Below are 72089 nucleotides of genomic sequence, written 5' to 3'. Positions count from 1 at the left end.
CTCCAGACAAGCTTTTTGCCAGAGGACCACACCGCCGTGAATTTGGCTGATGCCCGGCAGGACGCTCTGCGGGAGTGGGAATTGAGCGCCGGGGTCGGGAGCTGTTTCCCTGTCGACCCCGAGGAAAGGCTAGACCCGGAGGTCCCGCATCCTTATTCCCGATTACGGAAGAACCTTAGTTAATGTATGATTTCCCTTTTTGTGAGCTGCCGGTAATAAAACCCGTTGCACCGCAACCCTGCTTCCTTGTTTAATGCTACTCCAGCTACTCCCTCACGTCCTGTTCGCCATCAGGGAGGTACCCCAGGCCTCCACCGGCTTCACCCCGTTCGAGCTACTCTACGGGAGACGACCGAGAGGGCTCCTCGACATCGCCCGGGACGCCTTGGAGAGCCAACCCTCCACCCACCGCACAATCATCGAGCATGTGGAGCAGGTGCGGGCTGGATGGCGCAGGTGTCGCCCGTGGTCCGGGAGCACCTCGGACGAGCCCAGCAAGCCCAAGCTCGGGTGTAAAACCGGGGGCCCAGCTGAGCACCTTCGACCCGGTAGACCAGGTCCTTGTCCTCATCCCGACCTCCGAGTGCAAGTTCCAGGCCAAATGGCAGGGACCTTATGAAATCATCGCCCGGGTTGGCGAGGTCAATTACCGGGTACGGCAACCGGGAAGACGCAAGACCACCGTACCACATCAACCTGCTGAAGCGGTGGCAAACACTGACCACTCCGTGGGAGCCAACTCTCCTGATGCTGGCCGCTCGACTACCACCTCCCGAGGTCCCAGTGGGGGTGCTGCTTAGCCCGAGCCAGACCCAGGACATGCGGGAGATGGTGCTCCAACATCTGGATGTCTTTTCATAGCGACCCGGCAGGACAACAACCGTCAGCCACGACATCCGGACAGAACCTTTGTAGAACTGGATCGGACCGAGTTGCATTCGCTTTCACATGTAGCGCCCCTTTGCTGTTTTAGGCAAATAATAGGGGGGGGGTAACCTGAATTCTTTAAATAAAATGTTATCACTAACTATTATTGTTTGTGTTTACTTTGTCTTTCTCTGTATGCAATAATAACTAAGTATCAATATTATGATGACACTCAATAACAATCCAAAAAATTGGCTGCAGGATATATCGTCTATGTACGATATATCGATATAATTTCCAAGGATACAAAATTTGACAATATCGTTTCTATCGATATATGCGTTAAAATGGTCAGTTTCCGCCTCAAGCGTCTGTGTTTGCCATGGAGACTGTGAGCGCGACCCCTCCCCCTCCCACTGTCTTTCCGAACGTGCCGTGCGCAAAGACGCCTCATTCCCGCCCCCGCCGCCCCCTCACAACACAACAAGCATGGAGGATACCCGTAAAGAAAAACAGATGAGCAGCCGCTGCAGGTCATCTGTAGAGAGTGTAGCAAAAACGTTGCGGCTAAAAGTGGAAGCACTACAAATCGCGCAGTATGAGGAATGCATAAAACTCTGTGGCTGTGCGGCTGCATCACCGGCTGCGTCAGTTTCTTCTGCCCCGAAACCAGGGCTGGCGCTAGGCAAACTAGGGCAGCAAATGTGTTGGGGGCTCCCTTAATTAATTAATTAAAATATATGAAACAAGCTAAATGAAACCAAACATGTTCCCGAATGGAACTGAGAAGGGGGGGGAGGCGGGGGATTCAAGTTACGGCGCACCGTAGTACGCAGGACAATGCGACGAAGCAAATGCTCTTAATGGTAGCTAATGTGTGTAACCTACAGCTTTATATTGTTTTGCACAGGCGATTTTTTGGATAAGAAGATGAAAAACCGTTCCCTGTTTTTGTAATATGTTAATTCAATTCTGTTGAAAATAAAGATACAAAATCACATGTTGCAGTCATACTGACCCGTGTTTTAATAAAAGTGCTTGCAACATCTCACATGTGGCTTTTGACTTACAAAAAAAACATCTAACCCACTCTACAGAAAATATTGAGATATACATCGTATATCGCCATTTAGCCAAAAAATATCGGGATATCATATTATGCCCATATCTGGCAGCCCTACTTTCAACTTAAATTACTATATTTCAACCACCAATGTACTAAACTTATCTTTTACCTATTAGCTATGGCTATGCATTAAGCCTAATAAGCCATGCCAACACAATGCAGATCCATTTAACTATTTACTTGGAAAACTATAGTTACATCGGTACAACAATATCAATTAGCAAAACAGACCACCTCAACCTATAGTACACATTAAATGAAACAATATTCCACAACCCTTTACCTATAGACAGAGGTGGGTAGGAACGCGCTACATTTACTCCGTTACAAATACTTGAGTAACTTTTTGGATAAATTGTAATTTTAGGAGTAGTTTTATTGCAACATACTTTTACTTTTACTTGAGTAAATATTTGAAGAAAGAACGGTACTTTTACGCCGTTCCATTTGGCTACGTGACGGTCGTTACTTTGTTTTTTTTAGATCTTTTCTTTTATTACATGCGAGATCTATTTCTATCACGTGAATATTCCTTTGCCCAAGTGAAGGAGTTCAAGTACCTCGGGGTCTTGTTCGCGAGTGAGGGTACTATGGAGCGTGAGATTGGCCGGAGAATCGGAGCAGCGGGGGCGGTATTGCGTTCGCTTTACCGCACCGTTGTTACGAAAAGAGAGCTGAGTCGCAAGGCAAAGCTCTCGATCTACCGGTCGATCTTCGTTCCTATCCTCACCTATGGTCATGAGGGTTGGGAGATGGCCGAAAGGACGAGATCGCGGGTACAAGCGGCCGAGAGGCAATTGAATAACGCCTGCACACACACACAGGCACGCACGCACGCACAACGCAGAGTGGTAATCGGGAGAGTTGGGAAAATTCCCTGTGGCCCGTTAACGGGGGGCGCCGGGTCAACATCGACTCGCAACCAATTCGGTTTTGTCTAGAGGAGTAACTGAGCGCCCCCTCCCGAAGTGGCACAGCCCAGGTCGGCCTTGAACTGCGATTGGTCAGAAAGACGTTACAGTTAATGACAACATTGAACTCTCATGCAGGCTCGAACAGAGTGACACACACACACACACACACACACACACACACACACACACACACACACACACACACACACACACACACACACACACACACACGTTGATGTATTTAATTTTGCAAAGATTTAATTTGTTATTGTTTTAGTTCAAGGGTTATACTTTTTTTTTTTAAAGACCTTATTTATTTAATTTAAAAGGATGTTATTTACATTATCTTTATTTGAACATTGCTGTTTTATATTTTGTTGGTGTCTATTTTGTACCATTTGTGTTGCTCTGTTTATTTAAAAAATAAATCGGAGAAACTCAGTACTTGTACTCTTGAGTACTTGAGTAGTCTTTTCACTGCATACTTTTTTACTCTTACTTGAGTAATTATTTTTACGAGTACTTTTACTTCTACTTGAGTAATTCTAATCTTAAAGTAACAGTACTTTTACTTGAGTACATTTTTTAGCTACTCTGCCCACCACTGCCTATAGATCATATAGCCGGCAAATATAACTAAATAATACCTTGGGTAGCCTACTCAATGAGTTACCGAGTCATATGGTGCAGGCCTGATACGAAGCTTGGGATCGTAGAAGCCACAAACACAAAGGCTACTTCGCGCCAATGCGCCGAGAACAAATGAAACTGTCCGCCAGCAACACTGGCCGCCGTCGTTGCCAGGAGCGTGCCGCGCCGGCGGAAAGGTGAGACGTCCTCCAAACCATCAACCGAGATGTCCGGCAGTGACCCGAGTAGTCCCTTGTCCGCCGGACTCCTCCATCCCCCGGTCCTCGTGCTTCAAGCCGAGTAGTCAAAACGATGCGCATTACAGACGTCCGAGCTGGACACCTATGGAGGTAGATTTGTGTCTTTATTATGCAATCAAAAATAATAGGTTTGAGAGCAAAACTTTCCACACTGCAATCAAAAAATAGATTTGAGAGCAAAACTATCGACACTGCAATCAAAAAATGTTTTATTGCAAGATAAATTAATGTGATAAAAAAAATATTAATGGGAATCCAAAAGTTTTGTTTGCAAACCCAAAAGTTTTGTTTGCAAATCCAAAAGTTTTGTTGGCGAATCCAAAAGTTTTGTTTGTGAATCAAAAAGCTTTGTTTGCGAATCCTAAAGTTTAGCTTGCGAATCCAAAAGCTTTGCTTGCTGTTGAGCTGAATCTCGTGGGCGGGACCTACACCGAAAGATGTAAGACACGTCTCTATTGGCCAGTCTCGATCGGAGTGACAGCTTGGCAACATCCGAAAAGCCGCTGCCCCCCGACCGCCTCCAGAAGCAGATTGTCGGCCTGACGGACAGGGTGTTCGTTTGTGCCTCTCAATCCGCGGCGGCGGTCAACAACATCGCCCTGCTCTCCTCTGCCATGGTCTCCTTGTCGGCTGACAGGGAGGCCTACGGGATATTAAGGGCGCGCAAGCGCGCGCACGGGACAAGCTCATAAGGCGAAGCCTAGACGGCGTAGCCTACATGAAATAGAACTCCCTCTCTCGTTACTAACTGTGGATGTTGCCAAGCTGTCACTCCGATCGAGACTAGCCAATAGAGACGTGTCTTACATCTTTCGGCGTAGGTCCCGCCCCCCCAGATTCAGCTCAACAGCAAGCAAAGCTTTTGGATTTGCAAGCAAAACTTTAGGATGCGCAAGCAAAGCTTTTGGATTCGCAAACAAAACTTTTGGATTTGCAAACAAAACTTTTTGGTTTGCAAACAAAACTTTTGGATTCCCATTAATATTTTTTTTATCACATTAATTTATCTTGCAATAAAACATTTTTTGATTGCAGTGTGGAAAGTTTTGCTCCCAAACCTATTTTTTGATTGCAGTGTGGAAAGTTTTGCTCTCAAACCTATTATTTTTGATTGCATAATAAAGACACAAATCTACCTCCATAGACACCTTGAGCAAAGTCCACGACTAATAAACTAGCTCTAGCCGAGTTAGCTTCCTGATCTTCAGCGGTTCAGTCAGAGTTCACGAATTAAGGAGCGGGTAAAAGTCAGCCGCAGGTTCGATATTCGTTGGACATTCGGTTTTCATTTACCCCGCAATCAGCTTTATCAACCCAATTGCATTTCATTACGGCTGTAGTTTGGTGAGGACAGCATAGGACACCGTATCAACAAAAATCACAGTGACATGTTGCTCCTATCGATATCTGTGCGAGAAAAGCTCTTAAATCAACGTCCTGGATGCTGTCTGTTTTAGGGACCGTCTACAAATTACACCCCACAGACTGGTGGCAGAAACGTTTCCATGGAATTGTTTCAGGAAAGAAATCACCACAAATCACTTGAAACATATTTTCTCATTCTGATTGCTGTAGTACTTGCCAATGGTGGGCTTTTACTTACTATGGGTCATTATGTGTTGATATTTTGCATAATAGTGGAACAGGATGAAATTAATAGCTAAAATATTCACCAAAAATCAATAAAAGTACATTTTTTCATTCTGATTGCTGTATTACTTGCCAATGGTTGGCTGTTACTTACTACGGGTTATTATTTGTTGACATTTTGCATTATAGAGAATGAGGATGCAATTTATAGTTTCAAATATTCACCAAAAATCAATGGAAATACATTTTCGCATTCTGATTGCTGTAGTACTTGCCGATGGTGGGCTTTTACTTACTACGGGTCATTATTTGTTGAGATTTTGCATTATAGCGAATGAGGATGCAATTTATAGTTTCAAATATTCACCAAAAATCAATAAAACTACATTTTTCATTCCGATTGCTGTAGTACTTGCCAACGGTTGGCTTTTACTTACTACAGGTCATTATTTGTTGAAATTTTGCATTATAGCAAATTAGGATGTAATTAATAGTTTAAATATTCATCAAAAATCAATGGAAATAAATTTTCGCATTCTGATTGCTGTAGTACTTGCCAATGGTGGGCTTTTACTTACTACGGGTCATTATTTGTTGAGATTTTGCATTATAGCGAATGAGGATGTAATTAATAGTTTCAAATATTCACCAAAAATCAATAAAACTACATTTTTTCAATCTGATTGCTGTAGTACTTGCCAATGGTTGGCTTTTACTTACTACGGGTCATTATTTGTTGAAATTTTGCATTATAGCGAATGAGGATGCAATTAATAGTTTCAAATATTCACAAAAAATCAATGGAAATACATTTTCGCATTCTGATTGCTCTAGTACTTGCCGATGGTGGGCTTTTACTTACTACTGGTCATTATTTGTTGAGATTTTGCATTATAGCGAATGAGGATGCGATTAATAGTTTCAAATATTCACCAAAAATCAATAAAACTAATTTTTTTCATTCTGATTGCTGTAGTACTTGCCAATGGTTGGCTTTTGCTTACTACGGGTCATTATTTGTTGAAATTTTGCATTATAGCGAATGAGGAGGTAATTAATAGTTTCAAATAAAGTCAAAGTAAAAGCCAATTATTGGCAAGTACTACAGCAATCAGAATGAAAAAAATTAGTTTTATTGATTTTTGGTGAATATTTGAAACTATTAATTGCATCCTCATTCGCTATAACGCAAAATTTCAACAAATAATGACCCGTAGCAAGTAAAAGCCCACCATTGGAAAGTACTACAGCAATCAGAATGAAAAAAATTAATTTAATTGATTTTTGGTGAATATTTGAAACTATTAATTACATCCTCATTCGCTATAATGCAAAATTTCAACAAATAATGACCCGTAGTAAGTAAAAGACAACCATTGGCAAGTACTACAGCAATCAGAATGAAAAAATGTAGTTTTATTGAGTTTTGGTGAATATGTGAAACTATTAATTGCATCCTGTTTCACTATTATGTAAAATATGAACAAATACTGACCCGTAGTAAGTAAAAGCCCACCATTGGCAAGTACTACAGCAATCAGAATGAAAAAATGTAGTTTTATTGATTTTTGGTGAATATTTGAAACTATTAATTGCATCCTCATTCGCTATAATGCAAAATTTCAACAAATAATGACCCGTAGTAAGTAAAAGCCCACCATTGGCAAGTACTACAGCAATCAGAATGCGAAAATGTATTTCCATTGATTTTTGGTGAATATTTGAAACTATTAATGGCATCCTCATTCGCTATAATGCAAAATTTCAACAAATAATGACCCGTAGTAAGTAAAAGCCCACCATTGGCAAGTACTGCAGCAATCAGAATGCGAAAACGTATTTCCATTGATTTTTGGTGAATATTTGAAACATCTAATTGCATCCTGTTTCACTATTATGTAAAATATGAACAAATACTGACCCGTAGTAAGTAAAAGCCCACCATTGGCAAGTACTACAGCAATCAGAATGCGAAAATGTATTTACATTGATTTTTGGTGAATATTTGAAACCATTAATGGCATCCTCATTCGCTATAATGCAAAATTTCAACAAATAATGACCCGTAGTAAGTAAAAGCCCACCATTGGCAAGTACTACAGCAATCAGAATGCGAAAACGTATTTCCATAGATTTTTGGTGAATATTTGAAACTTTTAATTGCATCCTGTTTCACTATTATGTAAAATATGAACAAATACTGACCCGTAGTAGGTAAAAGCCCACCATTGGCAAGTACTACAGCAATCAGAATACGAAAATGTATTTACATTGATTTTTGGTGAATATTTGAAACCATTGATTGCATCCTCATTCGCTATAATGCAAAACTTCAACAAATAATGACCCGTAGTAAGTAAAAGCCCACCATTGGCAAGTACTACAGCAATCAGAATACGAAAATGTATTTACATTGATTTTTTGTTGAATATTTGAAACTATTAATTGCATCCTCATTCGCTATAATGCAAAATGTCAACAAATAATGACCCGTAGTAGGTAAAAGCCAACCATTGGCAAGTACCACAGCAATCAGAATGAAAAAATTTAGTTTTATTGATTTTTGGTGAATATTTGAAACTATTAATTGCATCCTCAATCGCTATAATGCAAAATTTCAACAAATAATGACCCGTAGTAAGCAAAAGCCAACCATTGGCAAGTACTACAGCAATCAGAATGAAAAAATGTAGTTTTATTGAGTTTTGGTGAATATTTAAAACTATTAATTGCATCCTGTTTCACTATTATGTAAAATATGAACAAATACTGACCCGTAGTAAGTAAAAGCCCACCATTGGCAAGTACTACAGCAATCAGAATGAGAAAATGTATTTCTATTGAGTTTTGGTGAATATTGGAAACTATTAATTGCATCCTCATTCGCTATAATGCAAAATGTCAACAAATAATGACCTGTAGTAAATAAAAGACCCCCTACTGGCAAGTACTACAGCAATCAGAATGAGAATATGTGTTTTTATTGATTATTGGTGATTTCTTTCCTGAAACAATTCCATGGTAACGTCTATGTCACCAGTCCGTGGGGTGTAATTTGTGGACGGTCCCTAAAACAGATTGCAGCCGGACCGTAATTACAGCGCTGTTCTTGCACAGATATCGATAGCAACAACTAATTTCGGTGTGATTTTTTGTCAGTACGCTGTCCTATATTGTCCTCAACATACTACACCCGTAATATAGTGCAATTTTGTTGATTAAGCCGATTGCTGGATTAATCCGATTGCAAAACTGAATATCCGGCGAATATCCAACCTGCTGCTAACTTTTACCCGCTGAATTAAGGCACCATAACACAACTACACTACTGTACAATGCTTCCGTAAGAGTCACTAGTCGTTCGTCTAACAACATTAACAATGCTTTACTGAGTGTTTTACCCAAGTAAACTATAGCTGTGTCATGGAGCTCATCTCAACATGTCTCCTCCCGTTTTTCCCCCGTCGTTCCTTTTTTCGGTCCCCACACTTCGTCATGACCCTTCACCTTACACTCGTTTCTCATTGGCTTGGAAAATGAACAAAATGCAAACTTTACATTTGAATTTCTTCGTACAAGCTTTTTAAAATATTCTTAAAACATTCCAAAACATCATGAACAAAGTGATAAAGAAAACAAAATACAATTTACATCATGTAAATAACAATGCATGAACTGTATGAACCTCTGACATATCATATGCATAGTTTTTAACCTTTTAATTCCTATTTATTCTATTAATGAACTTATTCTACTTATACTTCTATTATTACTTATTAATCAATGAACTTATAATAGTTAGACCTTAATTTCCAAAGGGCTACACACACCTCAAGCGGACCGTATCAGGGTTTGTTTTGAAGCGAACCGAGACAAGCCGTTCAGGGAGGACTCGGTCGGCTGATTTGGTTCACATCGAAGTGAGGTGGTTGCATTCATACCAACGAAAAACGTACCGAACCAAGGGAACCAAACTTGTTTAGTGCGCACTAAATGCTGTTGGTGTGAAAGCACGAATAAACTGCTGAAACAGAAGTATCGTCATGTAATCCATTGATTTCAACAATGTAACTGTATTCTAAATACCAGCTATTTAAATTGTGACTGTAACGGAATACAGTTAGCTATAATTTGTATTCTGAATGCGTGACGCCGGTACATGTATTCCGTTACTCCCCAACATTGTGGATGGAGAGTTAAAAAGTTCGAATTTGACCAATGACTGTGGGGTAAATCCAAGGGCGTCAGTTTTTTAGAAGTGGTTGGGACAATAACCATAAGGTTGAGTGTGGTTTGAAAAGTGCTGGGTACCCTTATGAAAGCTATTCATCCATTCAACGCTGCATTACAATATGCTCTACAGTGTATTGTCAGGTGCTGAAAATCCTATATAAAAGTTGAAAACCACAGTTTGTGTTTTGGCTTATTTTGCAAAATGGCGTTGGAAACACCAAGGTATTGGCTCGGGATATGTAATACTAATACACACAGGACAAAGAACAGTGTTGGCAATTTAACACTTATCTTGACATCAACAAAGTTTACCAGACAAACAATGCCAGACTGTATGGAGACTACACCGGACTCGACTGTTACCCCTCCCCCGGAAAGGAAGCCTCGGAAGCGGTGTGCGAGGAAGCAGAAGAGGGGCAAGCGCGGAGGTATCCGGGCTAGGCTAGCGGCTAGCCCAATTCGCCCAGCCATACCATCCATCATCCTAGCAAACATACGCTCCTTGGACAATAAAATGGATCATATCAGACTGCTTTGCTCAACTAATCGGACAGTGAGTAACTGCTGTATGCTTGTTTTCACTGAAACATGGCTCAATGACAACATCCCCGACTCCGCTGTACAACTGGAACAGCTGACATGCTATAGAGCTGACAGAGCCCTCGTACACGGAGGCAAGACCCGAGGGGGCGGGGTCTGTGTTTACATCCGTGATGCGTGGTGCCGTGATGCTGTAGTGGTATGTAAACACTGTTCACCACTGGCGGAGGTTATGATAATTAAGTGCCGTCCTTATTACCTACCGAGGGAATTTACTGCGATTCTGCTGGTTGCGGTATACATCCCCCCAACCTCCAACACCAGTGACAGGTACGCGGCACTTTGTGAATTATATCAAGCCATCAGTGAACAACAGACAGCACACCCAGATGGATTCACCATTCTCGCTGGAGATTTTAACCATGCAAATCCAAAAACTGTCCTTCCAAAACTCTACCAGCATGTCAATTTCCCTACAAGAGGAGGAAACACTTTGGACCAAGTTTTCACTTCACACAAGGGAGCATACAAGGCCTCCCCTCTCCCCCACATCGGACTCTCTGATCACATCACTGTGATGCTAATCCCAGCATACAGACCGAGAGTAAAAATCACTAAGCCGGTCCGGAAACAGGTACGTGTGTGGCCAGAGGGGGCCACCTCTGCTCTTCAGGACTGTTTTGCAACAACAGACTGGGAAATGTTTAAACAAGCAGCCACATACAACAGCCACACTGACATTAATGAATACACAGACACTGTTACCGCTTACATCAGTAAGTGCATTGATGATGTGACCCACACAAAGACCATCGTCACTCGGGCTAACCAGAAGCCATGGCTGACAGGGGATGTCCATCGGCTGCTGAGGGCCAGAGACAACGCCTTCAAAGCTGGGGAGGAAACTGGCCTGAGAACAGCAAGAGCCAACCTGTCCCGTGGCATCAGGAAAGCAAAACAGGACTATACAAAAAAGTTAACCTGCCACTTTAAAGACAGCAGAGACACGCGGAACCTGTGGAAGGGCATTCGGACCATCACAGACTACAAGCCCGCGCCACAGATCTGCGATGACAACATCTCTCTGCTCAACAACCTCAACAGCTTCTTTGCACGGTTCGAAGCAACTAACAACACAAGCCCAAAGAAAACTCCACCCCTTCCCCACGATCAGGTTCTGTGCCTGTCCGCTGCCAGTGTGAAGAGGATATTCGCCACTATCAATTCACGAAAAGCAACAGGCCCAGACAACATTCCAGGCCGGGTGTTGAAGGACTGCGCTGAGGAGTTAAAGAATGTCTTCACTGACGTCTTTAACATTTCTTTGAGGCAAGCTGTAGTTCCGTCACATTTCAAGGCCACTATCATCATACCTGTGCCAAAGAAACCTGCTCCATCCTGCTTCAATGACTACCGACCCGTTGCACTGACCCCCATCTTGATGAAGTGTTTTGAACGGCTAGTTATGTCACACATCAAGTCCTCCCTCCCAGCCACCCTAGACCCCTACCAGTTTGCTTATCGAGCCAAACGGTCCACCGAGGATGCGATCTGCTCTGCTCTCCACCCTGCCCTCACCCACCTGGACACAACAGACTCATACGTCAGAATGCTGTTCTTAGATTTTAGTTCCGCATTCAACACCATCATCCCACAACAACTTATCTGTAAACTGGTCCAGCTGGGGCTCAGCACCTCGCTTTGCAACTGGGTGCTGGACTTCCTCAGCGAGAGGCCACAGACAGTACGGGTCGGCAATAACACCTCGAGCAGCATCACACTCAGCACTGGGGCCCCCCAAGGCTGTGTGCTCTCGCCCCTGCTCTTCACCCTGCTGACTCATGACTGCACACCAACCTACAGCACCAATCACATGGTGAAGTTTGCGGATGATACCACTCTGGTGGGTCTCATCACTAAGAACGATGAGACCAGCTATAGGAAGGAGGTCAACCTTCTGACCATGTGGTGCAGCAACAACAACCTCCTGCTGAATGTCAGCAAAACTAAGGAGATTGTTGTTGACTTCAGGAGACGCCACACTGAGCACCCACCACTGACCATCGATGGTGCGGCAGTGGAGCGAGTGAGTGGCACAAAATTCCTGGGGGTGTACATCAGCGACGACCTCTCCTGGACCACCAACACTGCATCACTGGCGAAGAAAGCCCATCAGCGCCTCTACTTCCTCCGAAAATTGAAGCAAGCACGAGCCCCCCCATCAATCATGTGCACATTCTACCGAGGCACCATTGAGAGCATCCTGTTCAGCTGCATCACCGTGTGGGGCGGGAGCTGCACTGAATACAGCAGGAAAGCCCTGCAGCGCGTGGTTAACACAGCTGAAAAGATCATCGGTGCCCCACTCCCCTCCATGCAACACACATACAGCACTTGCCTCACCCGCAAAGCGACCAGGATTGTGAGCGAGGCCAGCCATCCCGCTCACAGTCTGTTCACCCTCCTGCCCTCTGGAAGAAGGTATCGGAGCCTGCATGCCCGCACCACCAGACTCAAAAACAGCTTCATCCACCAGGCTGTCAAGAAACTAAATTCTCTCCCCTCTCTCCCCTCAGCCACATCAACAGGGCTGTCAGTAAGCTGAGATACCCCCCCCCCCTGCTTTCTGCCTTGCTACACTGTGGACTAACTGTATTTGCAATATTACTATTACTATTACTAGTTTAAATACACACCATACAGACTGAAATTGCTGCTATTATTTATTTATTTATCTATTTAAAAAATGCACTACTACATGACTTTTTGCTGCCAGTATTGACTGCCTCTTTGCACAAATATTTTTACTTATTTTATTCATACAGAACTCCTATATTTTATGTCATTGTCTATCTTGTCTATTTTTAGTGTTGTCTCGTATATTTGTGTTTGTGCCTTTGCACTTGTTATATGTTCACCGCGGGATAGGGGGAAACGTTTTCTCGATTCCCTCACATGTCTTGTACATGTGAAGTGTTGACAATAAAGCTGACTTTGACTTTGACTTTTTTTAAAGAGGGTACGAAATGAAACGAGGTACTGAGCATCAGCCTTTTGAAGACGAGCAAGGGCTGCTGGTAGCATATGTTATGCTGTATTAAAAAAAGAAGAAAAATACAAGCACCCAGAGGAGAATTGCATCGGCCAAATCCTGACCACCAGTAAACACTCGCGAAGGACCAATGTAGACTTCACTCGTGACAACATCATAAGCAAATTGCCCGCAAATAAAATCCCTATACAGTTTCGGATAATCACACAGGTTATGCAAGAACATTTATGTCAGGATAGGCCTGCCAGGCTCCAAGTCTAACGTCACATATCTCAATCAGACAAAACAACTATAACCACATTGGCATAGCAATCGCACCGTTTGTAGCTGCTACTAGCTGCAATCATTATGCATACTAGCTGGAGCACCAACCAGAATCAGATCACAATCGCTTAGGACCGTGGGTAACCTTTGGCCTGGTCATCATGAGCAAACAAAACTAGAACTGCAAGCAGTTATGCAGGGGTCCAAGAAGTGTGCATTTCGCCGGCACAACGCGACAAGAAATGTGCGTTTCGCCGGCACAACGCGAAGCAAGTATTCAAAACGCTACCGTGAACAACATGTGGATATAAAGGTTTTGACTGTGGGAGCTTCGGTGTGGGAGTTATAGCCTGAAACGCGTTTTCAGAACATTCCATTGGCCAAATAGGAGATAGACAATGTCATCGTTTTTTTGCACCCCCTTGTGGCGAATTTTTCCAAAGACAATTTTCCTTTTCCAAATAACTCCCGCCCACATTAATAATTCTTGGCCATATTGTCTATATAGACTAGGGATTGCCCGTTGATGGTTTCCCTTGAGTTTGAAGAACATTCCTCTGGCAAATGAGAAGATATACAATTTCCTCGTTTATTGCGCCCCCTTATGGCGAAAATTTCCGATTTTTTTATCGAACGCCATTAAGTGGAGCATCGACATGTCTCAAAAAATTGGACTTGATCCGATGTCTAATTTTGGATTTCTTTGGATTTTTGATATTCCACGTCTAATTTAGCTTATAAACAAATATTCAAAACGCTACCGTTTCGTAATCGAAGGTCGGATCAAAAAGTGTTTGAGTTTTTCTTTTCGTGTGCGTCTGAAGATGTCGTGTGCAAAGTTTGGTGTTGATTGGTCGAGAAATGTGGGAGGAGTATGGAAAAAACACTTTTGCGGTTTTCGCGATTTTGCGAAAAAAAATTCTAGACGCAAATGGGCGTGGCCTATGCCAAAAGATGCAGCAGACTCCAGTGAATAAGTGGGTACAAGTTTTTGACTGTGGGAGGTTCGGTGTGGGAGTTATAGCCCCAAACGCGTCTTTCCTTGGTATAGCGCCACCTAGTGGCCGGCGTGTCTGGATTTGGTCGTCTGCGTAGTATTCACGGACCTGGATCTAGTGATGCAATTGGCGCGTGTGCACCATTTACTGTTTGGGCTGTGGTACCACTTCTAGATGGGAAGTATAATAATAATAATCCTTACAAAAACAATAGGGATCCAACCTGTTGGCTTGGACCCCTAACCAGCAGCAAAGTTTAAGTAAACCAATTTCTTACCTTATGTGGCCCTCCACATGCAGGCTAGATGATGTATCCATATCGTTATCCAGTGTCACAAACATGCTTTTTACAGGAAGCAAAAGGACCGGCTATTTTCTGAATAAAAATGTTAATTTTTGGCTGTCCGTCTTCAAACTTCTCCGTTATAACGCTGTGTACAGACAGCACACGTTCACCCTCCTCCCCCCCCTCCCCCTTGCGATGACATTAAATATTATTTAACAAATTAAAAACAAGAGGCTTAAGTCGCAAGGCTATTTAACTGGATCCATAATGTCTCAGAGAAAAGCAGGAACTAATATAAAATCAAAAATGCGCTGTAAGTGCAGAGAAACCTACAAATCACCTTGTTTTACGATGTTTGATATTAACTCAGTTAACTGCTAGTTCTCATCTATTGCTAACGTTAAGCTAGCAGTAACGGTGCAGTAAGCTACATATCGGCTTTAGCTACAGTCTATGCTTTGGCTACTACAAATTTCTGTCTTCCACTTTTATTGGTTGAGTGGAATACCTTTTAAAAAAAGGTCCTATGTTCCCCGTTTTCCACAAAAAGGGTCCTATGTTCCCCTGTAGCCATACATACCGGGGAGCATACGACCCTTTTTCGGAAAAGCGGGGCACATAAGCGGGGCACATGTTCCCCGCAATCTATCAATCTTTAAAATATTCAAACTTTGACGCGACATTCGCGTGATGACAGCCAATCGGCGTTCAACAGCGTGGCCACTGAGTGACATGTGTAACGTAACAGCCAATCAGCGTTCAACCGGCCAACTCAGAGCAGTGCAGTCCGGGGTGAACTGCAGCATGGAGGAGAAAGTGATTGTTGCCGTTTGCGACTCCCGGAGCTCTTTATATGATAGTATATAATATAATATAATTGTATAATAATATCACGGCCAAAAGCTCTGTGCGCCTCCGGATGGCCGTAGCGCGCGGAGCTCTCGTAGGGATTGGGCTTCTCAGGGTTTGTTTACCGGCGTATGAATAGACTGCGTCAGGTTCTCCGACGTCTCTCCCTCTTCCACAAAAGGTAATGACATGCAATGGTAGTTATCTCGGCCGGAATTTGGCAGTAATGGTGGATAAAGTGACAGACCGGGGAACATAGAACCCTTTTTTTTAAAAAAGGATCCTATGTTCCCCGGTCACATACATATCGGGGAACATAGGACCCTTATTGGGAAAAGCGGTCTCATACAAAGAGGGGAACATAGGCAGTCTCATACAAAGAGGGGAACATAGGACCCGGGGAACATAGACACGCTCCCGTACTAGAAGTCATAAAAGCTAGGCTAGGAAAGCTAGCCTTCCAAGTTCACGTTCCATCAGGTCACAATGTTCGATCTGAATGCGCCACCATGGGAATGCACCGACTCCACTGTCATTTTGCAACACCATGTTTCTACAGTGGCTGCCAGTCGACAACTCAAACGACTAGATACCAAATTGCGTTTTTCACATGTTTGCAATCTGCGGATTTACCACTAGATGGCAGGTATGCATGCTGTGTGGATGTCTTTGTGCGCGCAGACTCGACGATTTCGGATGTTGGGATTTTTTCGGTCGCAATTGGTTGGAACATTTTTAAAAGTGGTGGGGACAAAATTCGTATTTGAAATAGTCGTGGGGACATGTCCCCCCCGCCCCCCCCGTAAGCGACGCCTATGGGTAAATCTCTGTAGAGGTCGCAAAGCATAAAAATCCACTCTGCGCAGGCTGGAATCCACTCCACGAAGTCTATCCAGCCAAGAGTGCAGAGATCTCGCGGTATTTCCCGTGTTGATGTTAGCTGGAGAGACGGCGCTTCGATGACGTGTCAGACGCGCGACGGATGACCAGAGAGACGGGATGTTTATAGCAAAGGAGCTATGATGAAGTTTATGGACTGAATTTTCGGCCGGAGCCTCTAGGAATGTAACGAGGGCGGTGGAGACGTCAAGGTTCATTGATGATGGGGTTGTTCAATCCAAGAGTGGTTAAATCCAAGAGTGGCAAATCCAAGATACAGAGGGCTCTTTTCCCGGTGGGGCAAAGATTGACAGCTGGAAGACGTCTGAAGCAGGTAGGGGCCTAGCTGGCAGCGGTTGAAAAAAGTCTTACGACCACTTATTACCTTCACTCGTTATTTAGAATGGTTTAATCGTTTCCTAGTATTATTTCAATAATTTAGAAGACAGTTTTGTTACTTTTTGATTTGTAAAATAAATACAATATTTTTTTGGACATGGGAGTTTTTGAAATTATTGGAAGCGAGTCGAGCTGACCTCCCCTTAATCTACCCACGGCCAGCCAAGACGGCATCCTTAATTCAAACATGCTGTTTAATTTGGCCTTAATTGGCTACTGATGCAAAAAATCTGATCCTCCACAATTAATATAAATATACATATCGATATCGATATCTATTGATATAGATAGATATATATACTTCTGAGAAACACACAGCGATTAAGAACATTATACAGCATACATATTTAATATTATACAGTATTATTTAGTTGAGCAGGTGAACTGCCACTTTATGCCATCCACCCAGGGGCGGGTCGATGGCGGATGTTTTTTAATAATTATATTGCCATCTTGTGGACATGAGCAGTAAATACACCACATAGGTCAAACCAATGGATTCCCAAGTAGTCCACTCGTAGAACAAGATCCATTTAGGGTTTTTCATCTTTTTATTTCCTCATTTATATTTTAATTGTAAATATGCTTTATTACAAAATAGTCACATGATCAAATTGCAAAGAAACCTACCTGGGAGAAAGCATAACAATCAACAGTCAGATTGACCAAGTAATTAAACTATTGGGCTGTAATGTTGGGAAAAAATCAAACAAATGCTTCCTTCTGGATTTTTTTTTTTTCATTGAAATGATGGCACCCCCTCTTAATAGGCTTCTGCAGTATATCCAAATTCAGTACGTTCATTCATACCTAAAACAAATCTCACAGCTTTCATTTAATCACAATCAATGTATTTGCTACAAAACACTGTATACTGAATGAAGCAACAATGGTCGGTACATGATGACGTTCAACAAACGCCTGCAGCAATCCGTCCCCAAATTCTTGTAACATTTGAAAGATCATTTCATTGACACCAATATAACTAAACTAACATTTTTTCTTTGTACACAGCGACATTTATGAAAGAGAATGCTTGATATAAGCGTATGTCAACGCGTTGCTTGTTAAAGAACAGAAAAGAATCAGCTGAACACGAGCTGTAACAAGCTACTCTGACATGGAGCTACCGCGGGTTAGTGCTACATCTTCTTACACGACCGTCAAGGACAACAGCACAGTTTATAAAGGCTAATTCATTACAGTTATAAAATATGTGAGCAATCACTCATGCGTGTCGTTTGGTCAGCTGAATCTATCTTTGTACGTTGTGTTTATTTATCTCCAAGGGCCGTATTCACAAAGTATTTTACCCCCTTATGGCATTGCAACATCCTGATTTCTCTTCAAATCCATTCACAGATCGGTATCAAGTGTATTTTTCAAGGACATTTTTTTAGACTTGTAGCTAAGAAAGAGCCGTTTCCATTGACAATACATTGCCGTGACAATACAATACATTGCCATTGACAATACATCGCCATGCAAAGGTCCATAAACCCAAAACAGCACACAAGGAAAGCTATTGCGTCTCGTCTTACTTGATATTGAAAGGAAAAAGCACACTTTTAGAGTTAGGGTCATTTTGCATCACAGGCTAAAGAAGGGGCCTGGCAACATATGTTTTCACGCATCGAGATTCCTCCCACGTCTGTCGGGAATCATCGAGGACCTTATGGGAGGGACTGCAAAAGGGTTGTTATAATACTAAAATACTTTGTGAATGTCTCTTTGACCTGAAAACGTCTGTAAAAACTTGTAAAAGTGAATCTAAAATGCGTGTTTCGGCAGCTCAGCCTTGGCATCGAGTCAACTCTAACGGATGTGTCTTGTCTGGTCAGCAATCTTTTAAGCAACACATTTTGAAAACTCACATGTCTACTGCGTATGTATACCCTCCCTCACCTCCCTTCAAGCCTTGAGCACAGGAGGGGCTTGTTAGCAGGGTTCTACGTTACAGCCGCGGATCTCCTTCCGATCCTTACAGCTGGCAACCTTGGCTTTCTTCTTCACCAGCATGAAGCGCTCCTGGATACCCCCGCCGCAGGACTTGGTACAGCCCGTCCAGCCGGTCCACGGCTGCATCCGGCACCCTGTTGGAATAAACCATTGGTGTTTGAGGGGGGTAGGAGAAAAACCTTAGCGGTCCAAATATCCCCAGACAGCTGGGTAGTCGAATCGACGAACCAGGGAGGAAAAATAAGCAGACGTTGAGATTTTGTGCCACAATCTTTGTGTTTTAAATGAAATATAAATGTTAAAAGAATTAAACAAATAGGCCTATACAGTGCAAAGATAAGTTATATTTAAGTAACAAGTTCAAAGTTTTCTCTGCCTTACATTATTTCAACTGTACCAAACTGCGCACGTTTTCTTTGGACAGGAACTGTGTGTGTGCGTGCGTGCGTGCGTGCGTGCGTGTACGTGTGTGTGTGTGTGTGCCACCATTAACCTGGTTGTTCCTCCACTGCTGCGTCTCTCCCCTGTTTGCCCCTTCGCCTCCTCTTCCCACCTCCACCTCCTCCACCTCCACCTCTCTCCTCTTTCGTCTTGGCCCGGCACTTGCGGACCTTGCACTTCTTCCTCTGCACGGTCTCGGGGCAGGCGCTGCCGCCGGGGCCCGGCTCCAGCTTCACCATGCGGCTGCGGAGGGTGTGGCCCTTACCGCACGACTTGTTGCACTCGGACCACTCGGACCACTCGGACACCATGCAGTCCACAGCTGCCCACCGCAGGGAGACGGCGCAAAGAGCATCAGACGTTACAATAATGACCACAATGCACTTCATTTACAAAGCGGCAGGGCTTGGTTACTGGTGGTTAAAGAGGTATGGGTTATAGGTGGCTAAGTGTAGGTATTAGGTTATATGTTGTTAAGTGTAGGTATTAGGTTAGTAGTGGTTTAGTGTAGCTATTGGGGTAAGTGATGGTTTAGTCTAGGCATTAGGGTAGAGATGGTTGAGTGTGGTATTAGGTTATTGTTAAGTAAAGGTATACGGTGAGGTCAGCTGTGTCCGTTTAGACCTTTGGAGACAGATGTTTGTAACGTTTACAGAGGAGGGCTGTGTGTCTTACGGCACTCGGGCAGCATGCACTTGTCGCTCTGCTCCAGCTCCTCTGAGCAGGACGCCGGCCCCGACTTCAGCATCCGCTGGCGGGTCCGCATCCCCACGCCACACGACACGCTGCAGCCCCCCCAGTCCGACCACGGGGACAGCATGCAGGGCGCTGCGCCTGCACACACACACACACACACACACACACACACACACACACACACACACACACACACACACACACACACACACACACACACACACACACACACACACACACACAGACACACTCACACAGACACATACACACACATACGCGCACACAGACATACAAACGCACACACACACAGACATACAAACGCACACACACACAGACATACAAACGCACACACACACAGACACCCACACACACAAACAGACAAACAGACAAACACACATACACACACAAGCAAACTAATATGTTACAGCACTCTAGGAATCCAGGTATCTCTCACAGTAAGACCTTGGGTCCATTTCAAATGTCTCCATTGGGGCTAACATAAGCAATAGAAATAGCTTCTGCTAGGATTCCTTCTCACCGCAGTCTGGCATCATGCACTTGTCCACCTCGAGCACCTCCGCTTTGCACATGGATCCGTCCAGAGGCGGCATCTTCACCATGCGCTCTCGCCTTCTCATTCCCAGCCCACAGGTGGCGCTGCAGGGGTCCCACTCGCCCCACTCGGTCACAATGCAGCTGCTGGGAGCTGAACCACAAACATACGCAAACACACATCATAATCAGAACCAACCCCATCCGGCCCAATGGCCTATTATCTGTGCCGCTACTGAGAAATATACACATAATATAATACAACATAAACGTGTCCACTACAGTATTGCATGACTGTAGATACTTTGCATTCACCTTGCGGCATTGCAAGTGTCGGGAAAAACTCCCAAAGTGCACCTCAGTGCCATAACATCCCAGCTATTGGGTCTTGATGAATGTGAGCTGCCTACATCTGACCAGCAGATGGCAGCATTTCCTTATTTTCCCTTCCTCTTCGTTCAGGCTCCTCTGATCAGTATAGCGCAGGGTAATGAAGGAAACATGGGCCGTTTTTATACAGTTCCTAGATAATTAAATTTGAATGGGTTCATTTCAGATATCGTATGCATGGCAGAGAAGAAAATCTATAAAACCATTGCATTTAATCACAAATTAGTTATTTAAAGCCAATACAACAAGATTTTGCATAATTACAACAGAGATAGCAGTTGCATCTGTCCTAGGCCTGCATTCAATAGTAAACCTTAACTAACCTTAACCCTTAACTTGGCAACTACTACATCTGGGAGGCTGTCTGTCCCAACTGCAGGCGGACGCGCGCACACACACACACACACACACACAGTAACACCACCAGGGGGACACACACACACACTGTTCCACAACCAGGGGGACTCTCACACACACACACACACACACACACACACACACACACACACACACACACACACACACACACACACACACACACACACACACACACACACACACACACACACACACACACACACCACCAGGGGACTCACAGCACTCGGCGTTGACCTGGCACTTCTCCGTCTCCTCGGTGTGCAGCTGGCAGAGGGCGCCGTCCTCCGGGTACTGCTGGACGTAGCGCTCCCGCGACCGCATGCCCATCCCACAGGAGGCGCTGCAGGCCGACCAGCCGATCCACTCCGACATCATACAGGCGGACGGCTCTGAGCGGCGCGGGGGGGGGCACAGTGAGGGTGTGAGGACGGGTTCCCTGTTTCCCATGCTGATTATATATTATTATTATTATTATTAGGGGTCCGAGCAGCGAAGTTTCTGTTGTTTCTGTAACGTTTTTTCCCCCCCTCAAATTCTGTAAAAGCCATACTGCAGCCTATACCGTAAGTCGAAGACTCTTGACATTTTCAGGTATGGTTACCAATGACCCCCACTACCCATTGTGGTACTGCACCAAAAGTATTGCGCTATCGAAAAAAAAAATCATGAATTAGGCTTATTTCTCCTCACCAGATTGACCTGGACTCAGAATTCTTTCATAATATTAATCTCTAGAATCAGATCCATATTATATATATATATGATGCGTGATAACAATGGGCTGTTCTGGAGCGAGGAGGGCGATCATCATTAATAATTATTCCTTTATTGATGAAGTTTCAATGATATATTGTCTCTTCATAAATATAATCAATAAACAAATCTATTATTTACTTCAATGGACCCCAGCCTCCTACCCAGAATGCATCAGCCCTTTAATACCTGCTGCTCCGGGGCGGGGGGGCAGATGTAAGCTCATCAAAGGGGATGCAGCGAAGGAGAAAGTGAGATATTATGGTATGGATTCTTTCATTTCCATAACCCCCCCCCCCCCCATCGACTTCGGCAGGACAAATTGAAAGCCCTAGCGGCCCAGCTGACCGGAGGCCAACAGGGCAGCACTAGGTGATTACTTCATTAGTTATGAGGACCAAATGAGGGCTTTAGAGTGACAAAGTGTGGTATCAATCGCTGTAAGGTACAGGACTCAGCCCCCCAGAGCTCCAGCATTACCCTAAGTGAACGTAAAGTAAACACGCTCAGGAACATAAAAACCACCAACGCAAACGTCTGCGCCTCCATCCAATGAGCCGCGGCGTCCTGTTGGTGCATTTGTGTGTGTGAAGTTGATTGTTTGGTAATTTGTGTGGGCGTCTGTTTGTTTGTGCACGTGCGTGCGCATGTGTATGTATGTGTGTGTTTGGTTGAGGGTTTGTTTGATTGTCAAACTGTGGTGTGTTTGTTTGTGTGTTTGTGTGGTTGATTGTTTGTTTGTTGAGCAATTTGTGTGTGTGCCTGTTTGTGTGTATGTGTGCTCATGTGTATGTGTGAAGGTGAAGGTTTGTTTGTCAATCTGTGGTGTGTGTGTGTGCGCGCGCGTGCGTGTTTGTCTACTCTGCAGTGGAGACTCAGAGTGGCAGTCCTGAACATTGTCAAATCCACTCAATGGAAATAGAGAATGGGGAAGTCTCTGGGCGTTTGGTTAGGGTTAGGGTTAGTCTCTGGCTTAGGGTTAGGGTTAGTCTCCGGGTTTTGGCAGAGATTGGACGTAAACACAACGTAGACCTTTGTGGTCATTTTTGGTGGACCGAGCCTCGATCCAAAGTGAAGTCTGTTGACGCAGGATTTGTAATCCGACTTTCAGCTGATACAAATTGGAACAACCAAGGAAAAGTGAGAGGTGGGAGAGGGAGGGAGAGCGGAGACAGAGAGAGATACACAGGCAGAGAGAGAGAGGGGGGGAGTGAGAGGGAGAGAGAGACAGAGACAGAGAGAGAGAGAGAGAGAGAGGGGGAGTTAGAGGGAGAGAGAGAGAGAGAGAGACAGAGACAGAGACAGAGACAGAGACAGAGAGAGAGAGAGAGAGAGAGAGAGAGAGAGAGAGAGAGAGAGAGAGAGAGGGGAGTTAGAGAGGGAGAGAGAGAGAGAGAGAGAGAGAGAGACAGAGACCTAGAGGGTGGAGACAGTAAGAGAGAATTAGAGCGAGAGGGTTAGAGCAAGAGACAAAGAGAGCGAGAGACAGAGACAGAGAGACAGACAGAGAAAGCGAGAGTTAGAGCGACAGAGAGAGAGAGAGCAGTCAATTAAAGTCGAAGAAGAGAGGAGCGGGAAGGGAGACACAGACCAGTCCGACAAAGAGGCTGTCAGCAAAGTGAGAGGGAAAAGAAAACCGCTGGCTTGGATAACTGCCAGCCCGACATGTTCGGATGACGCACCGTCGACTTCATTATTTGTCTACTGATAAAGTGGACACAACACAACACAACACACACACACACACACACACACACACACACACACACACACACACACACACACACACACACACACACACACACACACACACACACACACACACACACACACACACACACACGGAAGGGGGAGCAGTGCTGGAAGCTAGTCTTTGTTCACAGGAGAGGGCATGTACTGCCTTGTCAGAGAGACGAGAACTTGGCTGTCATGGGAGGGTTGACCAACACTCCTGGTGATACAAGTCTCTCCATCTCCACCCCCCCCCCCCCCCCCCCCCCCCCCCCCATCTGTCTTCCTGATTCAACCATTCATTCATCAGTATGCTTACTTTACCTCATTATCATGTCGTAGCCATAATGTAGTGCCCACTGTTATTCTGATCACGACTCTATGCCTTGTTTTAATCCTTCACGTACCTGACCTCGTCAGTGTTCAAAGGATCAGCCGACTCATTAGCTTTATGCTACGTCTCCTGGGGGATGGATCTATGTGTCTGCAACCATCCCATCCCGGCGGCGGGCATCAGAATCAGCTCATTTATGTGAGGAATAATGGAAATCCATAATTAACTTCTAATTATGTTGCCAAGATTATGTTCCCATGTTTGATTCAGGCATCAGAAAATCATGTTCCCTTCAATCCATTGCAATCGCGCATCACTTCTAAAGTGTATTCTTGTATTAAAACTGTATTGTATGTTGTCTATTGTGACCTTCAAACCAAATTAGTGGGCGGAGTCTATTTAATGGTTAGCACTTAGATTATGGGGACGGCAAAGCTAGGAAACCACACAAAACAGTGTTGGGGCCGAGGGCTGGGGAGGAAGGCCACGTCCCTCCAGGCCTACTACCATCCGTTTAATAGGGGATTTTGAGATGTATATTCATGGACATCATGTACACTGTCCTGATCCATCCCTCTGCGATATGTCGTGGTTATTTAACCCTTTTTAAATCCAGTTTACCATCCCGTTAAACGAGGCTTCACGCAACACAACACAAATCGCTTGCATGGGTCTACCACTACTGCCATTTGCGTGCGCGGGCTGTGTACTACTACAAACCGCCACTAGATGGCGCCGTTCCTCACCCTCCAGGCTGCAGCCGGGAGCCATGCAGGGCTGGAAGTCCTGCGTGCGGGGACAGGCCACGGTGGGGTCCAGCTGGGCCTTCAGCATCCTCTGCCTCATCCTGCGGCCCTTGTCGCAGGTGGCGCTGCTGCAGGCCGACCAGGGAGACCAGGCCGAGTAGATGCAGGTCTCAGGGGCGTCGTCCTCTGGGGGCGAGAGGGAGGTTAGGGTCGGGGTTGGGTCAGGGTTGGGGTTAGTCAGAGGGGGTGGGCAGAGGGGAACGAGGGGAAGAGAGCAGGAGCAGGTGTGGGGGGAAGGGGGGAGGAGGGGAATAAGGAGAGAGAAGGAGGAGACAAGAGGAAGTGAGGAGGAGAAATCAGAAGGGGAAGAGAGAAGGAGGAGAGAAGAGAGAAGGAGCAGAGAGAAGATAGGAGAGAAGGAGGAGAGAGGAGAGAAGGAGGAGGATACGTGTTTCGAGCGAAGGAGGGAAGAGGGGACAGAAGGAAGCTGAGATGCGAGAAGGATGAAAGAGGAGAGGAGAGAGAAGAGAGCGCAGATGAAGGACAGCGAGGCCATGGTTTTCTGTGCTGGATGGCCACTGGCCTCAGGGTGCTACCCGGTCCACTGCCCAGAGTCTGTCTGGCCGGGCCGCCTTTCAAACACTCTCTCAGGGCCAGCTGGGTCCATCCCTCAAAACATGACTTTGTTGTATCAAATATAATATCCCTTTCAAAATCACCCAGTCGCGATATCAATAAGACTCCTGGAGATTTTGATATCCAACCCAGTCCATGGAAGACTCCTCACAAACATCTGCTCAGGCATAAGCATATGAGAGAGAGAGAGAGAGAGAGAGAGAGAGAGAGAGAGAGAGAGAGAGAGAGAGAGAGAAAGAGAGAAAGAGAGAAAGAGAGAAAGAGAGAAAGAGAGAAAGAGAGAGAGAGAGAGAGAGAGAGAGAGAGAGAGAGAGAGAGAGAGAGAGAGAGAGAGAGAGACAGAGACAGAGAGAGACAGAGAGAGACAGAGACAGAGAGAGAGACAGAGAGACAGAGAGACAGAGAGACAGAGAGACAGAGAGAGAGAGAGAGAGAGAGACAGAGAGAGACAGCAAGAGAGAGACACCAACAGCAAGAGAGAGAGAGACACCGAAGGCATGGGAGGGAGAAATCAAGAAAGCAAGAAATGAGCGAGAGAGACAGCAGGAGCATGAGAGAGCGAGAGTAAGAGACAGAGAGAGACAGAGAGAGAGACAGAGAGAGAGACAGCGTGAGAGACATTGAGAGGGACAGCGAGAGAGAGAGACAGCGTGAGAGACATTGAGAGAGACAGCGAGAGAGAGAGACAGCGAAAGAGACATTGAGAGAGACAGCGAGAGAGAGAAGCCAGATGAGAAAGTGGTGACACAGGAGATGAGGAAACAAAGAGCTATCTTTGCAATTCAGTTTTTTTTTCCCAGACCAAGATAATACTTCCCAGATCCCCAGACCAAGATAATACATCCCGGATCAGCGTTGTTAGGTCCTAGCAAGCAAGAATAAGGGTGCACTCACACTAGGCTATCTGGCCGTGGCCGTTGGCCGTCGCAACTGTAGCCTGGCCACGGTAGGCTCTTGTACATACGTCATCACGTCGTAAGTAACACGTCATCACCAATCGTCCGCTGCATGGACCATAATAAAGTCTGCCGCCAGTCAGAGTTTAAACAACAATGGACAACAACACAGAGAACACAGTTCACGCTTCGCTGAGTCTGTTGCTTATTTGGAGCCGTTCTCAGATAGCGACCACTCTCACTGCTGATTTTTTCGAGTACGCAAACAAGCGTAAACATCGCTCGAAGCCATGTTTACCGTTTAATGGGAAAGAAGGCTCGTCGCCTTTATTATGTCCGTGGTCGTCGCATGGACTATACGTCATCCAGCTCAGGTTGCGTAGCCGTGCGTGTGCGCGTGTCGGCTCATTAGCATCTGTACCGTAGCGGCCCGGACCGTAGCAGCACACCTCTCCCTAGTGGCCAAGTTGGCCTGGCCTGGCCAGACTGGCAGATTTGAGCACGGTCAGGTGTGAAAACGGCCACGGCCATGGCCAGATGGCCTAGTGTGAATGCACCCCAAGTAACTAAATGAGTCAGCATACGATTCAGAATGGACTCAAGCATTTGGGCTCCCCTCTCTCCCCGTGTGTATCCGTCCCGTTACCGACGACGACCGCAGGGTAACTGGCAGGACACGGTGGTGCACATAGTTGTGTTGGGTGTCAACAGTGATCTGCCCAGTGCCCCAGAGATTAAGACGAATTACCAGAGACGGTGGAAAGTTTTGCGAACACTGACAAAACGTTGATGAACGGCTACACCATGCCCACAATCATACGTACACACACACACACACACATCAGTCCAGCAGGAATGTTTCACAATTAGTAGGTGCGATCAAACTGTCATACATCTTGTTTTCGTGTGTGTGTGTGTGTGTGTGTGTGTGTGTGTGTGTGTGTGTGTGTGTGTGTGTGTGTGTGTGTGTGTGTGTGTGTGTGTGTGTGTGTGTGTGTGTGTGTGTGTGTGTGTGTGTGTGTGTGTGTGTGTGTGTGTGTGTGTGCGCGCGCGCGCGCACGTCCGTGTGTCACACCTTTTTCCTGCTCCTGCTGTCCAATGTCGGCTACGATGTCATCCACCAAGTCTGGCACGGTATTACACTGCTCTCCCTGGGAACACACACACACACAGACACACGTACACACACACACAAGCTCAAATTGTTTACATGGATGCACATCATATGATGATAATCCTTCAAGCAAAGTGGAGAAGCTGCCTTTATCCATTAACCACCAAAGCTATGGAATACATCTGTACATCAAGCAGGCGAGCTCACTGGATATCTTTAAAAAATATCTAAAAACATACCTCTATATGAGAGCGTTTAGCAACGGAGGACGGGTTGGGTAATTCATAATTTTTTCTTTATTTTTCCTTTTAATTTTTCCTTTAGTATTGTGTTAAATGTTTCTGATCTTTTAAAATGCTAATCACTTTGAGCTGCATTCTGTGTATGAAAGGTGCTACACAAATAAAGTTTTGTTATTATTATTATAATAAGGTGAATATCAACAAATTATTAATTTAAAGCAATAATTTATCGAAATATTCACTGGCACACACACACACACACACACACACACACACCACACACACACACACACACACACACACACACAGGCGCGTACCTTCCTAGCGATCCGTTCCACCACCACCCTGGCTAGCGATGGCATGGCTCCCCCCAGGGGGTCGTAGAAGGGGCTCTGGGGGTGGTCCAGTCGGCTCAGGGGTCGGATCCTGTCCTGGGGGACCGTGGGCTTGTTGGGAGACTGATACAAACAAACAAACAAACAAACAGACAGACGGACAGATTGGCACGGCTTAGCATGAGGATATAAGCCGAGGCCCTGTAACGATCGGTCATGATGCCTCTCTCGAACTCATCTTAACGCCTGAAGTACTTTAAGAACATTTCCACTCCCCATCTGATCAGGAATGCAAATAGCAACAAGTGGTAATCAACACTCCCGCTGAAGTTGAAAGGTTGAACGGAAAAAAGAAACCGGTAAAGAGAGTGCGCGTGAGCATGTACTAATTGGGCGGATGATTTTGGTCGTATTTATTTTCGGGAATCAGTGTTTGCAATCATGAGGACTCAATGGTGGAAGCCCTGGCTCATCGATGTTATTGCAATCAGTGTGTGTGTGTGTGTGTGTGGGTGTGTGTGGGATGTGTGTGGGATGTGTACTCATGTTTTGTGTTGAACTTGGACAACTGCAGTGTTTTCCTCCATCATTAAGTGGAAAGGGCTCTTTTCAGAGAGGGCAGTGTGCCGCATGGAGGAGGGGGGCTCATTAGTGCAGAGACCAAGCAGTAGGTAGGCATTATGTATAGCGCTAAACACAGCCCTCCGACACAATTAAGAGAGAAGGCCCACGGAGCTCAGCCCCGCCGCCTCGAAGGAACTCACAGGAGTCAAACTGCTCCGATATATCGGCTAGGAGAAGACTTCTCGTGCATGTTATTGTGGCACTTTCCTTCACTTGCTGCGAAGACCCACATTTAAAACGCACCGGTAGGACGCAATTACTGAGAGACACACACACACACCATGTAGTAGCCTTGAACGTGCCTGCTGAGAATAAGGAAATCAGGAAATGCGAACCGTGCCAACCGCACAAATAGACATACAGAGGTGAATCCATTTGGCCATTATATTGCACAACCGTTTTCTACCCGTTCTTATTATAAAGTATCTGACTTTAGTTGAATAATAAAAACAATAATCCATACGGTTACTGCTGTGAAGGCTAGAAGATGAGGGGGTTGGACCCACTTTGTTTATTTTTAAGGCTAAAAATACAACTTTTTACCTTTCAGATATACATATATATATACATATTATGGTTCTCAAGTCTATTGTCTATGATATAATTATACCATAAACCCATTGGTTCAGATGACCCCCGATGCGGTCATCAGTTAGAAGAGTGACTGGGTTTACGTGACAGATGCTATGTGACACAGATTATAGACTTTCTATCCATCAACCGTCTGGCATAAGGTCGGCTGTCAGATTGATAAGACAATGTATCATTGATCATTTATCTAACACTGCTTTGTTAAGACGTCCACAGAATGGGAAGGCTCGTCTCCTTTAGACTGCAACTGGATAAAAAAAAAAAAAAAACATCCACTAAAGACTACAAAGTCTGAAAAGTATCCGACATTACCCATTCTCTTTGTACTTTAACCAATCAGCCGATTGACTCTCCCTGTTCTACATTCTCAGCCGGGGTTTCGGAAGACTTCCTTCGGTGTGGCTGAACGCGACCGTAAACCAGAGTGTAAAACCGTCACTCATTACAGAAGTAGGACAGCCACACTGGTTTGTCGTGCCGGAACAATAAAGTATTCTCTTTGTAGAGACCGCATCCCCCTTTCCCCCCTGGTGGGACTACCGCACCCCACAAATCAATAGGAAATCAATAAATCAATAATGTGGCTTCAGATAGGTTACCCCTCTAAATAATACACCTCTAGACAACACGAAATAGGGTATGAATTATGCAACAATAATATAATGAAAACGATTTCATAATGTTTCTCTGTGCAAATCTTTTTTCTACGCATAGATATAAACTCGAACTTAATGATCAGTCAGAAATCCCTCCAAAAAGAAGGAAAAGGAACAGAAACATGATGGCTTTTACAAAGCTTACCAGTAGAATTGTATGCTTATTCAACCTCTGAGCGGTGTATTGTTTGTACTCCTATGTGCGTACTATAGATTGAAAGCAGGCCCGCAATTGTTGGTGGTGTGCGGTGGGTACGTAATAAGTTACTTTGCTGCGCACGGTGTGAGAGCAGTCCATTCTTGAATACACACTTAATAGCACACGAGCGCATTAATTAAAGCAGCACCAAGGAAATGTGCTGCGAGACAGCGGGTCATAAACTGAACCAAAGCAAGCTTTGTTTATGTTGTTTTTTTGGGATTGTAAGAACATTTACTGCGCTCTCTCTCATGAAGCTCTACTCTAATCATTTATTCATGAGGCGCTGATTCCGTTAAAATATGTAATAAATTGCTCGCTCAGGAGGCACCAGAAAAGCACAAATAAGAATGAAAACTTGCTGTTACGAGGTGACAATTAGAATTGAGTTTCAATAGGGATGGGGCTTACTCTCTGCACTGGAAAGTCCCACACACAGGGCGACTGGACTCTTCTCTAATGGAGGCATTGCAAACGGCACGTAGCTCATGACATGCTGTTTATACAACTTATTAAGCCAGACTGGGAGAGTGGTCGACGGCTGGAGCCTTTCACATGTGGTTCAGTCCACGCTGCTCACGCCAGTGCACTTAGCACATGTTCCGGCACAAGGGAACCATTGGGAAACAAAGCAACTCGCCATTTATTTGTTATCCTCTGTATTCATATACCTGGGGTACATTTTACTCTGAGAATCAATAAAGAAGATTCAAGGACCATTAAGGGCTTCAGGGCTGGAGACAGAATTATGTATTTTGCTTTGTACCAGAAATAACAAGATACTAAGCATGTTATGTATTGCACGCTGTGTGCAAACTGCAGCAACTCTGCATCCTCTTAGCACAGTTTCACTGAAAGCCTACCGCTAACCCATGAAGGGTTATACATCAATATAGAACGAATTGTCGAGACTACTGTTGATGCAACTACCACTCATAATATGACCAAACTTTTTTTTTTTTTTCTTTGGCTCAAAACAAAGAAGCAGTAGCCTGACCGCTATGTTCAAAGCAGTATGTTTGTTATGTTCATCGTTTAATTGCACTATAGGCTTTTTTTTTGTATCGTCCTGTTTTGATCAGTATATTTGCCAATATTGTTATCAATAAAAAAACATTTGCAAAAGGCAAGCCGATGCACTTCTCCAATAATAATTAATAATAACACATAGTAATATAGACTCATATCACATCAAACCTCACACAACAGGATCAAACGCACACATTAAGAGAATGTGCACATTTTCTAAATCTATGAACCCTCATGACTCATCCCACACAGAGCCCAGAGCCCCCCCCCCCCCCCCCCCCCCCCAGAGTCAACACCACACACCTCGTAGGTGACGCCACTGTCGGTGCCGGCGTCCCAGGGCAGCAGCTCCGCCTCCATCCTCTGGACCCAGCCGCACTCCGGGGTGCAGAGGTCCTCCTTGGTCAGCCCCACGTTCCAGTCGGGGCTCGGGCCCAGCATGGTGAGGAACGACATCAGGTGGCGCACGCGGTCCACCGAGAACTCCGCCGAAGGGGGCGCCCGCCTGGAGGGGGGGGGAGGGGGGGACCAGGAGTCACATGATGATGCTGAGTGGTACCAGAGTTCAGTACCGGGGACATAAACCCATAAGAGTACCTGTTTGCTATACACGGGCAGAACAGAGGTGGGCGGGGTGTTTGTGCATTACTGTTGTCAGATTTAATTTTGTGTCGGACTGTTGAACTCCCCGTCCGATGCACAGATGCTCTTTATTGGCCACATTTAAGCAGCGTTGATTGCACAGGGTTTCAACAAGAACGCTATTGGCTTTATTATAGCGGTAAATTGTCTGGGAGCAATATGCTCGCCGTTTGTAATTGAGCAATATTTCTCCGTATCAGTGAAACAACTTTAACGAGGGCTTCGTGCCAGTGCGAAATGTTTGATGTGTGTAGGTAAGCCCAAGAATGTAATGTGTTTGTGAGTTTGTGGTCTGTATTCTCTGTCTGGAAATTAACGGGTACCAAGAATACACAACTTGAAGTCGAGAAAAGGCTTTAACAAATACGTATACGTGTGCACACGTATAACTTATAATCAGAAATAATAGTTCTGAAATAGCATGAAACACCTTTTGATGGTGTTATGTGAACAGGGGTGTGTGTGTGTGTGTGTGTGTGTGTGTGTGTGTGTGTGTGTGTGTGTGTGTGTGTGTGGCCGTGGCCGTGTGTGGCCGTTTGGCCGTGTGGCCGTGTGGCCGTGTGGCCATGTGTGTGTGTGTGTGTGGCCGTGCATATTAACCCGATATATAGTGCGGTTAATAACCCTCCTGTGTCAACTGCGTCAACCCTGCATTGGTTATAAGCTCTTTGTGCAAGGTGCACACAAATAAACGCAACTCTGCTGTAACCGCATGAAGCTGATCCTAGACTGAGCTCTTAATTCAGTATTAAGCTAACAACATGGCTTTAATCAAACACCAATTTATTAGAGCATCACTTCCAAACTCTTTCGCATCGACATTGAACGGAAATACTTACAGATTGAGAGGCTGCCATGCAGGCCATTGAGCCTTGGTTTTAATCACAGTCAGTACTTCATCTGCCTGCAGAGAGAGCGAGAGAGAGCAAGAAGGGGACGGAGAGAACAAAAGAGCGGTTAACACAGAGTGGGGGCAATGCGCGGAGAGACGCAGGACAACATTCTGACCATAAAAAGGTCAAAATTGGCTAAATGGACAAGGGCTGAAAGCCCCTGCTTCAGGGGAGCCTCGGAGGTTTTGAAAAGGATGAGAGAGACAAGACAGCACATGCTGTGTATACCTCAAGCCCACACGACAGCTGGAGGTAATCTATGACTGTAAACATCCTACTGCACAGACCGCACTCAGGGCCAGCCAAACCCAAGCAATCAGGGCTGCACTGTAGGATTGCCACTTAAACAAACATACCACTATCTTTCTTTCTTTTTTTAAAGCATGCCTGCACGCGCGCGCGCGCGCACACACACACACACACACACACACACACACACACACACACACACACACACACACACACACACACACACACACACACACACACACACACACACACACACACACACACACACACACACACACACACAGGACCTCCCCACACCTCAAGGGCTCTTCTCTCTCGGCACACTGTGTGGAGAACCGAGGCAGACAGGAACACACAACACTGCCAAACAGAGACAGTCACAAGGACACCCACATCCCGTGAAGTATAGACAGACACACAGAGATACAAAGACACACATCGTGTGTGAAGCAGACAGACAGACACGCATGGCCACCCTCAAACCACCTGACGGAAAAGACAAGATGTCAAAGGACCCGCACACACACTGCCAAAGGAACAACAATAACAACACCCCCCCACCCCAAAGTAAAATAAAGCACATACCTGGATAGAATGACAAAATTGAAACACCTATGTACTGAGATCAAGAAACACGTGGGAAGAAGGAAATGTGGCATAGTCTGGTGGAGACTCATTTGATATAAACTATTTCTGGGTCAGGTAAAGTATTATTTTCCATCTAGATGCTGAACCACTGGGTATCTAGATGCTGAACCACTGGGTATCTAGATGCTGAACCACTGGGTATCTAGATGCTGAACCACTGGGTATCTAGAGGCTGAACCACTGGGTATCTAGAGGCTGAACCACTGGGTATCTAAAGGCTGAACCACTGGGTATCTAGATGCTGAACCACTGGGTATCTAGAGGCTGAACCACTGGGTATCTAGATGCTGAACCACTGGGTATCTAGAGGCTGAACCACTGGGTATCTAGATGCTGAACCACTGGGTATCTAGAGGCTGAACCACTGGGTATCTAGAGGCTGAACCACTGGGTATCTAGAGGCTGAACCACTGGTTATCTAGATGATGAACCACTGGGTATCTAGATGCTGAACCACTGGGTATCTAGAGGCTGAACCACTGGGTATCTAGATGCTGAACCACTGGGTATCCAGATGCTGAACCACTGGGTATCCAGATGCTGAACCACTGGGTATCTAGATGCTGAACCACTGGGTATCTAGATGCTGAACCACTGGGTATCTAGATGCTGAACCACTGGGTATCTAGATGCTGAACCACTGGGTATCTAGAGGCTGAACACTGGGTATCTAGATGCTGAACCACTGGGTATCTAGATGCTGAACCACTGGGTATCTAGATGCTGAACCACTGGGTATCTAGAGGCTGAACCACTGGGTATCTAGATGCTGAACCACTGGGTATCTAGATGCTGAACCACTGGGTATCTAGATGCTGAACACTGGGTATCTAGATGCTGAACCACTGGGTATCTAGATGCTGAACCACTGGGTATCTAGATGCTGAACCACTGGGTATCTAGAGGCTGAACCACTGGGTATCTAGATGATGAACCACTGGGTATCTAGATGATGAACCACTGGGTATCTAGATGCTGAACCACTGGGTATCTAGATGCTGAACCACTGGGTATCTAGATGCTGAACCACTGGGTATCTAGATGCTGAACCACTGGGTATCTAGATGCTGAACCACTGGGTATCTAGAGGCTGAACCACTGGGTATCTAGATGCTGAACCACTGGGTATCTAGATGCTGAACCACTGGGTATCTAGATGAACCACTGGGTATCTAGAGGCTGAACCACTGGGTATCTAGATGATGAACCACTGGGTATCTAGATGCTGAACCACTGGGTATCTAGAGGCTGAACCACTGGGTATCTAGATGATGAACCACTGGGTATCCAGATGCTGAACACTGGGTATCTAGATGCTGAACCACTGGGTATCTAGATGCTGAACCACTGGGTATCTAGATGCTGAACCACTGGGTATCTAGAGGCTGAACCACTGGGTATCTAGAGGCTGAACCACTGGGTATCTAGATGCTGAACCACTGGGTATCTAGATGCTGAACCACTGGGTATCTAGAGGCTGAACCACTGGGTATCTAGAGGCTGAACCACTGGGTATCTAGAGGCTGAACCACTGGGTATCTAGAGGCTGAACCACTGGGTATCTAGATGCTGAACCACTGGGTATCTAGGTTCATGCTGGGAGTGACTCAGATCATAAATAAAAAGGAGAGAGAGAGAGAGAGAGAGATCTTTATATTTTATTTATTTTGGGCTCTAAAGAACCTCACACAGAATATATATTTTTTTGTATATTTTTCCTCATTGAGGGAGGCTATATTGGAGTTGTAGTATTGGAGTAGATCAGTATTGTTTATGCAGAGCCAATTCAAATAAATAAAATAATGGTGGATATTCTGTGGGGGTTATGTTGTTAAAAAATATATAATAAAGTCCACACTCCCTTACTGCAAATCACATGAGGAGCATGAGGAGCATGAGGAGCAAGAGGAGCATGAGGAGCATGAGGAGCATGAGGAGCATGAGGAGCATGAGAAATGGTGGAATGCTGGGAAACTATGCTGCAACTCAGACCGATAGGAATCAGGGCCCGGGGTGACCTGAACACCTGCACGGCCAGACACTGTATCCCCAAGCTCAGCATGGGGCGTGGAGAAACAAGCTAGCAGTAGCTGTCGAGCCACCCTTGGATACTCAAAAGAGATGCGGATGCACTCAAAAACGTAAGGCAACATGTGAGTTAAGAGTAATAGTTGGGGCTACGTAAGTAAAACCTGACCATTTTGTGAAAGCCAAACGGTTTAGACCTGAGCATCTCCCTAGTAGTTGATATTTTAAAGTCGGTCTGTTTGTTTCTGATGTCGCTATAACTACTCTCAGGGTCTGGTGGATGTTGGTCCCCAAACTGATTCCAAAATGCAATGTTCAATAAAAACGCCCAGAGGGAAGTTCTTGAAGTTAAATAGTTGTGTTGTAGACCGTAGAAATGAAAGATGTACTGTTGAATAAACAGGGGTTCTCTGGCTGCATGTCAGCAGGTGGTGCAGACTCTGCTCCTTCATAGTCCACCCTAACCCAAACCTAAACCCAAAATGGTTCTCGGACGCTCCCTGAAGACTCCTCCTCATCCTGCGGAGGGGCGGGAACCAACTAGCCTGGCTAACGCTAGGCCTCCTCTCAATCTACATTGAGATGAGGTCTGGGAACCACACATTCATTTTCTCATATTTGAGGCGTGGTTTACGATTGCCCGGAGACGTTTATTGGGTGCTACGAATGTCTATCATATGAGTCTGTGCGTAGCTCATAGCCAATCAAAGCCTGTTGGTAGCAGGACAAAGAGATCCTTCTTGGTAATGAAAGAGTTTAGCACCGAAAGTTTCAAAATAAACATGCGTTCTAAACTACTTAGAACACTATCTAAGGCTGCAACGAAAGGTAACGCGTCTGCTGCCATTTTGGATCCGTAAACTACAAGCTTCGGTGTGTCGCATAGACGTCGTCATCGTCCTGCCGTCCCTCCCCGTTCTGTGATTGGTTCCCTATCTCAGGCAAAAATCGGATCCATGGCTCCCTTGCAGCGCAAAATGAAATCGTGCGCAAGGCAGCATGGGTATACCCAGGCAAGGAACCAACCACAACTCCAGATCAATTGATAAGCATAGAAGTAAATGCATAGATAGGTAATTAAATAGGATTCTGGCTTCTATATCCCCAAGCATAATATGTGGGTCTCAAATGCTCAAGTCTCTATTCAGAGTTTGACGAGGCTCATGTGGAAAGAAAATGTATGAAATGTTTTTACCATATTGACTTTCCCAGAACCTGAGTGATTTTTGTAATTAGCATGGAGCAGCCATTAGAGCAACATCTTAGTCCCTGCATCAATATTTAGCCTTGATGGCCACTAGAAATACACGCGCGAACACACAAACACACACACACAGCTCAGCTAGTCATTTATCAAGCAGCTGCAACATGGGTTTGTAGCCAAGAGACAGCCTGTATCATCTGTCCAATTATATTGTAATTTACTCGTCCCTCAGGCTTTAGGCTGTAATTGTACCAAATAACAACCTGCGCTCTGCGATAATCAGAAGAACATATTTGGAACAAACACGAGCGATGTCTCCATCCTGAGGCGACTAAGTATTTGTGAGAGCAATATGGGATATTAAATTTCCTAACCTAATTTAACTATCCGTCCAGTGGTTTAATTTAATCATGTGTGGTTTGACACAAAATCTTGTTATCAAAAATAACAACAAAAAAGTTTACATTTTAACTTGTATCGGCTTATGTGCAGTGCCTATATAATGTCAGGGGATTTCTTGTTTTTACAATTGGATTACCAACGTTGAACATCTATGAACGTAACTATTGGTCGATTTAGCCAAGTCAATACTTATAATTACATTTTCTTTCAGAAATAACAGTGTTTTTCTGAGTGTTAAATTGTTTAGTATTGTTCCGTGCTGGGGAAAACTACAGAAAGAGAGGATTTAAAGTTTTACACATTTCTGTCCATCTGCGCTCGACAGGCATCCATGCACGGCACGTGCATGTTTCAATGCAATACAGGATGCCAGTGAGATCATTAATCACACTTGTGTCTGGTTCCACATATGACACGTTCCATGGAGGAAACTATGTCCCCACGGCGTGTACATCACCCAAGTCCCCCCGTGAACAACATACACTTTGTTTGAATTACCAGTCACGCTCCATAAGTCCCCAGATGAGGGATCACTCACGGCTGCGTGCACGTTGGGTCTATGGAGATATAGGTCTGCCAGGCACGTTGCTAACGGAGCAGAAGGAAAGCACTCTGGTACCTGTGCACGTGCAAGCTTGCAGAACCCGAGCAACGCACACAGGCATTGGTAACGATGAGCAATAAGGGGACATTAACTATCTATTTATTTATTTATGAATGTATAAACATTAGTTTGTGCAGTAATAAAAATTATTTGAAATCATTAGCATAGTTGTTAAGTTAGCGGTTGTATTAAATTATGTATAAATTATAATGTTAGTGAACATGAACAAATTTTTTCTTTATTTAACATGTAAACCATTAGTAAACATGCATGGTCAATTACAATTAGACCATTAACTAACTGTTTAATTAACTGTTAGTTAATGCTTGATACAGCATTTAGTAAGGTTAATGACTGGTTCGTTAATGTACCCTTATTTTCAAGTTCTACCTGCGTGTTAGGGTTAGGGTTAGGAATGGACACAACGACAAAGGAAATACACGATACAGCGGAGTAGATCAAAGGAAGAAAAACAGAAACCCCAATAGTCACCTGGACACCCGCAACACCAACAGCATTCTCAGTGGTATGTTTCGACCTTCCTTGCGCTTCTGTGAAATTAACTACCCCTTATGATAATAATAATTGTTTAAATCCCATCTTTCTGAATCCTAAAGCTAGTCTGCACTATTTCTGTCATACTTCAATGTTGAAGGTACTTTTTTAGTGTTGTTGGCCTCACTTAAGAAAGGTATCTGTCCAAATGACTAAATGCATATGCATAGGAAAAAAAGTATTGTGATTTACAGTATAATAAATTTATAAATTATCAAATAAATAATGAACCCACGTAATTCATATCTGGAAGTGCATTATTGGCGAATACAAATGAGGCAAGGAGTATTTAACTGTAGGAAAGAGCCTGTTTGAGTCTCAAATCAACACCGTGTAGACATAGTGCAGAAATACAGTTATCGGAAGCCCCTTCTGAAACCCCAACCGAGTTTTCTGAGGTAGAATATCTCCTTAACAAACACGGCGTAACCCTTCTCCCTTTCAGACCCGGTTTACCGGCCAGCCTCTGTGTCGTCTCCCCCCAGGAGCTCTGCTATAACACGATATGACTGCTGGATCCCAGATTAAAGAACACATCTGTGTCGTCTCCCCCCAGGAGCTCTGCTATAACGCAGTAAGACTGCTGGACCCCAGATTAAAGAACACCTCTTTGTCGTCTTCCCCCAGGAGCTCTGCTATAACGCAGTAGGACTGCTGGATCCCAGATGAAAGAACCCTATGAGGTGGAAATAGACTTTTCACCTTGTGAGTTCACTTGCATTCTTGATATTATTCAAATATTCAACAAAGCATGAACACAGCAATCTGTTTACTATCCATTTTCCCTCAAAATCGAATAAACACTGTTGCCTCTTCTGTGAAAATACATCTCATTTTCATTCTTCATATTATTCGAATACACAACAAAGTATGACCACAAGGATCTGTTTATTATCAATTTTTCATCAAAATCGAATAAACTTTGTTTCCTCTGTAAAAAAGAAGAAGAGACTTGTCCTAGGTTATGTTTGGCGCATTACCATTTCATTGTATATCAATTCTTAAATATATACATTATGTTTTTGTTCTTCCCACCTAGGAGAATATATTGCCCTCGGACGCCACAGCATCAGAGGATGGGGGGAGGGAGGGAGAGAGAGAGAGAGAATGGAGGAGAGGGAAGAGACATAGAGAGAGAGAGAGAGAGAGAGAGAGAGAGAGAGAGAGAGAGAGAGAGAGAGAGAGAGAGAGAGAGAGAGAGAGAGAGAGAGAGAGAGAGAGAGAGAGAGAGAGAGAGAGAGAGAGAGAGTGAAATTAGACTTTGGATATGAATCTAAAGTCTGATTTGTGAGACACTGAGATACTAAACTAACACTATAGAGACACTGGGCCCTATCTTGCACCCAGCGCAATTTACTTTCTACACCGACGCATGTATCGTAGCTAGTTTGCACCGACGCAAAGCTGATTTTAGCGGATAGCGCGGTTGGTGTTTTGCCATACCATGGCAGGTCGGAACTGCAACATAAACGTACACACCAGTAGGCCATAGACAGCACAAACAGGCAAACGATTTGCCTAATTGAAATATTATGATGACGATGTAGATGTGTAAACAATTTTTTTCCATAAGGGCTGCATGAATGGACACTAGTTGGTTATGCCATGCATTAAAATAATAATAATAACAATAAATTTGAGCAAAGTAGACTATATCTGTGCCTTCCAAAACAAAATCTTGTTTTAGGGTAAATGATAACGTTGGTTAAATTATTTGGGAAAGAACAGCTGATACAGCGGTAATAAGTTGTACTTTTAAATAAATGCATCTGCAAACACTATAGAGCAAACACATATTTTCTTGACACAGACATCGTGTACAAGCCCATAACTTTTAGGAAGTATTTGATATCGAAAAAACATTATTTTACCGCGAGTTAGTGTTTAAAAGCATGAATAAATGCAGGTGTTTGTGTGTGTGTTTAAAATAATGAATGAATGCGGGCACGCGTCTGTGCACCCATCTGTTTAAACACACGCAAACTAAACACGTAACGCATAATACAGTCCATGGCAATGTATATTAACGGGGGGACAAATGCATTTTATGAACACAAGTCGATGACGATAATGTATACAATACTGGTAAGAAACTATGTTTGTTAAAGTATCGCCGCATATCATTAAATAGACCCATAGGACCGCATATCATATGTATGTTAAGTTATCTTTTCAAAAATGTACATGAAGACTCAGTATTTCTGAAGTTGTAGAAGAAACGCTATTCTATGTGTGAGTTAAGCCATTTTATTTGGCCATAAACAGCCATTTGAAGTTTTAAATCTACGGGGTCATGCATCTCATCAGAGACTGCAAACGTGCTGTCAAAATATCAACTGGTCAGGTTCAAATGCGCTCATAGCTCTTAAAGAGGATGGGAGATGGCACTCTCATTGGTTAATTGCAAGTTACGCCCAAAACACACCTACGGGCGTTCAGACCAACCCATTTTAGATTTGCGTCGGCCGCAAGAGTAATTTAGCTGCTATAATAGTCTGGTCTAATAGCAACAGCACCAGAGATCAACCCTCAAAGCTACTCCAGTTTCGGGCTTCTCCCTTAGGTTTCACACGGTTAAAATAAGGCCCACTGAGATACTAAACCAACACTATAGAGTCACTGAGATACTAAACTAACCCTATAGAGTCACTGATATACTAAACTAACACTATAGAGTTCCTGAGATACTAAACTAACACTATAGAGTCGCTGAGATACTAAACTAACACTATTGAGACACTGAGATACTAAACTAACACTATAGAGTCACTGAGATACTAAACTAACACTATAGAGACACTGAGATACTAAACTAACACTATAGAGACACTGAGATACTAAACTAATACTATAGAGACACTGAGATACTAAACTAACACTATAGAGACACTGAGATACTAAACTAACACTATAGAGACACTGAGATACTAAACTAACACTATAGAGTCACTGAGATACTAAACACTATAGAGACACTGAGATACTAAACACTATAGAGACACTGAGATACTAAACACTATAGAGACACTGAGACACTAAACACTGTAGAGACACTGAGACACTAAACACTGTAGAGACACTGAGACATACCACACTAACACTACTGAGACTCTGAGATACCACACTAACACTTTAGAGACAGTGAGATGCTAAACTAACACTACTGAGACTCTGTGATACCACACTAACACTACTGAGACTCTGAGATACCACACTAACACTACTGAGACTCTGAGATACCACACTAACACTACTGAGACTCTCTGATACCACACTAACACTACTGAGACTCTCTGATACCACACTAACACTACTGAGACTCTGTGATACCACACTAACACTACTGAGACTCTGAGATACCACACTAACACTACTGAGACTCTGAGATACCACACTAACACTACTGAGACTCTCTGATACCACACTAACACTACTGAGACTCTCTGATACCACACTAACACTACTGAGACTCTCTGATACCACACTAACACTACTGAGACTCTGTGATACCACACTAACACTACTGAGACTCTCTGATACCACACTAACACTACTGAGACTCTGAGATACCACACTAACACTACTGAGACTCTGTGATACCACACTAACACTACTGAGACTCTGTGATACCACACTAACACTACTGAGACTCTCTGATACCACACTAACACGACTGAGACTCTGTGATACCACACTAACACTGTAGAGATGCTGAACTAGCACCAGAGGGTTGCTGAGGGGAATGGGAGCTGTCATGGAGGGAACAGCCCAGTACATCTATTCTCACAGGTAGGGGCGTTCCCGCCCCCCTACACGCGGCCGTGTCCGCTCTCCGTTGGAACCGTCCGTAATTATGTTGTCATGGAAGCCGAGGACTGGAGGAAGGGGGAGTCGGCTTGGTGTGTTCAACAGAAGTGATTACGTTGGAGACTGGCGTCCGTTTTAAGTGACTACGGCGTGGTCTGATGAGGAGCTTGGGATGCGTACAATTTATAGGGGGAGGAAATGGCGTGTTACATCACCCAGGAGGGGGGGAACAGAGGCAGGGGAAGAGCTCCTGCTACAACAAGGAGACAGAAAAGGAAAGAAAGAACCACGGGGGGGGGGGTATGAATGTCCCACATTGAGATTGAGCACATCTGAGGGTCGACCGGAAATTAAGAAATGTGAGATCGTCAGACCGGGTCCCAATCGCCAGAGATATGGGCAGAAATAAAGGCACGGAAAACGGTCAAGGAATGAAAACATGGATTTACCGGGGGAAAAAAGCCATACTAAAAGCCAGCATCCTGGAGACTACGACTATTGATTTGTCATTTCTGTGGTATTAGTTGTGCTGGCAGGTGGCTGAGACCGTGAGGCCCAAGGCAGCAGCAGCTTGGGGAGGTAATTGGGGACGTGTGAGGCTGGTGTGGGTGCTGATGTGTGGAGGGGGGCGGTCGCTTGGCTCTTAATCCTGAACTGACTTCCGCACAGCTACAAACGACAGGTGTGGTTCTGCATCTCAGGTGGCGTCCAGGGCTTTTAGTGAATGCAAATTCCCAATTAGTCCTACGAGCACAAACGCACGCACAGACACGCACACATGGATGCAGGCACAAGTCGCAGACATGAACGCAAACGCACACAAACATACACGCAGCCATCAAAACGAGCACACACACAGACGCACACACACACACAAACACACCCACACACTGCTGCATACATGCACACAGGACAAATTGGAACAACCAACAAATATGCATAATAGGGGAAGCTAGCAAGGCAAAGCGCCTTCGGGAATACAGAAAAGCAAGTGATTTATTTTTTATTAAAAACGTTACTTGCGTGCTATTTGGAAGGAAGAAATAATTGCTCTTATTAATGAAGATTTTCAAAACTGCTTCAATCGTGTTTGTATATTTATCTCCTCTACATTGATATCAACAGAACAATTGCTGGCATCCCACTTTCGGGCAGAAACCTTCAAAACAAATCTTTGCCGTAACAAAGAATACAAATATAAAAACACACAGAGAGACAGAGACAGAGACAGAGACAGAGAGAGAGAGAGAGAGAGAGAGAGAGAGAGAGAGAGACAGAGACAGAGAGAGAGGGAGAGAGCTAGAGCGCAAGCAAGAGAGACAGAGACAGAGAGACAGAGAGAGAGAGTGAGAGAGAGCAAGCTACCTGGACCAACAGTCTGAGCCACCTCCCCCCACCCCTTCAATCGATCTGCTGCCAGCAGGTAACCACAGCCTCAAGGTAACAACCCAGTGAAACCCAGTGAAACCCAGTCGGAGCTCTGTCACCACAATGCAGAATGTATAAATAGTTTGTTAAAACAATGACGTTTAGAGAGGCTGGGGGAAAGGGTAGGAGGGAGGGGGGTACCATCAGTGGAGGGTAGTGATGTGTCTGTATGTCCTGCTTATACTGCCCATAGTAAATACATTTCCCATCCTGAGTGACCAACGCATCTATGGAGCTAATAATAGTGTCCACCTGAATCTCATCTTAAAATGAAAAAAAGGGAATCCAGGAGGCATTTTGAGTCAATAATATTAAATGAATAGATGAAATGACCGAATCCCCGTCTGCCGTCCCCTGGTAGCGCTCAATGCTGATGTGAAGCCAAATCCCAGTACAAAGTCAGCCGTCCAAGCCTTTCAACATCACAGAGCCCGGAGAGAGGAAGAGGAGAGGGAGAGGGCGAGAATGAGAGAAAGAGGGTGGGGGAGGGAGAGGGAGAGGGAGGGGGGGACCTCAAGAGCTGCATTGTGAATCGGCCAAGGTCATTTATCACCCTCAATGATAATAATAATAATAATAATAATAATAATAATAAAGCATTGCAAAGCAAGCGTCACCATCTGAATGTGTTATTCTAAATGTTGTTCATCTTTATCTTGTGCTTTGCTATCCACTTTTTCCCTGCGTTTAAAAATAAATGGTTGTAATTGAAATGCCAAAACTCTGTTTGTACTGTACTTTCGGCTGAAAACGAACCAAAACTTAAAAGGTATTGATTTGTCAAGCTTATTACCCTATAAACAAGGGCTGACCACCAATCTCATATAAATCAAGACTGCCGTCTTGAAATACACCATCGAAACAAATTACTAGGCCATGAATAATTGAATAAAATCAATAAACAAACATTGTGCTGTGTGAAAATAATGACTGCCCTCAAGCCAGAAACATGCCCCTAGGCTACATTCATTTCAAGAAATGAATAACTACAATAAATATATATATAATGAACATATTTATAAATTATTAACATAATCTTTCTTATAACATACAAAAAAAAACGAGATAAAGACTTTCAACACAGACTTGAACAGCTGAAAGCGACTGAATGCTAGTGGCTAACCACCTCGCGTGGCGGTGCTGGGGTTAAACACAGTATGAGGAGCTGGCGTTAAGGTACTCTCCGGTCTTAATGGCCGCAGTGCTGCCGTGCTCTCTGTGTGACGCCGGCTCACGCTGCCAGCCTGCCGCAGCCCCCATCACACTCTAATAAGACAACAACAGGAAAAATAACCTCCTGGACGAGAGAAGGAAACGTCTCGGGCGCCATGGTCTTAATCTTTGGCTCGACGGATCCACTTGTCTCCCTGCGATGGCCCCACTGAACCCCTCGACCAATTAGACCCAGTCTCCGACTGCTGTCCATCTGTCGGCATCCAATCACAAACCCCCTAGGAGGACCTCCTCAAGTTTGTGTGTTTGCATGTGTGTGTGTGTTTGCATGTGTGTGTGTTGAATGTGTGTGTGTGTTGAATGTGAGTGTGTGTGTGTGTTGAATGTGTGTGTGTGTGTGTGTTGAATGTGTGTGTGTGTTGAATGTGTGTGTGTGTGTGTGTGTGTGTGCCTGTGTGTGTGTGTGTGTGTTGAATGTTTGTGCGTAGAGCTGGGTTTCGAATCAAATTTCAAGAATCGATTCGATTCCGATTTTTAAGTTTCAGAATCGATTTTTTCAGATTTTCTCAGATTCCATCCGATTCGATCCGATTTTGATCTGATTTCCGATTCGATCCGATTTCGATTCGATCCGGGGGTTAATGTTATTAAAAATGTATTTGAACCGTTTCCTTCACTTCATGACTGTGTAGAGAAGCAACATATTAAAACTAGTATTATATCAATATTAAACAGCAAATCTTACAAGTATTGGTAGTTACTGATGGCTGGAAGACTGATGAAAAGGTTAAGGGTCAATCTACCTTCAAGAAAGATAATTCAGGACAATAAATGGAGGACATCATTGAGGTGACTATATCTGCAACAGTGGATTCCTACTGGGACACTAACCAGTGCATTATTATTATGCTTGAAAATAATTAAGAATTCACCCAAAAGCGGTTGCTACCAAAAGCATTTTTAATTTAAAACTGCTCACACTTAGTAAACTGAGAAGTACCGAAACTGGAAGTATAAAATGCAAACGTTGAGCATTGTTCTTTAAAGTGCGAACATAAGAACAGAACAATTTTAAACTGTAAAAGCACTGAATGGCGTCTATATGAGCATGTTCAAATCTGTTCTAAAACCACACTCAAGATTTGTTTTCAAGAATATGCAGCACCCTAAGTGTTCAGGGGAATCCCATAAAATATAAATTTTTAACTTATAAAATTCGATTTTTTTTTTTTTTTAATTAAAAGAAAATCGATCTTTGGATGTACGAATCGATAATCGGTCATTAATATGCGAATCGATTAAAAATCGGAAAATCGATTTTTTCAACACAGCTCTAGTGTGCGTGTGTGTGCGCGCGCGCGTGTGTGTGCGTCGAGTCCACAGCAGCGCACCGATTTAACAATCTCTCAGGCTCTAATAGAGGGAAAGATGGCACCAGTATACTGTTCCCACATGGCGCACACACACACACACACACACACACACACACACACACACACACACACACACACACACACACACACACACACACACACACACACACAAGCATTTGCTTGCGGTTGTCGTCCTAACTTTGGGTGAACTAAGTGTGAAATCCATAAATAGTTTGGTGAAATCGAAAGAAAAAAAAACTCGCAGCCCCAGGAATGCTCCCATCCACGGGCGCACACACTCACCCATGCACACACTCACACACAGATGTGAGGGGAATGTAAAAAATGTGCCCACTGTGTACACTGCGTGCTCTGTAGACGCAAGATTACGTTGCTGCCTAGTCAATTGAACCGCATGCATGGAGAATGTGCCTGGTTATCTAGTTCACACAGCGAATATGACCAGGGGAGAAAAAGATTGCACATGCCATGGATACAAGTGAAAGGGGGCAGTAGTGAAGCCCCACCGAGGACAACCCGGTGATTAACGGGTGGCATTAGGGCTCAAAACCAGCTGACGATTAAGGACACAGCGGAAGACTGTCAATGTAGAGGGCAAGTTTGCAGCCCAGGATGTGAATGAGAGCGAGAGCGAGCGAGAGAGAGTAAATAAGAGACTAAACTCATTCTCTATAGGCTGGCTGAAGATACTCATTCAGCAATTTTTATAATTTATATTCAAAGATTGTCAATACTATCACACCTGAACAAAAGGATGATGGTCATAATAAGCTCACACACACATGGAAAGAAAGATAAAAAGAGAGAGATAAAAGAGATAGGGAGAGAGAGAGAGAGAGATCTCTCCGTGTGTGTGTGTGTGTGTGTGTGTGTGTGTGTGTGTGTGTGTGTGTGTGTGTGTGTGTGTGTCCCTTGCCTGTCTATGCTCGGTCTGCTGCAATTTCCTGTGAAGTGGGGTGTGTATACACACAGATGAAAGTGAAGGATGATAACACCTTGACAACACAACACAACAACCCAAACAACCACACCTCCCCCTACAAACACACACATAAACACACACACAACCCCCCCACCACCAATTTCAGCTTCAGACCCGCCTTTCCGCCAACAAACCTGCGCTGTTGCAATCAGTCTGGAGTCTTTAGACCGCATCAGACTGGGAGTAAACACAAGCCGGACACAAACACAGTCTGAAACAATAGGAGGGAGAGAGCCAGCACTGAAGGAAAGAGGAACATTCATTTGCCTGAAGGAAATGAGAGAATAAAAGACGATGAAACAGAAGCTGGGACAGTGAAAGGGAAAGACAGAAATGAGGCGAAGGAAAGGCGGGGAGGAGAAACGAATGGGAGAAGAGAATAGATGTTTTCATCTGTCTTTTGTGGAGACTCATTTTAGGTTGAAACAGGCCTTGAGAAGAAAAGCCAAGTCAGACTAAAAATACCCACTGCTACTCTTGAGTTTATTTTCTGAGAGTTGGATGAAGGTCAGGCCGGGAGCTCTCTTTATATCAGAACCAAGAGGTTCAGAGAACATTCAGTGTCTACTGTACGTCCCTTCGTAATCACAGCGCTTGCTTCTTCCTTCCACTCTGAAGGTCATTTTGACTATCAAAGGTCGATATCACCTTCCACCTAGAAGGCAATTCATAGTGGAAGAAAAAGGTATTGAACTGCGTTTGTTGATCATGAGATCCACACTCTGGAGCGAGATCACATTGCCTCTTGCATCCAGGCCCAGCAGTGATAGCATCAAATGTCTTGCCAACATATGAACCCCCCCCCCCTCTTCAACATCCAAATTCTTATCCACGGATAAAGTGTCGACAACAAGACAACTCCTCGTTTCTAATGAGCACTCACATTTCAGGTTATTTGCACTGCAGTTTATATAAGTCAGAGCTATAACGGTTTTGTCTTCAATTGTAAGGATCACTATAACGGAGTGATCGGAGCAGAAGGAAATGAAGTAAATGGAATGAATAAAGATGAAGGGGAGCATAATGATCTGATCCACGTCCAACCGGTGTAGGTCTAATCAGACCTTCTTTTAGTTTGGGCTGCAGACACGACAGAGAGTCCACGCCCATTGGCCCACCGGTCAGCAAGCCATGTGACATTTTGCTCTGGCGCTCTCCTGTTTGAGTGCAGTGTGTTTGGGAGCACCTGACATTTCAGAACAAAGTCTTAATTAGCAAGGCTACGGCTGCTCCTCTCCCCAACACACCGTCCCTCTCTGCTTCCGGCCCCGCGTGCTGTCTTGGGGGGGGGTGGGGTGCTCCCACCGCAGCTCTTTGGTGGTTGTGTAATATGCTCCGGGATTCATTTGACATTTTCAAGCAATTGAGAATTTGTCTTTTTCCCTTCTTTTTTTTGGTTCTTGCGACTTACTTGGAAGTAAGAGACGAAGCGTTGACATTAAGAAGAACAGGAAGGGAAAAGGGTGGTGTCATTTATTTATAACCACCCCCCCACCCCCTTGCAACAGGGGACACGGCGTCTTCTGTCTTGATTGTAACCTTTATCTTTTAACACTTTTAAAAACTCATAATTAGAGTACAGAGTCGAAATTAGGTTTTCTTTTCATACTATGTGAATCTCCGGTATGGCAATCATCACAATAAGGTAGCATTATGCACTATAGATCAAACCAAATTATCATTTTTTTATTACATCTACCCATTTCTTTGTGCGCATGTGATGCACCGTTTGAAATTCGTCCATCTGGCATCACCACGCATAATTAGTCATATTTTAAGCTTTGACATTCATTCTTTCAGCTGTTTTCGCTCGCCTTTTTTGTTTTTTTCACCCACTCAACATGTGAGACAGGGGAGCCATCAAAGCATAAATCCATTGAAGAGGCGGCTATGAATACCAGGAAGCACTGCGCCGCGACAAGCGTTCCAAATTCAACTAGAGAGGCTGGGGGAACACAAAGAGTCTCGCTGCGCCCCTGTCTCCTACAGACTCTGTATAGGCGGCGACAAAGGCAGCCAGCCAAAATAGAGAGAGGATCCAGAAACGTGCCGCCGACGACGCGCGGAGGAGTGGCTGCATGCCATTGAGAAAGGGAGAAAAACATTTATATTCTGAGAATGTCGATATTGTTACACCAGAGCGAAAAAACACCCCAGTAAAAACTGCGGGAAACGGTGAAGGCTTGGAGACTGTGTTTCTACCCTTCATCTGACAGGTGGAGAGGGAGAGAGGGAGAGAGAGAGAGAGAGAGAGAGAGAGAGACTGACGTGTGTGCATGTGTGGCCGTGCACGCACGCTTGTGTGTGTGGTCTTCATGTCCTTGATAATTTAAAGTGCAGAGTTCCTTTTGAGACCTTGGTTCCACTTAAAGGAGGCGTTATCGCCGAGGAATCTAGGTGAACAGTTTCCCGGGCACGTTGAGACAGGTCCAGTGCTGTTAGAGGCAACGCACACAGAGCGGCTAATGCTGAAGCACTGGTTCAACCCCGATGTGTCAGGACAGCACACAGCCTCTGCACGCTGAAGAAATGACATGAAAAGACAGTAATTCATTTACCAAATAAGCTGAATTACTCATGGTTTCTCCCATGCTTGATGGATCTTGTCCAGGGTGATGAGCCAGATGTATTGTATTCTGAAACGACCACACCTCAGAACGGTCTTTTCCGCGATCTCTGTGTAAAACTGTAAAAAATTGTCCATCCGAAGTTTTGTGCATCATATCTAAAATAAGGAAAACAAGTCCAGGGACCCAGAGCGTCCTTCTAAGCCACAGGGCTTAGAAGGCACCTTCCGGGGTTACGCTTGGCGTCAGTGTGAAAGCAGGGGAGCTCTGGGTGAAGCCATGCCTGCGGGCTCACTCTGGCCTTCTGCTGGTCAGGGTCATTTGTCTTGGTCAGGAGAGCGGAGAGAGAGAGAGCACCAGAGGGCTGTTGTTGAGACTGTTGTTCCCACAGAGGGTTGACTCTATGCCTGGAGGCCGTGTCGTCCCGTCACCACAGCTGAGTGCTTCCTCTCTCTCTCTTTCTCTCTCCCGGATGGATGGTTGGGATTCTCAGCTAATACAGGGATTACTGACCCGCACTCGCTTCCCAGCTCCTTCTGCAGCAGGTCTCTCTCTCTCTCTCTCTCTCTCTGAGCTGCGTCAGTGTGTGTCATTGTGTGTGTGTGTGTGTGTTTTTGACAAAAGTTTGGAGACAAAATTCACACAAGAGAGATGAACTTAGAGAAAGAAAGGGACCAAGAGAGACAGCCACAGACAGAGAGAATGCGAGAGAGAGAGAGAGAGAGAGAGAGAGAGAGAGAGAGAGAGAGAGAGAGAGAGAGAGCGATAATAACAGTGATTTATATGGTAATATTAAAGAAGCAATAGGCAAAAGGCCACTGAAGAGACACAAATAGAGGTTTTCTGAAAGCCCGGCAGTCACTCAAGATCCATCCTTTTAAAAGACGAACAGCCTTTTACCGTCATTCTCACGATAAAAACCCCAAACCGTGTCGCTCAGTGTTGCACTCAAAAGCCCCTCTTTCAGTCCAGAGACCACCGTCCGATGAACTCTGTCCACTATAGAGCGGCCTACACGGAGAGCTCCATGGCATGTGCTCGCTGCCAGGGAGGGACAGGGCCGCCGGCGAAGCCGCGAGTAAGCTGTCTGTCAGCCTTAAATTTCGCTGTACAGCGAGCCAACACGAGCTGACAGGCAGCACACAACGGAGTGCCGAGCCCCCCATGAACACCCTACTGCTCAGCGCTGACGGCCGCGGTGCAGCACTGAACACTGACTGGGTGAGAAGGAACGGCGCACTGAGACCCCCTCAACCCTGACTGGGAGAGAAGGAACGGCGCACTGAGCCCTCCTCAACCCTGACTGGGAGAGAAGGAACGGCGCACTGAGCCCTCCTCAACCCTGACTGGGAGAGAAGGATCGGCGAACTGAGACCCCCTCAACCCTGACTGGGAGAGAAGGAACGGCGACCTGAGACCCCCTCAACCCTGACTGGGAGAGAAGGAACGGCGCACTGAGCCCTCCTCAACACAGGATGATGCACTGGAAAGAAGACAGAAATCCAGCCCAAGTGTTGCAGAGTGCGTTGTGCGTGATCGCACGCACGCACAGACACATACATACACACACACACACACACACAAACACACACGGCCCCCTCAACACGGGATGATGCACTGGAAACAAGACAGAAATCCAAGTGTTTCAGAGTGTGTTGTGCATGGTCGCACACACACACACACACACATGTGCCCATGTGTATGTATGTACACACATACATGGGCGCACACACACACAAAAAAGAAATCAGATTGGTAAAACCAAAGAATCGACCAGTTGCAGATAAGCTTTTATCTCTTCATGCAGACAAATGCGATCTCTCTCTCTCTCTCCCTCTCCCTCTCCCTCCCTCCCTCCCTCTCCCTCTCCCTCTCCCTCTCCCTCTCCCTCCCTCCCCCTCTCTCTCCCCCTCTCTCTCTCTCTCTCTCTCTCTCTCTCTCTCTCTCTCTCTCTCCCCCTCTCTCCCCCTCTCTCCCCCTCTCTCTCTCCCCCTCTCTCTCTCTCTCTGTCCCTCTCTCTCTCTCTCTCTCCCCCCTCCCTCTCTCTCTCTCTCTCCCTCCCCCCCCTCCCTCCCTCCCTCTCCCCCTCCCTCTCTCTCCCTCCCTCCCTCCCTCCCTCGCTCTCCCTCTCAAGAAACCCCTTGCCCTTCCCCGAGCCCCAGCTGTCTGTGGGTAAGTTCACCGTCCCACCCTCCAGCCCAGAGACGTCTTCGGAGGCACGGAGCCGCCTGGCCTGCTCGCTATGCGCTAGGCGGAGAGGGGGAGCATATGCTTTAATGGGAGGGATAATGAGGGACAGCAGGGGAACAGTGTCGGACATGGACACTGTGTTGATGTTAATCCCTGCTCCATACGCTCTATGGAAATGAGGATTTAACACCATCGCCAAATTCCAACCGATAGTCGTGAAGCCGGAGGAAATTGGTGTGCCCGTGGGGCTCGCGAGAGTGAACAACCTGACTGAATTTAGAGAGGAATTTGAGCCCGATGTCTAGAAGCGAATCAAGGTGATATTCAATATCAGCAGATTAAGGGGAATTTGGAACTGCAGCTGAAGTTCTGACTCAAAATTATAATCAAAAAGAGCATCTAAAATGCCATCGCAAAGTTTTCCCCGTTGAGCAGAACCTGCCATCTCAGCGATGCCTTCTGATCCAAATGGACTCGCTCGATGCATTAATGCGTTTCCGCTTCATAAAACGCACAAAGAAAAAAGCAGGGTTAAAGTCAAACCCCAGCTAGGCCTACCTTCTGTCTGATCTCCTCCTCCATCTTGATGGGAGAGCCCAGCTCGGCCACCTGCCGGACGCCCTCGCTGGCGTAGCCCCCATACTCCCAGGGCGTGTACCCCGCGGTGTGGGACGCCCCGATCAGGGCAGACCAGTGGTTGGCCCGTCCTGGGACACAGGAAGAGGAAGTCACATGGACAACAGAGTTGTTTTTCATGATATTGTCGTTATGATAATGTAAATATGTGGACCTTTCTCAATATCGTCATGATGTTAAGATAATGAGATCTATCATTTTATACAAATAATGTATTTGATACTAATAGTGTAGTTGCTGCTCTACATATAGTCACATTTTAATAGTCAGAATTTTGGTTCAAATGTTGAACGTTTTACGATAAGAATGCTAACATTGTGTAGGTCCCAAATAAGAATGTCCTATGATATTAATAATAATGATCAAAATATTAGTTTTACTCTGATTAATGTTATATGATGCTAAGATTATCTGAACATTGTTTTTGTCTCACATGCTAGGAAATAAGATACCTCAATATTGATCCTGTGATGAATAATATTCAGCACTTTTTTTCTATTCTATTTCACTATTTTTCAAATAATAATGTGATCTCGACCTCAACACAGTTCTTACTCCGAATATTATAATGCAATAACTCATATCGTTTCGATTTCAGATAATATCGTGATGTTCCACGAATCCCGATGTTGTTCTGTTCTGAATAAGGGCGCAGAGATAACACACAGAGACGATGTGATAACGGGTTAGTCACGGTTTTTGTAACAACGACCCCTGGTAGCGTCGCTTATTGATCCCCCAACGTAGGACTCACTGGGGAAGTCTTTGGGATGGATCTTCTCCGACCAGTTTCCAAAGAAGGTGAGTCTGTACTTGGCTGTTCCGCACGCACAGCACTCCAGGGCCGGGGGCAGCGTGGCCTCCCCGGGAACGTGCTCTGTCGGAGGCGAGAAGGACACACAAACCCGTTTCAGCGCATAGTTCAGTGAGTAAATAATGTAGCCACCGCCGCGCCAACACACATTCGCTGGCGCACACACACTCACTCACATGCAGAGGCACACACAGACACACACACACGGATGGAAAAGGTTGCGTAAATCTCATGTTGTTTTTTTTTACAATCCATGTCGAAGCAAAGTAATCACCGGCAGACACGGCTACACACACACACAACAGAGGCGCTTCGTTCTGGGAATCTATTGACAAACTTGCAAAACGAAATTTAGTATTAGTAGTAAATAACCTAAAGTAGGGACAAAGGGTTCACCACGTTTGTGAATAAGATGGCAGCCGCCTATTCAAGCTAGAACACGAGAGGATGAAAGAGGCGCGTCACCTTTCTCACAGAGTTGCACGGTTAAGGAGCCCTCATCCTGGAAGTAGATGACCCTCTTCTGGACGATGCTGGCCCTGTGTGGACGGACACACACACACACACACACACACACACACACACACACACACACACACACACACACACACACACACACACACACACACACACACACACACACACACACACACACACACACACACACACACAGTGAGAGGGCGCAAGATGGATCAAGAGGGGGTCTGAAGGGGTGAGCGGGAGAAAACTAGAAGACATGGTGGCCTACGTAAAAAAAGAGCGAAAGAGAGCCGGCAATCCATTAGAGTGCTATAATGGGTGCTGCTTCCCGTCTTTTCATCCAATACTGCCATCCCATTTCTCCTCTGGTGGTCGGGTCTGGGTGGTAATGGTCTCACCTAGGTGTCATAATGGACATGGGCAACACATCTCGCTTGTGATGCGATTACACCGCGCGCACACACACACACACACACACACACACACACACACACACACACACACACACACACACACACACACACACACACACACACACACACACACACACACACACACACACACACACACACACCCCCCAGTCACACTCGGGAGCAGGGAAGTGGTGCTGTTGGGGGGACAGGGGCGGGCACGGGAAGGTGTAGAATCTATGATTATGAATATATGAATAACTCAGAAGTGTCCCAGCAGGATGCCAATTATAATTCATGATTTAATGTAGTGCGCCCACTTAACACGGTTTAATATCTATTAGACCCAGCCCCATAGCCCTTCCACCGAGAGGAGAACGGTTTTGTTCGCGTCCGTTAATGGAAATAATTCCCTGAATGTAAGTGATCGTGAGAGAGTGATCGCATATATATTATTAGAGTTAATATAGAGTCTGGGATCCCGTACTCGATTAATATTTCCTTTATCATATTACTATATAATTAAATTATGTTATATAACTATGATTACGGCCTCACCTGTCGGCTGCCGTTACCGTGCCACATGGCCCAACCTTGTGTTTGGGGAACAATTAACTCGACTGCCAAGCAGAACATTTCCCAGCATGCCGTTTGGCTTGAACGGCGCCGACTTCTCGCGTCTTTCTTTGATACTTCACACGAGGACGCCGGCGACACAGAGGCGGCGCACCACCCGTCGCCACGGCAGCCACTTGACAGTTATTGTATTTTATAGCACGACATAAAAACGAGGATATGAAGTCGAATGCCACGACGGAGAGATGGAACGGGGGAGGGGGGGGGAGAAAAAGATTGCAGAGACAAGGGGCATTAAGTAGACTTATATTGTTATATTAAGCCCATCAATTCCACACTTACTCTGAGCGGTGCAATATAGCCCGTGACATGCTATGACCGTTTGAGCGTGAAATTGAAGCAGACAAGTGAAATATACGGCGTCAGTGTTTGCGTACGGCCGCCCCCTCTTCATGTTGTTCCTTCTGGCCACGTGGCAGTGCTTACGTGAGCAGTGCTTGTAGATGAAGATGAGGAATGGAAAGGGAATAGCTTTACCTGTGATGTAAGTATGCGCGACTTGCGCGTGTCTTCTCGTCTCATGACTACCGGCCTGGTACCACGGGGAGGAACTGAGTAACAACATCCTTCCAATTCTGCACACCTTCCCAATCTCTCGCTCACTCCCCCCACGCTCTGGATACGGGATGAGCAGTGTCTTTATGTGGTGTTCCTTTAAGAAGACCGGCGTTGGTCCACTCGTGTTACCAAATTAGGATTAATTATTTTCTGATATTTAAAGTGTTCAATTATCTTCTTAACCGCTTTTGAAATTAGACACATTTTGCAAAGATCCTAATTAATATGCGTCTGCTGCGAAGTAAGATTGCGTTTGAATACAGTCCGATTAAAAATAAACGCTCGTTCAACACATATGAAATAGGATCAATATATGTTGATGACGTCATCTTTCCGCCTCATTGCTTTTAGGAGCGCCATGCCGCAACCGGCCAATCCATCCCTCCCCTTCCGAACGAGGGCAATTGGCTGAATAATCTGCATATGTTTGCATATTCAACGCAATCTTTTTGGATGGCTTTTGTGTGACAAATTGAAGTCGTACTTGCGCATAATAGTTTAGGAAGTACTAAGTGGTTCTCCCTCGGGATGGCAGCCCTTCATCGCCCTGGCAGTGGCGACGAGATTCGCACTTCGGAAGTCCACACGTAATAGCATTCCAAGGAATCTCGGTTCTGATGGTTTAGTGCGGGCGGAACATCGCAGTAATATAATTTGATCCTTCAGGGTTTGATTGGATCATGCGAGCTGCCCGTCGCGGGCTTAACGTAAGAGGGAAGCAGAAACCTGTTCTATTAACGGCTGAACGCTAAACCTGCCGCTGCATGTATCGTTATTTAGTTCAGCCGCAGAGGAAATTACATTGATTAGATTTGGAGGCAATGTAACTAATACACATTTTTGAGGTTCTTCTATGCCATACTTAATAGGTGCATAATGTGATTATGGCAATGAGTCAACAAGGGAAATGAAGTCGAATCTGTGGCGTGTCTGAGAACATTTTTTAAATCAAAGTATAATAATATTCTCTTTTCCAAGCGATTAAGATAATCAGATTTGCAAGAAAAGGGGCTGTTTACTCCTTCCCTTCAAAAGTGTACAGTAAAAGAACAAGATGGCAGTCAGGTGGATATAGCGCATGTTGTTGAGAGAGAGGAAGATCTCCCCAGTGGACTACATCCCTGAAGCCTCTCCTCTCCCAGCACCCACTCAACCTCCGGGGGCGCTGATCGATACAACGTGGATTCAGAGGGATGGAAGGACGGAGCGAGCAGGAGCAGAGGAGGAGGCGAGTGTTGAAGGAAGGGTCTGTGGAAGAGTCTCCCATCCCTCAAACGGAGGGAGAACCGATCACTCAAAGTGGACACCCTCTCTGCCGCTGCGCCTCTTCTACTCTATGTTTCTTCTGTATTTATACACCTTTCACGACTCCATTTTATTGCGGTGTGTGCTGGCCCGTTGCCAGTATTTCTCTATCCACCTGCCTGCCCCCCCCCTCCAGAACTAATCAAAGAAGGCCGGTGGGGAGGGGGGGGGCCCCCAGAGCTCCTGATGGGTCTTATCAGGAGATTGGGGAGATCCTCCTACTGATTTGGGCTGAGCTCATCCGACCGGATGGGTGCCAAAGGCTAAGGGGAGCATAGGCACACGCACAAACGCACACACACACACACACGCACACACACACATGAATGCCCACACACATGTGGAGACAGACACACAGCCCCCCTGGGCGGCTTCCAGAGGGGGCATCACAGTGGGCGAGGTGCCGACAGTCCCCGGCAACAACCTGTAAACATTGTTTATCAACTTCTTCAAATGTTCCATGCATACACAAACTGTTGGGCTTTAATTAATCCATTCATCAAATCAACTGAATGGCCCAAAATAGGTAAATAATGATATTCCAGTACTCCCCATTTGCACTAAAGTTCAATGGCCCAATACACAGTGGCTAACATTAGGATTTGGATGGAATAATGTCTTCTCTCTCAGAGGGGGGGCACTGAGAAAAAGGTTAATTGTGGCTATTACTGATAGCACTGCTTGGGTTTCCTCAGTCCCACATTCTGACTCATAAGGCAAGGCACGGCACGATGCTTTATTATTTCTGAAGTGACCAGGGTTATCCCTGGGTTACGTCAGTGTAAAAAACGGTTGGCCGCAATGAAGCTTAGTTTCCATCAAATGCGGGCCTACGTCCTCATGAACACAGCCATAACAAACCCCCACACACACAAATATGCAACCGTGCATAAATGCCCACACTCACCCACACGGTAATCTGATGAGAATTCTGAATAGCAGCGAGACTGTCAATTTAGTTCCACAGGCCGGAGCTTTTAAGTGCCAATTGAGAAACGTGTCTGCTAGTCTATTCCAAACTACCTCCGTGGACGTGGCTACATCTGAGTCGAGCACAAAATAAACAGCTCAGTACCTGGAATAACAAAAAATATAATCTGCATTCGGTTGAACCAGCCAGTGCCCTACAACACTGAAGTTACAGAGCCCAGCAGCTTTAGGCAACGTAGAGCAAGAGAGACATTGAGAGAGTGAGAGTGGGGGAGAGAGAGAGAGTGAGAGTGGGGGAGAGAGAGCGAGAGAGAGCGAGAGAAAGAGAGAGCGAGAGCGAGAACGAGAACGGAGACCGGACAACGTCCAGTGAGCTCCGTTTTATTTGGTTCTTTGGGACATGTTTGACGGCCGTGTGCGGCGAACAACGTCTAGAACAAAACTACGTGGCCTGGGATGAAACGGGGGGGGAATATATTGAAACATACAGCCTGCCCAAAAAGGGCCATAAGCCAATCGAATAGACGCTAGGGCCAGGGATATGGGAGGGATTCGTGTAGCAGCAATCCGATTCCTTTATGGAGGGTTTGGGTTTATCGGGCTAAGAAACAAGCTGGACGGTGAAATGCCAGCTGTCGGGGAGCAGGTACATTAAACACAACAGCCCGGTGAGTGATGGAGAGATGGGAGGGTCTTACGGCCAGAGAGAGAGACTCACATAGTTTCACTTTTACCAGTTTAAATTAAATTAAATTGATCCATTTATTTTTATGTTTTACTATTATTGTTTTGTATCCCAGGCTGTAACTTATTATACTTTTGGTGCTTTGGGAATGTACTTTTAAATTTCCATCCTAATAAAACCCTTTGAAGCCTAACTCTTGACACAGAGCAGGAGAGACACAAACAGAGGGAGAGTTGTTTTTGTTCTAGACTATTATGGTGCATTTCTCACGGCTGGGAAATGATAAACAGGACTCACACTTGGTTGATCGGCTAATTAAAACAACCCTGTTCTAAGGATTTATCCCAACGCTACGAGACATCTGTATATTTATAGAATCCTTCATCCCATTTGTGTATAGACATGCACTTTATCATTTCCTTTTCTCTTCAATCTTTCTCTGCATCGTTTTATTTGGAGTACCTAAAACACTTCCTTTTGTCTTTTAATTCCAAAGTAGCCTGTGGGCATTTTTGTAAGAAGAACATTTGGAATTAATGAGTCCATCAGAGGAGGAGTGCCGAGGCATTGTCTGCCAGGGGCTGCACACGGTGAAAGGTGTGTTTCGCTGTGTTCAAGAACAAGAACACACGTTACCTTTGAGTAATGAGCCACAGATTAGCTGCACACGTATGTAAATAAGGATGCAGTTAATTATAATTGAAGACCTAGTTATTGTGAACTCTTAATTAGTAATTATGAAACTATTGTTTTTCATTTCTAAAGTCTACAGTGTATAATAGAGCCTTTTTGAGCAAACTATGGACGTCTGTTCTAATGCAGCTGTCCATCAAGAGAGCAATCACAGTACATACAAGGTCAGCACTGAAAGGGCATGGAAAAAGTCGTCAGAACCTCCGTTTTGAATTAAGGGGTAGTTTGTACGACACTTCAGTGATGTTGACCTTATACTAAACTCACTAAAGTTGTCACAGCTGTGTGTTGCATGCAATCTACTTCCGATAACGCTGTCGTTCCCTCTCCCAGCCAGGCTGCTCCGCGGGGCTGCGCTGAAAGGGATTTGTGCCATACTTTCTGGCAAAATGGGCTCAGATGTTTTGATAAGAGAACAGGAGCCCATAAAGATTGCAGCAGTTATCGTTTGTATTGTGTCCTACATTTGGGGGGGGGGGGGGGGACGGACTCATCATCCATCCATCTCTGCTCCATCCCAATAGGAAAGAGCCCGTGCTTTGTCTTGTTTGGCTTTGACGCTCAAGATATGACGAGACATCCATACTGTCTCCTCCATGGGCCTGGTTCTTCCCCGCACTCCATCTGCTGCTACTATTAACAACCTCCATGTCAACTTCTAAGATATCATCGAAGTAAGTGGCCTTCGAGTCAAGTGGTAAATGGACTGCATTTAAATAGCTCCTTTCAGACGTGTGGCCACTGAAAGTGCTTTTACAATTATTGGCTCACATTCACACGAAGTCTCAGCGACCCAACCCCCGACGATGTTTTGCGGACGCAAAGAATCTCGATTCTTAGATGAATGAATTTCAGTCACCTTTGAATAATATAAAAAAAGAAAAAGAAGAAAATGACGATTCCTGAGAAGAAGAAGAAATGTGATTAGGCCTAAAAAAAATAAAGTTTGGTTCCTGTTGGTTGTCAGTTGAGGTCATGGGTAGGTAGGGAATTTTTAATTTATTTTTTTCTTCCAGCAGCAGCGAATGATAGGTAGGTTGTTTTCATTTAAAAACGAGAGAATGCACTCATCCTTGTACAGAATTAAGAGGTGCTGTACAAAAACGTAATTATAGTTTGCATCAAAACTTTTTTTTTTTTTCTTTCTTTTCTTCCATGATCATAAAATATTTTTGATCATGGATCAAAAAAATTGTTTGTGCAATTGGGTCGCACATAAATTGACAGGGTCGGTCAGAAACCGGAACCAAACAAAAAAAAAAATTAGGCCTTAATAAAAATAAATGGTACGCAAGCACGACGTACTTGAGTATGACGCAGCCGCTGCCCGCTGGGGGAGCCGTCCAGAGGACCTGGATCCTGGTGCGCCGGCGAGGGGTGGTCTCCGTCACCGCGGGGGGGCAGTTGGTCATGAACTGGGTGTCCTCCTCCTCAATGATCTGGGGATGGGAGCAGGAGGGATCTGGTTAGGGCTAGGGTTAGAGTAGGGTTAGAGTAGGGTTAGAGTAGGTTTAGGGTTAGAGTAGGGTTAGAGTAGGTTTAGGGTAAGAGTGGGGTTAGGGTTAGAGTAGGGTTAGGGTTAGAGTAGGGTTAGAGTAGGTTTAGGGTAAGAGTGGGGTTAGAGTAGGGTTTGGGTTAGAGTAGGGTTAGGGTTAGAGTAGGTTTAGGGTAAGAGTGGGTTTAAAGTAGGGTTAGGGTTAGAGTAGGGTTAGGGTTAGAGTAGGGTTAGAGTAGGTTTAGGGTAAGAGTGGGGTTAGAGTAGGGTTAGGGTTAGAGTAGGGTTAGGGTAAGAGTGGGGTTAGAGTAGGGTTAGAGTAGGAGGGAAGAGGTCTGTTTAGGGTTAGTGTCAGAGTAGGGTTAGAGTAGGGTTAGAGTACGGTTAGAGTAGGGTTAGAGAAGGAGGGAAGAGGTCTGTTTAGGGTTAGGGTCAGAGTAGGGTTAGAGTAGGGTTAGGGTTAGAGTAGGGTTAGAGTAGGAGGGAAGAGGTCTGTTTAGGGTTAGGGTCAGAGTAGGGTTAGAGTAGGGTTAGGGTTAGAGTAGGGTTAGAGTAGGGTTAGAGAAGGAGGGAAGAGGTCTGTTTAGGGTTAGGGTCAGAGTAGGGTTAGAGTAGGGTTAGGGTTAGAGTAGGGTTAGAGTAGGAGGGAAGAGGTCTGTTTAGGGTTAGGGTTAGAGTAGGATTAGGGTTAGAGTAGGGTTAAATTAGGAGGGAAGAGGTCTGTTTAGGGTTAGGGTTAGAGTAGGGTTAGGGTTAGAGTAGGAGGGAAGAGGTCTGTTTAGGGTTAGAGTAGGGTTAGGGTTAGTGTAGGGTTAGGGTTAGAGTAGGAGGGAAGAGGTCTGTTTAGGGTTAGAGTAGGGTTAGGGTTAGAGTAGGGTTAGGGTTAGAGTAGGAGGGAAGAGGTCTGTTTAGGGTTAGGGTTAGATAGTAGGGTTAGGGTTAGATAGTAGGGTTAGGGTTAGAGTAGGGTTAGAGTAGGAGGGAAGAGGTCTGTTTAGGGTTAGGGTTAGAGTAGGGTTAGGGTTAGAGTAGGAGGGAAGAGGTCTGTTAGTCAGTGGGAGCAGATGTGGGATTTGTGCCGGCGGAGCTAACATCCAATGTGGCTAAGAGCTAATAGGGCTAACCATCAGTGTTACTTCCCTTCACTTATTTTGGAGGTTGTTTGAAAGCCACTCTCTGCGCAAATAGAGAGCGTATACAAATCAATATCCTCTCCATCAAGTCAATCATACACCAAATCATTCTACCTCCCAATTCTCTGTCACTTGAACATCAAATATAGTAGCGGCAGAATAGAGTGGTTAGGCCTAGCTCCATAATTTATTGGAATGACATGATTGTTGGACCAGGAACAGAGGTTCAGTAGATTGATATGGGCCTACTTTTATTGGATTTTTGTTTTATTAAAATAGTTTTTTTATTGGCTTTTTGTTATTCGACAATCTTGTTTTCAAGAGGGTGTACAGAGAGACACACAAAGTTTGAAGGTAACAACAATGTGAGAAAGACAGCTTCCAACAGTTCTGTTAGGGGGTTGCTAGTTCATGCAGCAACACCGCGTTATTCAACGTGGCACATGGAGCAGTATCTGAGGAAATAGTGTTGATCAGAGTCTTGGTAACTCACGAAAGTTTAGATGGGTAATAAGAATTCTCAATCTGTACACACAACTTGGGCGGGCCTATAAGTGTGGAACACGCACACGCACACACTTTCAAATATTGCAAAGGGACTATTCTCAGGCACTGTCTCGGTTCCACAATAAAAACGTCTCCAACACTTAAAAGTCTTTTGTGTCTTTCACGGCAAAACTAGGGAACCGAAGAAGAAAGCCCCTCCGCAGCTCGTCTCCCTTTCTCTGTAGTTTTCTGACACACGTCATTTTCCATGGTGCTCAAAAGGGACTCCATTCATATTGGCCCTCGCTTTCTGCACTCTTCTTCTCCCGTTTCTCTACCATTTATACTAAATTCGACAACTGAAACAGACGCACGCACGCACACACACACACACACACACACACACACACACACACACACACACACACACACACACACACACACACACACACACACACACACACACACACACACACACACACACACACACGTTCATCCCGTCGTGCCAAGGCTAGTAACCAGTATTGCCCTTTTGGGGGGGGGGGGGTTAGGGCCATGTGTTGCAGATTGGGAGGTGTGATTAAAACAGTGGGCGCGGGTGGGGGCGTCTAGGTCAGAGTGCTACAAGGAGATGGATCAGTGCGTACGCATGCACACATGCAGCACGGGAGATGATGACAGGGCGGCAGATGGCATTCAAGCACTTGTGTCCAGAGGTCCGGCTAGCCATAGCAATCATTTTCTTATAGCAACCGCCTCGGGATGTAGAAATAAGACCGCACGGCGCCCTCCTGTGTCTCCTGCCGTCTGCCACAAAGACACCGGTGTACAAACACAAGGTATCGCGGACACAGATGTGCTCCAATTAGAGGTGCATTCATGCATGGGTCTTTATAGTTGACCGAATTCAACGGGCACACATACGACAGCTTGGTGTAAATATACGGTTGATTACTGCTATTGTTGCCGTACAAACAACTAGGATTAATTCTAAAAGTTGCTAGCAGCTCAGTGGCTCACACGTAGGCACGAAGCAGGCAAAAGGAATGCAAAAGAAAGGCTGTCAGAGTAAAGAAGCAGGCAAGAGGAATGAAAGAGAAAGGCAGAGGAAGGAAGGGAATGGTAGAAGGAAAGAAGACGGAGAGAAAGAGACAGCGAGAGGGGGGTTGTGTGGGGATGGCAAAGAGGGAAGATGAGCTTTGTTTTTCATTTCAGACACTGGCATGTCTATGTGTGCCCAGAGCGAGAGAGAGAGACAGTCTCTCTCTCTCTCTCTCTCTCTCTCTCTCTCTCTCTCTCTCTCTCTCTCTCTCTCTCTCTCTCTCTCTCTCTCTCTCTCTCTCTCTCTCTCTCTCTCTCTCTCTCTCTCTCTCTCTCTCTCTCTCTCTCTCTCTCTCTCCAGAGACTTGTTTAAACATGCACATGAGGTGCACGAGACCAATGAGGCCTGAAGACCCACCCCCCCGCCCCCACATCCCCTCCGACAGTCCTGTGCGCCTGCTATGCGTGTGTGCGTCTGTGTGCACGCGTTTCGTGCACGATGTGTTGGATAGGGTCAAAGGGAAGGCAGTAAACTAGACGGGCATGCATGTCTGCAGGGGGAATTCAAAAGTTCCCGATTTCAGGGCGACTTACTGACACACAGATCAGAAAAATGGAAATATCTTATCAGCACTCAAAAAGGAGCACACCGCAGAAAGTTACCAGCCCTCTCTAGTCTCAGTGCGTCAACCTGCAGGGCATTGACATTCTGCCACAGGGTTTCTATCAATCACAGCTAAGGAAACCACTGAGATCCACAAGGCTGGAGCCGTTGCATCAAATCACTGTCCTTCCTTTGACATTATTCAACAGAAACACAAAAGGGTGTTTTATCTTGAAGGGCCGATGGTAAAATAAAGAAACAAACTGCAGCGTGTTCTATGATTGCGGTCCACCATTATTAATATCCGTCTTTATTTTCCAAAAGTAAACCAACGGACATACGAATGCCCACTCATCAGGTCAGTCACATATACATATTTTTCTCTTTAAAACGCACACAGTACGGTTTAACTTAATGCCATAAGCTGAGTCACAAATATATAGGACGTTGCTATGTTAGATTATAGTCATTTGGATGGTTGATCCAGATTTACACTCGAAAACACTCCCTGGATAGTCAGTGGAAAAGGGAATAGATAAGATAATAGCTGAAGCCTCTTCTCATCGCTCCCTCTTGTCCAAACAAACTCCATCCGTCTGCCTGAGCAATAACACATCACTAGCCTAGAAAAATACGACCTGTGTGTCCCATGATTATCCAAGAAGGGAGAGAGAGGCTGGGAAACGCACACACACACACACACACACACACACACACACACACACACACACACACACACACACACACACACACACACACACACACACACACACACACACACACACACACACACACACACAGTTGTGTGGCTGTTGTTTGGCTCCCTCTCTGGCCTTTTATTTTAAAGTGTGTTGCCACAGACAACACACACTGAATTGAGCAAACTAGGATACACACTCAAAGATGTAAACGAAAGAATATGCACATTCCGAATACTTAGCATAGTTTACACATTTTACAAGGGGGAAAAAATAAACAGAATTCAACACAAGAACAAATCTCAGCGACTATAAAAGCCTGATGCGTGAAATAAAGTTTTGTGGCATTTTAGTGGAACAGAAGTTATCTAGGATAACTGCCAGAAGCAAAAGAGCAGAAAACTGCAATAAGTACCAAACAGGAAAATCAACAAACACACACACTGCACACAGACTATTACGACACTGCAAAGCCGACTGAATAATTTGATTGTAAAAACTATGTACAAAAATGTACAAAAATAATTAACAGAAAAAAGTGTTTTTAAATTGCTTGCCTCAACTGCTAAGCGACACTATGTTACGGACGAAATAATTCTAATCCTCAGAATATGAGGAGAAAAAAAATCCTTCCGAAGGTTCAAGACATTGACATTAACAGAGCAGAATGTAGTTGGACAAAATGCCCGAAAGCATCTGGCAGGAAACTGATTTCCTCACTTTTCTGTATACATTCTGTTTTGTTTTGTTTAAGAAAGGCTTGCATTTTGCAACCGTCATGCACGCTTGTCCTAAAAGATATAAGAGGGGAGAATTGCAATGCTGAGACAAACTCTCCCTTTGTTTTCAGCTTCAGTGTGAAATGTTTGATTATAACTACTCCTTCTTGTCCGTCTTATCTGACTATCCAACGGATCAAGGCCATGGTTTTACTGTCCGACATACTCTCATGGTAAGCAGGTGTGTCTCACTCAAAGCAGGTGTGTCTCACGGTAAGCAGCTGTGTCTGGTGGAGATGTTCTTGATCTGAGCTATGGCTGGGAAACTCTTGGGAACTCTTAAAAGTAAAGTAACCTTTGCATCTCAGCGTAGTTTCCAAAAAACATTACGCAGCCAGACAGCGTTTACCAGAACTGCCGCTCCAGGACATGTGCAGAATAGTTGGCGGTTTAATCCACCTCAAATCCTGTAAGTGTATTGTACGGCACAGCAGAAAAGAGTTTCCCCTTCTCCACAGGAGACCAACCGTGTTGTTGGCAACAGCGCCAGGGCCGTCCGTTTCCTCAGGACAAAGATTCAGGATGTGTGATTCCTCATGTGGTCTCGAATTCACATAAATATAAAGAATGCAATAAAAGGCTATATATTCAAGAGCAAGATGAGAACTCAGCCAAGGGCCAAAATAAGCTAACAAGAGTTGAACCAGACTGAGGGAGCACTGAAAAATAAAATTAGCAAAAAAGTGTAAGGACTTAACACCTAATCTATGGCTCCTAAATGCAGGAGAAACACCCATGATATGGTTCAATGGTAGGATTTGAAGACCATCAGAATGAGAAGACAGCATTCCAATACCGGAGGGAGCATCACCTGAACTAACCCTGAGACTATAACTCTCCCAAAAACATATCACCAAAAATGTTATCATTTAACTTTTTTATTATTCAATTACTCAAATTCCTGATTGCACAAATTCAAAAAGGAAAAACCTTTCACATGTGTACTTCATGCTCGAAAAATAAGGTACCAAATGTATCTTTTTAAAACACGCATGTATGTTTGATACTTTATCATATTTTATTTCCTATCAAATGTTTGTAATAAGAAATGTAAGAGTCTGTCCTGGCTTGCAGTCATCATCTTATAAAAGTAACAGATCTTCGGAGGGCTAGGATATACTGTAAAACATATTTTCAGGTATCCCCATAAAAGCAATTTCTTTAAGTCTCTCAGTGAGTGGTCCGGAATATAAAAAGGCATGCTTCGCTCTCCTTGTGGGTGGGGACCGTTACTTTAGACGCCTAAGGAACATGTGTCCTCAACACTTTCTCTACCCAGGGGGGTAATTGAGGAAGCCATGTCTCCTCTCAAGAGCCATCTTCCGCTCAGTGGGAGCTGTTGCTATACTGAATGAGGAACTGTCTCGACCCCTCTCTCTCTCTATATCTCCCTCCATAACACTCCCTCCCTCTATTTATATATCTATCATCCTTCCCTCATCTCGGGGGACATTTTCAGTTTCTCGGTGGGAAGTGTGGAACATCTGCCTCGCCCTCCCCCCCCCCCCCCCCCCCCCAGCAGAGCTCGACAAAAGCAGCGTTGTCCGCCACAGTAGCCTGCTTATGTTGTAGTGTTGTCCGCCACAGTAGCCTGCTCATGTTGTAGCGTTTTCCCACAGAGGGCGAATTAAGCTGCTCTCCACCGAATGCGCGAGCAAAACCTGAATGTGATGATCGCAGCGGGCGTTCTGAGACTCATGCCAGAGCATTGGGCTGGGCTGATAGGATTACACACTTTCTGATGTGGTGGAGGCCATGGGGATTCTTACCTGGAACTGACCGGCATAATGGCCCGCTGCTGTGCCCTCTCTGCCCTCCTTTAGAGCGATGAGGGTAAAGCCTCTGAAGTACGCAGGGCTGGAGGCAAGAAGGACCACTGCATTGACAAGGAAGGACGGAAGGAAGGGAGGGAGGAAGGATGCACAGAAGGAAACAAGGAAAAGTATTGGTACGAATATAACCATCTCCCCAACCATAATGAGTGGTTCTCTGCATGGGAGAAGAATATGAACATGATATAAATACAAGATAAACAATGTATCAACCAAGGGAAATAAACTGTCCTTCAATTGGGAGGCTATGATAAACAATACAATTATGTTTCTGTGTATAGTACAATAATGATAGTAATTATTGTTTATGATACATCGTTTTTATTTGAAAGAAAATGTGTTTCCTTCCCTTCCAATAGCAAAAAATAGTTATACATAAATCATTTAGTTAAGATGTATCCAATGTCCAATGTTAATTGGAAGAAAGACTGCTTTCACAACTAGAATAATGTCAATGCAAACCTGCTTCGTCGTCGTTATTCAAGCTCTACTTTTAAGATTTTTACGCATGTGAGATCTAGGTCAATACACACATTGATCTTTACCATCAGGATTTTATATTTTCAACGACTAGACCTTTGAATTCAGACTATTCGGAATCTTTCCTATTAATATTCATATTGACGGAGGGAGGCTAATCGACTAGACATTGAGTAATTAGGGATCACGTCGTTTTCATTTGAGAGAAAATGTATGCATTTCTGTATATCAGACAGTGTTTCATATAATGCATTACAGCACATTTCGACTAATGGAGATCAATTCGAGTTTATTGCACCATAATGTCATGCCTTTTTTTAATTACAAAGTTTCGATATGTTAAGAGTCAATTAACTCTGCATTTGTCAAACTAACGTTAATTCTGATATGCTCCGCATATCAGAAGTAGGAGCCGTGAAACTCCACCAAAACAAACCCCATACCTCTGTAAGAGCTCCCCGGCTGGTAGCTCTCCGGGTCCCCCTCAACCCGAAGTCTAAACTCGTGGTACCCGTCCCTCCGAGTCCCCTGTGTCTGCGCCCTGAGGATACGACCGCAGAACCCGTCCGATCTGCTGGGCTCCTCCGAAAAAGCGATCGCGGTGGGGACAAAACTACAGACAAAACACTGCAAAAGCAATGCATACACGTATATCTCCATGTCGGTTCCTCTTGTAGAAAAGAGTCAAGGGAGTCGGAGTAAAACACTGGAAAAATAAAGAAAAAGGCAGCAGATGAGTCGACAAACCTCCTCAATAAAAAAAAAAGTAACTCCCTAGATGTCAACAAACTACAACGGGGGCCAACAAAAAGCCACGGGAAGCATTCCGGTCCAGAGCAGAAGAGGACCTCCGGCGCGTCTGAAGTTCGACCGCTGTCTGTCGCGCACAGAGAGCTCCGCCGCGATGTGCCCTGTGAGTTTTGTGTGGATGTGTGTGGGGGGAAACGCCGTGTGATTTGCCAATCTCTCGTATCCCTTTGACGCGAGGCGAGGGGATGGCCAAATTGAAGCTCCGCACGCAGGACAAAAGTCGACTCTTAACGAATCCTCGGCGCTGGGAGCGAGAAGCCCCCCCAGGAACGGAGATCGTTTCACTCTGATAAACAGTAGACCCATAAACTGTAGCATATAACCCAGACAAGCAATGCCACTGCTCCCCGAAAGTCGACCTTTTGTGTGAATTAAACACTGTTTCTTGGATCTCGTCTCTCTTTGACTACAGAAAGTAGCCTCATGCTTCCATGATGCCTCGGCTCTAATGAACATATATTGATCGGGACTAGGCATACGTCAGTGTGAACCCTGTTAATGTTATAAGTGATAAGCATTCAGGTAAACCAAGTAAAGATATTTCGGGTATACGTAGGGCACACACAACGAGAGGACGTAGAACGGTGCAGACACTACCGCCGAGAACCGCAGACTACTTCTGCGTTCACCACCTGTATATAAACTCCAAAAACGACATAAAAGGCCCTTGCTTTGCCTCTATATCCAATAACACAAGTTGTCTCCATAGCCTCCATGTTGCTGGCCTCACTCGTGGGAAGCTGTAAACACACTCACTAGAAAGAGCAGGTTGTGTCCAGTAGGGGTCCCCCTTCTCCCCTCTACATACTGAACATAGTTTCTCATGATGAGAAGAGGGAAATATCTCGGATATGTTTCAAACATTCCCCAATCGTTTGCAGTAAAGTACGTCTACCACTGAATTGAGTGCAAAACAACTGACGTTCCCTGGACCAAGTTTGGTTTTATCTGAACTGTAGCAGCATTGGGAAAGTAGGTTTATTTTTAACTATCACACAATGGAACAAGCCCCTGGATTGCAAAGTATAGTGACAATGTTTTACCCACCCGTCTGTGTCTGTGAGCAAACCCACCTGCCGTGACTATGTACAATGTAAACTGTCTGATGGATGACCTCACTTCTACCGCGGAACATGACCTTAAACTTATTTCAGTGTCTGCACAAAGTCAATACGGAACCAGTGGGTGATGGTATCAAGTGGTCTACATTGTTTAGTCTCCGGTATTTGGCATGGAGCATTCTTGGTTGCCAAGTCATCTCCCCAGCTTCTGTTTTTTTAAAGTAACATTTCTGGTATTTTCCTGGATTTTTCTTTTTGAACAGATTCTACAGTAATGAGATTAAATGTGATAAAAATTGTAGTAAACTTCATTATACCAGAAATATAACACAAACATTTAGATCATTGTTCATTTTAAAAACTATTCTGAGTTTCTCAGTGTCATATATATAAAATATATAAAAATATGATGTAAATATTAGAGCTGTCAGTTAAACGCGTTATTAACGGCGTTAACGCAAACCAAATTTAACGGCGTTAAAAAATTATCGCACGATTAACGCAATTATTTTATAAAAAATAAAAAAAATAAAAAAAAATTCTTTGGCTCAAAACAAAGAAGCAGTAGCCTGACTGCTATGTTCAAATGACATTTGTTCAAAGCAGTCGTTTAATTGCACTATAGGCTCTTTTTTTGTATCGTCCTGTTTTGATCAGTATGTGCCAATGTTGTTATCAATAAAAAATCATTTGCACAAGGCAAGCCGATGCAATTCACCATGTTGATAAGAGAATTAAAATGAGAAGAATTATGGGACAAAAAATTCAAGGGATATTTAGCATAGAAAAATAATTTGCGATTAATCGTGAGTTAACTATGACATTAATGCGATTAATCACGATTAAATATTTTAATCGCTTGACAGCTCTAGTAAATATATATCAGGTAACCAAATTAGACCCAAGCACTATCCTACTACTTGATTTCTTGTCTTTGGTCTTCTACCATTTAATATATTTAGAGCCAGGATGATCTCTGTCTTAAAAGAGGCTGAGTATAAACAAATAAACTAATCCATCAGGCTTAGTGCTGGCACGGTCAGGTGTGCATGGCCTGCAGCAGGGGTGGAACAAGAGTAAAATCAATACCGTATATTACCTAAATTCACTACAGCATCTGATACCAACAAAGCAAATAGCCTTAATGGGGTAAGAGTTAGTTATAATTGCTGGTTGGCTCTTGTTGCCCCATGGTGAGGTGACATGTAAATGGCTTCCCCCTTCCACCCTGGCCACCGAGACTTCCCAAGATCAGACTCCGTCATGTTGTTCTTGCTGACATCGATGTACATCATCCCTAGCATCGTGTCTTTGTTCCGGACGTCACAGTAATGGTTGGTGCTTTGTCCATACCAAGGGACAACCCATCGATGCATGTACTGAAGTACACTTACACAAACATACACACACACACACACACACACACTGATACGCTAACACATGCCCAGACAACACACACATAAACACACACTTGACACTGACATATGGAACACAAATACACGTAAACGCATCCTTGACACAACTCAACTCACACGCTGATCTTGTGTGTGTGTCATGAGAGTGGAGGGCGCAGAATACATTGACAATGCATATTGCGAACATGCAAGCTCATACAATTTTGATGGATGATTTTTTTTCCAAAGGCCATTTGGAACACATTCATTCGATGAATGAATGTGTAATCTAATAGCACAAAAAGTCCAATTAGTTTTGGGGGTTTTGGTTTTTTAATCAGTTTGGGAACACATTCCCGCATGAATTCCGTGAATTCTCATCTCCCAAGTTTTAAGTTGTTCAATAATTCAACGTTGGCCCCGTTGGGGCCAACGTCCAGCCATTTTTGGCAAGCTGAAAGGGAATATATTGACTTTACTTTCATGGAATGCCCATGTAATGGATTACTGTGCTCCACTTCCAAGCAGCCACACTGGTCTCTCTCAGTCACCACAAATATATAGCCCTGTCAATCAAATTTAACAAGCAAGGGATTGGTGGCATACGGTTGGTTCGGAATGGGGGTGGCGGCTGCCTGGGTCGGTTTGAAGGGGGGGGGGGGCGCGGGGGGGGGGGGCAACGGCATAAAGAGTGAGCGAGAGCAAGAAAAGCATTGTGACGTGATTAAGGAGGTGTGACGCCGGGGGTGAAGGTGCGTGTGTGGAGTAAGGGGAAGGTATTTTAAGTAAATGCAGGATGATGGTCGCATAATCATGTTCGGCTGTGGTGGCGGGCTCGCTGATTGGATGAGATGTTCCTGTATTTTGTGGTCTCTCTCTCTCTCTCTCTCTCTCTCTCTCTCTCTCTCTCTCTCTCTCTCTCTCTCTCTCTCTCTCTAAACTCCCAGCTCCTACTCATAACTCTCTCCCAGCTACATGGGGACGACCCGTGACAGCTCTGTAATTGTTTTATATCCTGTACCACACACGTCTTCATCAAAGCAGCCTTCTTCTTCTGCGGGGGGTGCCTGTGAATCAATAGACATCCGAGGAGGTTGTGACGCGTAGGCCGGTGTGAGGACCGGCATTTACCCGGAACCAACATACTGATTTTTCACTGCCACCCCATTCACAC

General features: G+C 44.9%; 1 protein-coding gene across 1 annotated transcript; it reads right to left on the bottom strand.

Moving 5' to 3' along the window:
• Positions 1-17415: 17415 nt before the first annotated feature.
• LOC115551334 (spondin-1) lies at positions 17416-69203 on the bottom strand. The gene is made up of 16 exons (XM_030367026.1): positions 68094-69203; positions 67108-67214; positions 60408-60541; positions 53871-53944; positions 53346-53468; positions 52514-52662; positions 32671-32735; positions 31493-31694; positions 28073-28213; positions 27475-27550; positions 24868-25053; positions 21522-21692; positions 20522-20689; positions 19963-20121; positions 19340-19609; positions 17416-18980 (listed from the first exon to the last, which is right to left on the bottom strand). Exons 1-16 carry the CDS (start codon positions 68308-68310, stop codon positions 18826-18828), a joined length of 2397 nt encoding a protein of 798 aa, XP_030222886.1. The 5' UTR covers positions 68311-69203; the 3' UTR covers positions 17416-18825.
• Between the last annotated feature and the right edge of the window lie 2886 nt (positions 69204-72089).

This window comes from Gadus morhua, chromosome 9 (genome assembly GCF_902167405.1).
Source record: "Gadus morhua chromosome 9, gadMor3.0, whole genome shotgun sequence".
In the NCBI taxonomy this organism is placed as follows: domain Eukaryota; kingdom Metazoa; phylum Chordata; class Actinopteri; order Gadiformes; family Gadidae; genus Gadus; species Gadus morhua.
Note: the sequence above shows the minus strand (reverse complement) of the source record. Positions and strands in the feature narration are given on the sequence as shown.

Excerpts from the sequence above, each read along its gene's own strand:
- LOC115551334 (XM_030367026.1), bottom strand. The coding sequence starts at position 68,310 with ATGGAGATATACGTGTATGCATTGCTTTTGCAGTGTTTTGTCTGTAGT. Across the intron at positions 20,690-21,521 it reads CCAGGTCAACGCCGAGTGCT|CTCCCAGCAGCTGCATTGTG; the intron begins GTGAGTCCCCTG and ends TTTGTGGTTCAG. Across the intron at positions 19,610-19,962 it reads GTGCATGCTGCCCGAGTGCC|CTGTGGACTGCATGGTGTCC; the intron begins GTAAGACACACA and ends TGCGGTGGGCAG.